The sequence below is a fragment of the Nicotiana tomentosiformis genome, chromosome 8, assembly GCF_000390325.3.
Source record: "Nicotiana tomentosiformis chromosome 8, ASM39032v3, whole genome shotgun sequence".
NCBI lineage: Eukaryota > Viridiplantae > Streptophyta > Magnoliopsida > Solanales > Solanaceae > Nicotiana > Nicotiana tomentosiformis.
The window spans coordinates 35,086,873-35,158,961 of NC_090819.1; the positions used below are offsets into that span (position 1 = coordinate 35,086,873).

General features: G+C 38.0%; 1 protein-coding gene and 2 long non-coding RNA genes across 3 annotated transcripts; all 3 read left to right on the forward strand.

Annotated features, from left to right (window-relative positions):
* Positions 1 to 31,174: 31,174 nt before the first annotated feature.
* LOC104098514 (uncharacterized) lies at positions 31,175 to 31,816 on the forward strand. Its single transcript, XR_011410268.1, has 2 exons — positions 31,175 to 31,485; positions 31,569 to 31,816. It is a non-coding gene; the product is annotated as an uncharacterized lncRNA (long non-coding RNA).
* A 17-nt stretch (positions 31,817 to 31,833) lies between these two features.
* On the forward strand, positions 31,834 to 34,651 carry LOC138896846 (uncharacterized). Its single transcript, XR_011410269.1, has 2 exons — positions 31,834 to 32,572; positions 34,283 to 34,651. It is a non-coding gene; the product is annotated as an uncharacterized lncRNA (long non-coding RNA).
* A 10,461-nt stretch (positions 34,652 to 45,112) lies between these two features.
* LOC104098515 (phragmoplastin DRP1E-like) lies at positions 45,113 to 58,632 on the forward strand. Its single transcript, XM_009605263.4, has 15 exons — positions 45,113 to 45,453; positions 45,826 to 45,889; positions 46,430 to 46,537; positions 46,960 to 47,061; positions 47,289 to 47,339; positions 47,421 to 47,482; positions 48,368 to 48,458; positions 48,557 to 48,621; positions 49,409 to 49,603; positions 49,687 to 49,806; positions 49,888 to 49,958; positions 56,776 to 57,001; positions 57,104 to 57,154; positions 57,256 to 57,651; positions 58,298 to 58,632. Exons 1-15 carry the CDS (start codon positions 45,313 to 45,315, stop codon positions 58,424 to 58,426), a joined length of 1,872 nt encoding a protein of 623 aa, XP_009603558.1. The 5' UTR covers positions 45,113 to 45,312; the 3' UTR covers positions 58,427 to 58,632.
* The last annotated feature ends 13,457 nt before the right edge of the window (positions 58,633 to 72,089 follow it).

Sequence of the window (72,089 nt, forward strand, 5' to 3'; positions counted from 1 at the left end):
TATCTCAAAGGAAAAATCTGCAACAAGAATAATCAACAACCGCTACCGTGTCCAGCTACACCTAGATCTGCACACAAGGTGCAGGGAGTAACGTGAGCACGGCAACTCAGGAAGTAACAACAATAACTAAAGACTAAGCAGTAGTGACGAGCAATAAAGCATATAACGTTCATATCAGGAAAGTCTCAGTATAATTTCTCATGCTTTTAAAATCAGGATTTGAATCAAAACATCTTGTTTAAACCCGGTTCCAGTAAAAATCATTTAAAGATGTTTTTCAACAGTTTTCAGACAGTGGAAAAATGCAAATGTGAACAAAAATGATGAAATCATAAACAGCCCCTCTAGCAAACCTCACAGTCACTCGTGCCACTCGGGCATACCTCACAATCACTCTTGCTACTCGGGCATACCTCACAATCACTCTTGCCTCCCAGTCACTCAACACTCGGCACTCGCACTTAGTAGGTACATGTGCTCATTGGGGGTGTGTACAGACTCCGGAGGGGCTCCTTCAGCCTAAGCGCTATATCAAGCCAAATCATGGCATAAATCACTCAGGCCCTCGGGCTATATCAAACATGCTGCGGCGTGCAGCCCAATCCCATAATTATCCGAACATGCTGCGGCAACATGCTGTGACGTGCAGCCCGATCCCATATTTATCCTCACAAATCAGGCCATCGGCCTCACTCAGTCATAAACCTCTCAAGCCACTCGGGCATTTCAATAAAAACAGGGCATTCAACCCAAAACAACATTTATATGCATCAAAATAGTGTAATAAAACTGAGTTATATAGTAAACAAGTATAATCATGACTTGAGTATAAATTTTCAATCGAAAACAATGAGAGGATAGTAAGAAAAGGCTCCTAAGGGTCCAAACAGCACTGGCACAAGGCCCAAACATGGCATTTAGCTTACAGAAACTCTTTCTAAAACACATAAGTATCATATAATTTCTACAAAATATGTGACTTTACAGTTGCTACAGGACGGACCAAGTCACAATCCCCAACAGTGCACGCCCACACGCCCGTCACCTAGCATGTGTGTCACCTTAAAATAGTTAAATGACACGAAATCTGGATTTTCATACCCTCAGAACTAGATTTACAATCGTTACTTACCTCAAACCAGTCAAATCTCTACCCCACAATGCTCTTGCCTCTAGACTCGGCCTCCAAATTCTCCGAATCTATTCAAAATAAGAACAATACCATCAATACGCACTAATGGAATTAATTCTACAAGAAAAGCTACAACATTAGACCAAAACCCGAAATTGGCTCAAACCCGGCCCCCGGGACCACGTCTCGAAATCCGACAAAATTTACAAAACTAGAAAGCTCATTCACTCATGAGTCCATACATACGAAATTTATCCAAATCCGACATCATTTGGTCCCTGAAATCCTTAAATTAAACTCTTAAAAATTCCAAGCCCTAACCCCCTACTTTCACTCCAAAATCCTACTAATTAATGATGAACAAGGCCATACATTCACGAAATTTATACCATTATGGGTTAGAATCACTTACCCCAATGTTGTTCCTTGAAAACCTTCGAAAACTCGCCTCTCTCCCGAGTTTCTGAAATCCAAAAATAGAAAATGAAGACAAAACACACGAGCTGGGGCTTTTCTGCCCAGCACAGTCGCACCTTTGGCCATATGTCCACTCCTGCGGAACCGCACCTGCGGTAGAATCCTCGCACCTGCGAGAACCACTTAAGCCCTCAATTTCGCACCTACGACCCCAGGTTCTGCACTTGCGGGCGCGCACCTGCGTAACACTTCGGCTTCTGCGGAACCGGCCCAACTCTTCCTTTCCGCATCTGCGCCGAAGGCCTCGCACCTGCGGGCTCGCAGATGCGGCCAATTCTTCGCACATGTGTTCCCAACCTTGGCCTTCCATTTTCGCATCTGCGGCTTCCCCAAATGCACTAGCGACCTCGCACCTGCGACTCCTCCTTCCGCAGGTGCGGATATAGCAGTAGCAGCAGCTTTAGCTGCATTTTCCAACTTTGACAAATCTGTTAACCACCCGGAATAACCCCGAGACCCTCGAGACCTCAATCAAAAATACCAACAAGTCATATATCAACATACAAACTTAGTCGAACCTTCGAATCACTCAAAACAACACCCAAACACCAAATTACCCTCGGATTCAAGCGTAGGAACTTCTAAATTTCCAGTTTCACCAATTCAAGCCTAATTCTACTACGGACTTCCAAATCACATTTCGGGCGCACTCCTAAGTCCCAAATCACCTAACGGAGCTAACGGAACCATCAGAATTCAAATCCGAGATTGTTTACACATAGGTAAATATCCGGTTGACTTTTCCAACTTAAGACTCTAAATAAGAGATTAAGTGTCTCATTCCACTCCGAAACCACTCCGGACCCGAACTAACTAACCCGGTATATCATAATATAGCTTAAGAGCATAAAGAAAATAGAAATGGGGAAAACGGGGCTATAACTCCCGAAACGATCGGCTGGGTCATTACATCCTCCCCTCTTAAACAACCATTCGTCCTCGAACGGGTCTAGAAACATACCTGGAGTCTCTAATAGGCGTGGATATCTACTCTGCATCTCCCGCTCGGTCTCCCAGGTGACCTCCTCCACAGGCTGACCTCTCCACTGCACCTTCACTGAAGCTATATCCATTGACCTCAACCTTCAAACCTGCCGATCCAAAATAGCCATCGGCTCCACATCATAAGTCATATCACCCTCCAACTGAACCATGCTGAAGTCCAAAACATGGGACGGATCTCCAATATACTTCCGGAGCATGGAAACATGAAACACTAGATGCACACTCGATAAGATGGGTGGCAAGGCAAGCTTATAAGCCACCCCCTATCATCTGAAGCACCTCAAAAAGCCCTGAACCGAGGGCTCAACTTGCCCCTCTTCCCAAACCTCATAACACCCTTCATGGGTGATACCTTCAGCAAAACCTTCTCTCCAACCATAAAAGACACATCACGGACCTTCCTATCCGCGTAGCTCTTCTGCCTAGACTGCGGCGTACGAAGCCACTGCTGAATCAATTTCACCTTTTCTAATGCGTCCTGGACCAAGTTGTACCTAAGAGCCTAGCCTCACCCGACTCAAACCATCCAACCGAAGATCTATAACTCCTCCCATATAAAGCCTTGTACGGAGCCATCTGAATACTCGACTGATAACTGTTGTTGTATGCAAACTCCGCGAGTGGCAGAAACTGGTCCCATGAACCCCCAAGTCAATGACACAAACACGCAACATGTCCTCCAATATCTGAATAGTGCCCTCGGACTGCCCGTACGTCTAAGGGTGACAAGTTGTGCTCAACTCAACCTGAGTACCCGACTCTTGCTGCACAACCCTTCAAAACTGTGATGTGAACAGAGTACCCCTATCTGAAATGATGGAAATTGGGACACCATGCAGCGAATGATCTCTCGGATGTAAATCTCAGCCAACCTCTCTAAAGAATAAGTAGTAACAACTGGAATGAAGTGTGCAGACTTGGTCAGCCAATCCATAATAACCCATATAGCATCAAACTTCCTCGACGTCCGTGGGAGCCTAACTACAAAGTCCATGATGATCCGCTCCCACTTCCACTCTGGGATCTCTAATCTCTGAAGCAAGCCACCTAGTCTCTGATGCTCATACTTAACCTGCTGACAGTTGAGATACCGAGCCACAAACACAACTATATCCTTCTTCATCCGCCTCCACTAATAGTGCTGCCTCAAATCCTGGTACATCTTTGCGGCACCCGGATGGATGGAATACTGCGAGCTGTGGGCCTCCTCAAGAATCAACTCCCGAATCCCATCTATATTAGGCACAAAATTCCGGCCCTGCATCCTCAACACGTCGTCATCACCAATAGTCACATCCCTAGCCTCACCTCTCCGAACCCTGTCCTGAAGAACGAGCACGTGGGGATCATCATATTGATGCTCCATGATACGGTCGTAAAGAGAAGACCTGGAGACCATACAAGCCAATACCCGACTAGGCTCCGAAATATCCAATCTCACATGCTGGCCCGCTAAGGCCTGAACATCCAATGCCAAAAGTTTCTCTGTTGCTGGAAGATATGATAAACTCCCCGAACTCTCTACCCGGTGACTCAAAGCATCGGCCACCACATTGGCCTTCCCCGGATGGTACAGGATAGTGACATCATACTCCTTAAGAAACTCCAACCATCTCCGCTGACGCAAATTAAGATCCTTCTGCTTGAACAGATGCTGCAGACTCCGGTGATCAGTATAGATCTCATAATGAACCCCATACAAATAATGATGCCAAATCTTCAAGGCGTGAACAATGGCTGCTAACTCAAGATCATGGAAAGGATAGTTCTTCTCATGGGTCTTCAACTGGAGCGAGGCGTAGGTAATCACCCCACCCTCCTGCATAAAAACACAACTAATGCCTATCCTCAAGGCATCATAATACACAGTGTAAGAACCTGAAGTTGATGGCATAACTAACACTGAAGCTGTGGTCAAAGCAGTCTTGAGCTTCTGAAAGCTCTCCACACACTCATCCGACCACCTGAATGGAGCACCCTTTTGGGTCAATCTGGTCAAGGGCGAAGCAATAGACGAGAAACCCTGAATGAACCGACGGTAATAACCAGCCAAACCAAGAAAGCTCTGAATCTCTGTAGCTGAGGACGGTCTGGGCCAACTCTAAACCACCTCTATCTTCTTTGGATCAACCTGAATACCCTCCCTGGACACCATGTGTCCCAAGAATGCTATTGAACTAAGCCAAAACTCACACTTGGAGAGAACTTTGCATAAAGCTTCTCCTCCCTCAATCTCTGTAATACAATCCTCAAATGATGAGCGTGCTCCTCCTGGCTATGAGAGTACACGAGGATGTCATCAATGAATACAATAATGAATGAGTCCAAATAGGGTTGGAATACACTGTTCATTAAATGCGTGAACGTTGTTGGGGCATTGGTCAGCCCAAAAGACATCACTAAGAACTCATAATGGCCATATCGGGTCCTGTAAGCTGTCTTAAGAATATCTGAATCCCAAAACTTTAGCTGATGATAACCGGACCTCAAATCAATCTTGGAGAACACCCTCGCTCCCTGAAGTTGGTCGAATAAATCATCAATGCGAGGCAAAGGATACTTGTTCTTGACTATGACCTTGTTCAACTGCCTGTAATCAATACACATTCTCATGGAACCATCCTTCTTCTTTACAAAAGAACCGGTGCACCCCAAGGTGACACACTAGGCTGAATAAACCCCTTATCAAGGAGTTCCTGAAGTTGTTCTTTCAATTCCTTCAACTCCGGCGGTGCCATACGATATGGTGGAATAGAAATGGGCTGAGTTCCCGGCATCAAATCAATACCGAAGTCAATATCCCTGTCAGGCGGCATGCCCGGCAGGTCTACAAGAAACACATCCGGAAAATCACGTACCACCGAAACCGAATCAATGACAGGAGTCTCTGCACTAACATCCCTCATAATAGCCAAATAAGATAGGCAAACCTTCTCAACCATGTATTGAGCCTTCAAATATGAAATCACCATACTTGGTACATAATCTACAGAACCGCTCCACTCAACCCTCGGAATTCCCGGCATAGCCAATGTCACCGTCTTAGCGTGACAATCTAGAACAGCATGACATGGAGATAACCAATCCATACCCAATATCATATCAAAGTCGACCATACTGAGCAGCAAAGGTCCACTTGGGTCTCCAGACCCCCAATAGTCACCACACATGACCGATATACTCGGTCCACCACAATAGTATCGCCCACAGGAGTAGATACATGAACAGATAAAACTAAAGACTCACGAGGAAAATCCAGAAAATGGGCAAAATACGAGGAAACATATAAATACGTAGAACCAGGGTCAAATAATACTGAGGCATCTCTGTGACAAATGGAGACAATACCTGTAATCACTGTATCTAAAGCAATAGCATCTGGTCTGGCAGGGAGGGCATAGAAACGTGCCTGGCCACCCCCTAATCTGCCTCCCCCTCTAGGGCGACCCCTAGCTGACTGACCTCCACCCCGAGCTGACTGGGCGGGTGGTGAGGTAATTGGTGCTGAAGTCGGAGGCTGACTCCTCTACTGAGATGGACCTCCATGACGACGAGGACAATGCCTCCACATATGCCCAATCTCCCCATACTCAAAACAACTCCCTAGTGCTAGTGGCAGGAACTAAAGGGAACCTCTAGCACCGGGATAACTGGTAGAAGAACCTAGCGTAAAGGAGTCCTGAACTGGTGGAGCACGGGACAAACTCTGATCAGGAAGGGCACTAAGTGATGAGTGGCCCTGATGAGAACTATGATAACCATGGCCAGATGATGCACCACAGTGAAATGCCCGAGCTGACTGAGCCTGTCTGAAATGACGACCTCTACCATGCTGAAACTAACCTCCAAAAGGAGCACCGTTGAATCCACCCTGACCACGAGGCCTCTTAGCCTCTCTCTCAACCCTCTCCTGATCGTGAACCATCTCAATCTACCGAGCAATGTCGACAACCTCATCAAAAGTAGAACAACAAACCCTTTCTCTGGTCATGAGCAGTTGTAGCTCACAAGTGAGACCATCAATAAATCTCATAATCCTCTCCCTGTCCGTGGGAACCAACCAGATAGCATGACGGGCCAACTCAGAGAACCGCATCTCATACTATGTCACCGACATATCACCCTGGCAAAGTCGCTCAGACTGTCTGCGCAGCTCCTCTCTGCGGGATCGAGGCATGAACTTCTCCAAAAAGACCACGGAGAAATGTTGCCATGTAAGGGGTGTTGCGCCAACAGGCATACGCCTCTCGTAAGTCTCCCACCATCTGAGTGCAGCCCCGAAAAACTAAAAAGTAGTAAAGGATTCCCCACAAGTCTCCAGAATACAAGCAGTATGGAGTATCCTATGACACCTGTCCAAAAAGTCCCGAGCATCCTCTCTCTCTGTGCCACTGAAAAGTGGTGGCTGGAGTCTCCCAAACCTCTCCAACCTACGATGATCATCCTCAGGCATAACAGAAACACATAATCCTGAGCAACTGCAACCGGCTTGGCTGGTGGTACCTTCAGTGTCTGAAGTCCCTGAACAACCTGCTTGGGTGTGCGAGCGACGGGAGTCTGAGTGCCTCCCCTGGCCTGAGAAGTGGTTGCGGCCGTCGAGATAGAGATCGCCTGAGCAAGGCTGGTACACGCTGTCAGAATCTGAGTTAGGGCCTCCTGAAGGCCTGGAATCACAATAGGCACAGGTGGTGCCTGATCTCGTGCATCAACAACTGGAACCTAGTCCTGATCTGGGACAACCGGTGGATTTGTAGGTACTGCCCCAGCTACTGTACGGGTTGTACCTTTTCCCCTACTATGGCCTCTACCGCGGCCTCGGCCTCTCGCGGCCCTGGCTGGTTGTACTGGTGGCTGGCCCTCCTGACCGGTAGTACGAGTCCTCACCATCTGTGAGAGAATGAAACAATAGATACTTAGTTACTAGAATCAACAGATTCGCACGTCAAGAATTCAAGAATGTGGAATCTTCCTAAAGTTTCTGCAGCCTCTCGAAGATAAGTACAGACGTATCCGTACCGATCCGCAAGACCCTACTAAACCCGCTCATGACTCATGAGACCTATGTAACCAAGGCTCTAATACCAATTTGTCACGACCCAAACTAACCCTGTCATGATGGCGCCTATCGTGGAACTAGGCAAGCCGACTCATTTTCAAAACAAACCAATATTTTTATTTCAAGGATAAATTCCAAGGCCATTAACATAAAAACCTTCGTAAAAGAGTTCAAATCAAAACAAAAGTGCGGAAAGAAAAGCCCGACATCGGGGTGTCACTAGTCATGAGCATCTACTACAATCTACCTAACAATATCAAGGCTAACTCAGCCTGGAAAATATCTAAGTACAACTAGAGGAAGATAAGAGCAGGGGCTGCGATCACTAAGCTGCTACCTTGCTATCTCCGAGGAAAAATCTGCAACTAGAATAATCAACAACCGCTACGTGTCCATCTACACCTGGATCTACACACAAGGTGCAGGGAGTAACGTGAGTACGCCAACTCAGTAAGTAACAACAATTAATAAAGACTATGCAGTAGTGACGGGCAATAAAGCATATAACGTTCATATCAGGAAAGTCTCAGTAGAATAGCTCATGCTTTTAAAATCAGGATTTGAATCAAAACATCTCGTTTAAACCTGGTTCCAGTAAAAATCAATTAAAGATGTTTTTCAACAGTTTTCAAATAGTGGAAAAATGCAAATGTGAACAAAAATGATGAAATCATAAACAGCCCCTAGGGCAAACCTCACAGTCACTCGTGCCACTCGGGCATACCTCACAATCACTCTTGCCATACGGGCATACCAAACAATCACTCTTGCCACTCGGGCATACCTCACAATCACTCTTGCCTCCCAGTCACTCAACACTCGGCACTCGACACTCGCACTCAGTAGGTACCTGCGCTCATTAGGGGTGTGTACAGACTCCGGAGGGGCTCCTTCAGCCCAAGCGCAATATCAAGCCAAATCATGGCATAAATCACTCAGGCCCTCGGGCTATATCAAACATGCTGCGGCGTGCAGCTCGATCCCATAATTATCAGAACATGCTGCGGCGTGCAGCCCGATCCCATATTTATCCTCACAAATCAGGCCATCGGCCTCACTCAGTCATAAACCTCTCAAGCCACTCGGGCATTTCAATAAAAACAGGGCATTCAACCCAAAACAACATTTATATGCATCAAAATAGAGTAATAAAACTGAGTTATGCAGTAAACAAGTATAATCATGACTGAGTATAAATTTTCAATCGAAAACAATGAGAGGATAGTAAGAAAAGACCCCTAAGGATCCAAACAGCACTGACACAAGGCCCAAATATGGCATTCAACCCAATTTACAGAAACTCTTTCTAAAACACATAAGTATCATATAATTTCAACAAAATATGCGACTTTACAGTTGCTACGTGACGGACCAAGTCACAATCCCCAACAGTGCACGCCCACACGCCCGTCACCTAGTATGTGCGTCACCTCAAAATAGTAAAATGACACGAAATCTAGGTTTTCATACCCTCAGGACTAGATTTACAATCGTTACTTACCTCAAACCGGTCAAATCTCTACCCCGTAGTGCTCTTGCCTCTGGACTCGGCCTCCAAATGCTCTGAATCTATTCAAAATCAGAACAATCCCATCAATACGCACTAATGGAATTAATTCTATAAGAAAAGCTACAATATTAGACCAAAATCCGAAATTGGCTCAAACCCGGCTCCCGGGCCCATGTCTCAAAATCTGATTAAATTTACAAAACTATAAAGCTCATTCACTCACCAGTCCATACATACAAAATTTATCCAAATCCGACATCATTTGGTCCCTCAAATCCTTAAATTAAACTCTTAAAAATTCCAAGCCCTAACCCCCTACTTTCACTCCAAAATCCTACTAATTAATGATGAACAAGGCCATAGATTCACGAAATTTATACCATTATGGGTTAGAATCACTTACCCCAATGTTGCTCCTTGAAAACGTTCGAAAAATCGCCTCTCTCCCGAGTTTCTCAAATCCAAAAATGGAAAATGAAGACAAAACACACAAGCAGGGGCTTTTCTGCCCAGCACAGTCGCACCTGCGGCCATATGTCCGCTCCTGCGGTCGAATCCTCGCACCTGCGAGAACAACTTAAACCCTCAATTCCGCACCTGCGGGCGCGCACCTGCGTAACACTTCCGCTTCTGCGAAACCGGCCCAACTCTTCCTTTCCGCATCTGCGCCCGAGGCCTCGCTCCTGCGAGCTCGCAGAAGCGGCCAATTCTTCGCACCTGCATTCCCAGCCTTGGCCTTCCATTGTCACATATGCGGCTTTCCCAAATGCACCAGCGACCTCGCACCTGCGACTCCTCCTTCCGCAGGTGCTGAAATAGCAGTAGCTGCAGCTTCATCTGCATTTTTCGACTTTGACAAATCCGTTAACCACCCAGAATCACCCCGAGGCCCTCAACCAAAAATACCAACAAGTCATATATCAACATAAAAACTTAGTCGAACCTTCGAATCACTCAAAACAACCCAAACACCAAATTACCCTCGGATTCAAACCTAAGAACTTCTAAATTTTCAAATTCGGCAACCGATGCCGAAACCAACCAAACCACGTCCGAATGACTTCAAATTTTGCACACACGTCACAAATGACACTACAAACCTACTCCAACTTCCAAAATTTCATTCCGACTCCGATATCAAATTTCCCACTGCCGACCAAAAATTGCCAAATTTCCAATTTTGCCAATTCAAGCCCAATTCTACTACGGACCTCCAAATCATATTACGGATGCACTCCTAAGTCCAAAATCATCTAGCGGAGCTAACGGAACTATCAGAATTCAAATTCGAGATCATTTACACATAGGTCAATATCCAGTTGACTTTTCCAACTTAAGGTTCTAAATAAGAGACTAAGTGTCTCATTCCACTCTGAAACCACTCCGAACCCGAACCAACTAACTCAGTATATCATAATATAGCTTAAGAGCATAAAGAAAATAGAAATGGGGAAAATGGGGCTATAACTCCTGAAACGACCGGCCGGGTCGTTACAATACCTCTTAAATCTCTCAAGTCTCTTTTGTTCTTCTTCGGATGCCTCTGGCCTGACCTCAGGCTGAACCGGAATAACAGGATGTACCGGTGCTATGCCCAGAACCTGACAAATGTTAACATGCTGCTCTGGAGTATGGGCAATAGGAGTTTGAAGTCCTCCCCCAATCTGTGAAATATTTGGCGAAACAGAGATCAATCCTGCCTGAGTTGATGTACCAAACATGTTTAGGAACTGTGCTAAGGTCTCCTAATGTCCGGGAGTAATAAGTGATGTTTCCGATACTTATCCCCCAATAGGAGCTATTGGCAGCTCCTCAAGTGCTGCTCTAATAGACGCTCTAGCTGCGGCACGTGCCCTTCCTCGGCCTCTACTTCGGCCCCGGCCTCTTGCGGCACTAGCAGAATGCGCGGGTGTCTGCTCAGTTGATCCGGTAGCGTGTCTCCTCACCATTTGTGGGAGAATAGAGATACAAAAGCTCAAACTCCAAAATCACAAATCCGAACAACAGAAATGAAACGAGTGGAGATTTTCCTAATAATTTTGTAGCCTCTCGAAGATAAGTAAAGACGTCTCCGCACCGATCCGCAAGACTCTACTAAACTCGTTTGTGACTCGTAGAACCTATGAACCTAGAGCTCTGATACCAACTTGCCACGACCCAAAATCCCACCACATGCGTCGAGATGGCACTTAGTCTCTAAAACTAGATAAGCCGATTTCAATTACATTTCTATCCATGTTTTTTAAACATATCATTTAATACAAGTGTTGAAACCAACAATAAAAATAATTATAACAACCTCCCATGACTAGTAATATGGAGTCATGAACTCTAACTGAATACATGCAATGATCTCAAGGATCGAATATACAATACTGTTCGAATAAGAGAGGACAGTACAATAAAAATTGAAAGACTCCAAGGGACTGCGACGGCCAAGCAGCTCTACCTTGAATCCTTGCCATCAACACACTAACTCTATCCGAGTCCGATATCTCCAATACTTATCTCTGCACAAAAATGTGCAGAAATATAGTACGAGTACACCACGGTCAGTACCCAGTAAGTATCAACACTAACCTTGGTGGAGTAGTGATGAGGTACAGTCAAGATACTCACTAGTCAAATAACCTGTGCAATATAGCAGTATACAATAGTATTGGAAAACAACTAGCAATGATAGAAATAAAATCAACCAGTGATATAAACAACAAGGCAACAAGAATACCAAAATTATTGCTCAAACGAATAAGGAACACAAGTACAACCAATTAATCATGTCCTTCAAATATAAATCTTTCACATATAATTTTTTTCGAATAAATGCCTTTCGAATATACTTCTTTCAAATAAATATCTTTCGAATATAATTCATCCAAATAAATATCTTTCGAGTATACTTCTTTCAAATAAATATCTTTCGAATATAATTCTTTCAAATAAATATCTTTCGAATATAATTCTTTCAAATAAATATCTTTCGAATATAATTATTTCAAATAAATATCTTTCGAATATAAATTATTTCAAATAAAAGTCACTCTGTGACACCTCATTTCATAATCATAAAACACCGGTCTCCGCCCACTTTCATATTTTCGCAATACGGGTCTCAGTCCACTTTCATATTTTCACGGCACTTTGTGGCCATATTTCTATCAAAACCGCACGGACACTTCACGTTCCAATAACAAAATCATTATATTTCCCTGGCACCTCGTGCCTACATTTTATATCGCATCTGCACGGACAATTCTCGTGCCAATAACATAATCCGCCCGATAATAGCCACAGGCTCACAATTTCAACATAGATCAGACTATTATCAAGTTTACCGAAATAACAAGACAGGTGCACAAGATATAAAAATAAACACAAGAAAAATCACAACATCACATGAAAATCACCAGCACAATAACCCCACATCATCAAATAAAAATTACCAATACAATAACCGCACATCATCACATATCATCCCTGACAATAGCCACCCTTATCTCTCCTATAGACACCCTTATCACTCCTATAATAGCCTCCCTTATCCCTCCGCCCTGACAATAACAATTGCCACCCTTATCACTCCTATAGCCACCCTTATCGCTCATATAATAGCCCCTTTATCGGTCCGTTTAATAGCCTCCCTTATCATTCCGCCTAGACAATATCCCAACACACATAATAACAGTGAAATGCCACCCTTATGTACGCACAATATCAACAGTGGGATGCCACACTTATACGCCACATAACAGTAACCCAAATCACACAACAATTCACACAGAATATTATCACAACAGCACAACATAATCAACTCGTATTTACAAATTGCCCATAGGCCACAACCTTTCCAAAGGTACAACGAAATCAATTAATTTCACAACATATAGCCCACGGCTCAATACAGTGTATATAAAATCTCAAAAACAAAAATAAGGATGGAAAAATAACTCAGCAAGAACAACACCTTCTTTAATACATATTCTTGGTAATTAAATTAATACCTCTTTTCAAATTTAATTAATTAATTATTTACAGATGAAAAATCCTTAATGAAATTAATTCATCTAAATGGAAACTCAACAGAACACAGGATCCACATAAAAGTCAAGTAAAAATAACACCAAATTATCATATAAAATCAAACTCGGCAAACAAAGAATGAGGCATGACAAATAAAAAAATTTAATAAGTAGCAACAATTTCCAATTTAATACATGAGGGTGTCTACGAATGTTAACTGATATAATTTGCACATATAAACCAAGTACGTACTCGTCACCTTGCGTACACGGCTTTCAATCACATAATTTCTATTTAAGACTCAATGCCTAAGGGGTAATTCCCCCACTCAAGGTTAGGCAAGATACTTACCTTTTTGAAGTTAGGCCGATATTCCAAAATAGCCTTCTTGTGTTAAATGACTTCCGGACGGCTCAGATCTAACCAAATAAATTATATAATTTTATTAAAATTTATCGAAAATAATTCCGGATAATAATACGTCAACTTAAAATTTCACATTAAGAAGTCAACCCGAAAGTCAACGCGGGGTCATCCTCTCGGAACCCAATAGAATTTTTACGAAATCCGAACACCCATTCCGATACGAGTTCAATCATACCAATTTTATCAAATTCCGATAAGGAATCGACTTCCAAATCCTCAATTTAAGGTATAGAAACTTTCTACTATTTTCAACCCAATTCATTAATTTCATGATAAAAATAACAATAGATTCATGTATTTTAACCAAAATCGAGTGCGGAATTCTTACCCCCAATGTTTTCCTTGAAAAACTCTCGAACAATCACCTCACCCGAGCTTTCTTCGTCCAAAAATGGAAGAATGAGATGAAGTCTCATTTTTTGACTTTATTCTACTGCCCGGGGGTTTGTTCTATGCGTTCGCGACCATTCACTTGCGTTCGCGACCATTCCCTCGCGTTCGCAATGAACAAATTCCTTAACGGCCATTTCCAAACTCTTTCCAGATAGCCTCTAGTATAATCGGCCTAATCTTTTGTACAAAATGCCAAATGACAAATGGGTTAACTTTATAAAAACTAGACATCAAGATCTACAACTTTTATGTTTTGATCATCTCCCAATTTCTTATAGATTGCGAGATATAAGCTTCCAAAGTTAGCCTTGTGCATCAGAAATTTCTTCTTCGCAATTTTCAAACCCTTCCCAGACAGCTTGTAGTGTATCAACCATAACTTTTTGTACACAACTCTAAAATCCTAATGGTTTAATTTTCTGAAAATTATACACAAAGGGCTACAACTTTTATTTTTGGATCACCTCAAAATTCCTTATAAATTGCAATATATGAGCTTCCAAAGTCGAACGACGGACAGTAGGAATTCCTTCTTCACGAACGCGAGAGTCGTTTTGCGAACGCGAAGAACAAAATCCCAGAAGCCAAATCCTTCTTCGCGAACGTGAGAGGATCCTCGCGAAGGCAAAGAACAAAACCAAACATCAGAAAACCAGCATCCAAAGTAGTCCAAAATGATCTGATAACACCCGAAACACTCTCGAGGCCCTCGGGACCCCAACCAAATATACCAACAAATCCTAAAACACGATACGAACTTAGTTGAGGGCTCAAATCACATCAAACAACACCGAAACGACGAATCTCACCTCGAATCAAACTTATGAGTTTATGAAATTTCCAAATTCTATAAATTGTGCCGAAACATATCAAACCAATCCGTAATGACCCCAAATTTTGCACACGAGTTATAAATGACATAACGAAACTATTCAAATTTCCAGAATCCGAGCCCGATATAAACCGAGTCCACTAGCGGTCAAACTTATGAATATTTAAAAACTTCAACTTTCTGATTTTTCGCCGAAATGCTTCAAATTATTCTACGGACTTCCAAATCCAAATCTGAATATATGTCTAAGTCCGAAATCATCATACGAAGCTATTGGAATTATCGAAATTCCATTCCGTAGTCGTTTTCTCAAAATTCAAACTTCGGTCAACTCTTTGCGTTTAAGCTTCAAAATTAAGAATTGTTCTTTTAATTTAATCCCGAATCATCCGAAAACCAAACTTGACAACACACACAAGTCATAATATACATTAAAAAGCTGTTCGGGATCTTAAGTCGCTGAACGAGTTGCTAATTCACAAAATGACAAGTCGGGTCGTTACAGTAATAAACCCTAAGATCTCTCTAAAATATAGACATTCGCCTTAATACAATTCTATTTATAACACTCCCCCTTGAATGTCTATTCAATAGATAATGTGTCTGGTTTAAACCTTAACTAAAATAAAACCCAGTGAGAAAAAATTCTAGAGAAGGAAAAATAGTACACATGTTTAGAAATACACCTTTTGGTTGCCTCATTAAAAACCTTGCAAGGAAACCCAGCGGGACAAAATGTTGTAAGGGAAAAAGAGTACAATGCGTATTAACTCTCCCTGATAAGAGCATCAATTCACATCCTTGAGCCTTCGCATTCCAGTCTTGTACACCATCTTCAAAAGATCGTTGGTAGAGATTTGATAAACCAATCAGCCATATTAACTTGAATGAATATGTTGCACCTTATAATCATCATTCTTGAGATACGTAATGTCTTCATAAAATGCTGTGGAATGGCCTTTTCAATATCTCCATAGAGATTCTCTCTGTCATATTATCATGCTTATAGTTATAGCAAGATACATATGTGCACAAATTGCACTTAGGATGTGGTACTTCAGGACTAAGAATTGTATATGCTTTAAGCGATCTAAATACTTTAGTGATTGTCATATAAGCCATATAAATAGAATTTAGATACATATCAAGTTTTAGGTCATGCTAGACATATAAGATACATAAAAGTGATTGCACCCACCATTGACTTTATATTTTCAAGTATTTGAACTGCAGGTCCAAAACTACATGTCTTTCATATGAAACCAATTCTACTTGAATCGTTTCTCCGAACATAAGATTCTTATATATATATATATATATATATATATATATATATATATATATATATATATATATATATATATATATATATATATATATATAGCGCTATCATAGTTGTCATCGACGAATATTTGATGTCAGTTCCAACCTTCTTCTTTTTTCATAAAGACATAACATAGAGATCTCTTCATTTATATTTTCAGGTACCTAAACCTCTCCTAATATTTTATGAAGTGTTATGTCATGTCATGTTATAGATCATTTGCCTCCTTATTATGATCATTTGCTCATCTTCTTTATTAAAAATTTTATTTGAAAACGATTTGTCTATACACTTTAAGCGTGCCATAGATTTTGTCCTTATAGGACTTATTCTAATAGGAGCATTTGCAGTGAGAATATAGTTACTTTCTTTGGATCAGCAAATGCGTCCGCCATACTTTGCAATATATTGCAGATGAATTATCTTTTTATGAACTTCAAGTTCATATTATCTTATTTGAAGATCTAGATGTAGAAATAATAATTCATTCCACGTAACTTTTTCTCAAATGTTTATCATCTCTCCCCCTCATGTTAGAAAAACTAACTTGCTTCCTCAACTTTGGGAACCCATCTTTGTGCGTTATGGTATTAATCAAAATATACACCGCACTTCAATAATAATAAGATGAAATTATTTGGTTCCTGACCCTGAACCAGTTGTGAGGGGAGAATGTAATATACTTTCGTGTATAACTTATATCAAACTGATATAGATAACATTATTCTCATAAGCAATAATTTAGCTATTAAATGGAGGGACTCAAAAAATTATTTTGTTAAACCAACTTATTAAGATGAACTTTCTTAAATAGAAAATATGGAAATTATGCTATAAATTAAATTATTGAGCCAGTTACCTTGCAAACACCAGGTTGCGGGTTAATAATAATCGCACATGTAACCATCTCATACATGCATCTTATGTGGTATACATGACAGGTGAATGAGCCCATATTCACCTTTGATATTTCCAGTATTCATGGAATTCAATCCCAATTTTAGTTCGTATATTAATTAATGAGAACAAACAACATAAGAAAATTCATAAAGAACTTTCTAATTCTTTAATATTTACCCATGTGAATTTTTTTTTACTTTTGCACATCATACTTAAATTAACATGGCTAAACCAATTATGCCAACTGGATAAATTATCAATATTGATAAACTTCAAGCTTACACCATGGCATGTGCAATTATCAATAAACTCCAAGTTTATTATGATATGGGTTTTTATATCAATAAACTTTTACTTTATTGTGGCATTCTTTTATTTGTGTAGTACAAATTGGAGAATAAAGCATGTAGCTTTTCACATATATATTACCCTGTTATAAGTTGTAGTAATAAAAGATATTAAATCTTTCATTTCTTTATAGTCTCATTATAACCAACCGCTTTCGCGAATACTTTAGAAACTAAATAAGTTTCTTTGAGACTTACTACGACACAATACATTATTGATAATCAATTTTATTCCTCTAAAATAGTAATAATGGGCTCTTTCATAGTTCTCAATTAATTTGGTAATATCACATATTAATCAACATCTGTATGGTGAATATCTCTTTTAAAGAGAAAGTTATACCATTATGGTCATTGTCAAAATTATATGCAAGATCTGTTTCTTGTATTACTGTTATCCTCTAATAATCTCATTGCCAAAATATTTTGGTGTACAATAGGTACGTGATCAATAATCATTCATGCCATAATAATGATATTATTTTCTTATTTCATCCCAAACCTCCTTCTAGAGGTGAGTGGTATATTCACTACCACTAGCACGTCCATATTCTTCCAAGAATGAATATATATGCATAAATCACATGTTATTACATTCACATCATGAATAGACCATAATTATCTATATGTGCTTTAAAAAATCTCATGTTAAATTGATGACAAATATTACTTTCACAGAGTGAAGGATTATTTTGAGAATCCTTATTATTCTCATTACCACAATGATGACGATTATAATTTCGTCTATTGTCACGTTCACATCCATTGATAACTTCACGATAATAATTTTGTCTTTTTTCAGACTTATTATATATTCCTACCACATTCTCTTAAGGGATTGAGAATGAAGCAAATTCAATGGGACGGTTTTTCACTTCTTGTGCTCATAATCATACATAAATTTGATCATGACAAGACATAGAAATTTCATCACTTCGGGTGGTTATAATTTCTTACAAACTCTATTAGAGATATAAATAAAATTTATTGTCTTTGCTTGTATTTAAAATCAAATTATAGAATTTCAAGAATTTAAAAGAGAAAAATAAGGTAAAATACTTACCTTAAATGCATAATTTATTTCTCAAGAAATCATGGAACAATTGACAATCATTATGCTCAATACTATGTACAAGTTGAGCACCATGCACGTATCCCAAAGCCTCTACTCAATTGTTTGGAGTCTCGTGCTGATAACATGTTATAAAACAATAAAAGAAGAAGAAGAGTGTTGCAGAAAAAAGAAGAGGGGGGGAATTTTTATTGATTTGGGATGATTTACAATGTAATAGAACCCCTCTATTTATAGGAAAAAAGTGACCAAGCCACCAAGTAGCAAACCCTAAGATCTCTCTAAAATATAGACATTCACCTTAAATATAATTCTATTTATAACTATATATATATATATATATATATATATAATTACTGTTTATTAGTTAGAATTGTTAGTTCCTAGAGCACACGCAACTATACATGATCTACAATTAGTAAAGTGACTAAAACTTGAATATCGAACCCGCAAAAATTTAGACTTAATCGTTACCTAAGAAAACTAAATCCATTATCTGTTCAAGGTTACTAAAGAGTGGTGGTTGTTACTAAACTACTATTGTAAAACATAAATAAGTAACTAATATAAACTAACAAGAACGCAAATATTTATGATTATGGTTTGACCAATTGAGATGAAGATTCCATAATTGTGATCGATTTACCAATCGTATTGAGTCGGTAATTAACATATTAATTGGAATTAGCTATGGTTTCTAGTTGACCAGATCTTTTATATGAATAGCATGCTCTCGCAGTACTACCCGCCTATCGTAGGGTAATGACCCGACCGGTCATTTTGAGAGTAATAGCCCCGATCTCCTAATTACTACTTTCCATGTATCATTTTATGCTTATGTGACTTGCCAGGAGGATTTGTCTTTGGTTTCGGAGTGAAATGGGACACTTAGACCCTAAAACGAAAGCTTAAGTTTTAGGAATTTGATCGTAGTTGGAACTGTGTGAAGATGTCTTTGCAATGGAGTTTCGTCGGTTCCGTTAGCTCCATTGGGTGATTTTAGACTTGGGAGCGCATGCGGATTGTAATATGGAGGTCCGTAACTGAATTAGGCTTGAAATGACAAAAGTTGAATTTTTAAGAAGTTTAACCGGGAGTGGAATTTTTGATATCGGGGTCGAATTCCGATTCCGGAAGTTGGAGTAGGTCTGTAATGTTAATTATGACTTGTGTGTAAAATTTGGGGTCAATCGGACTTGATTTGATAGGATTCAACATCGGTTGTGGAAGTTTGAAGTTTTAAAGTTCGTTAAGCTTGAATTGGGGTGTGATTCATGTTTTTGTGGTTGTTTGATGTAATTTAAGGGCTCGACTAAGTTCATATGGTGTTTTAGGACTTGTTGGTATATTTGGTTGAGGTCCCGGGAGCCTCGGGTGGATTCCGGTTGGTTAAGTGACTAGGATTGGACTTGTGAGTATTGCTGAAGCTGGGCATCATCTGGTGTAATCGCACCTGCGGAGTCCCCATCACAGGTGCGAGCTTGCATAAGCGAGCTAAGGAGCACAGAAGCGGGATTTGAGGAACTGGTCAGGAATCGCAGGTGCGAGGGAAATACCGCATCTACGAGCCTGCAGATGCACTTGATATTCCGCATAAGCGGAGAGTGAGCTGGAAGGGGGAGTCCGCAGAAGCGGACAATGTTTGCAGGAGCGCACTCGCAGGTGCGGCCTTCTAATCGCAGAAGCGGACCCAGGTTTTTAAGTCAAGTCCGCACATACGATGGAAATTCCGTAGGTGCGGCGTCGCAGGTGCGAGTGTGGGTCTGCAGGTGCGAGATCACTGGGCAAAAAAGGGGAAATTACGAGGGTTTGATCTCATTTTCACTTTGAGAATTTGAGAGCTCGGATTGAGGCGATAATTAGAGGGATTTTCAGAGGAAACTATCAGGTAATGATTTTTAACTCATTTTTGATTATATTCCACTAATCTATCATTAATTTCATCATTTAATTAAGGTTTTCAGTTGAGAAATTTAATGAAAAAGTGGGAATGTTCTTCAACCGAACTTTGGGGTGTTGATTGAGATTTTGGTGTCGGATTTGAGTAATTTTGGTATGGGTGGACTCGTGGTTGAATGGATGTTCATATTTTGTGACTTTTACCCGATTTTGAGACGTGGGCTGGGGTCGAAGTTTTGGGGCAAATTCCTAATTTCTTGCTAAAGGCTTGATTTCATTAATTAGACTAGCTTCTTATAGCTATATTTATGGTATGTAATTGCTTTTGGCTAGATTTGGGCCATCCGGAGTCGAAAAGTCGAGGAAAAGGCATTCTTACTGATTGATTGAGCTTGGTTCGAGGTAAGTGACTTGCCTAACCTTGTGTGGGGGAAATCCTCTTAGGATTTGGTACCGTTGTGATACTTCTGTGATATGTGAGTGCCATGTACGCGAGGTGACGAGTGTGTACACGGGCTAATTGTTATAAAACCCGATTTTTACTGAGCGGTAACCTGTTACATCTTAATTGAGTTATACCAGCATGTGTAGTTATCCTGTTAGCCTAATATCGCATGTCTACATGTCCTAATTGCTTATTTGAAACCCCGTACAACATGTTTAGTTGATTTTATGATTTTCCTTGACTTGTATTTAGTCATAAACTGTAGGATTTCTTGTTGTAATTGTTGTTTCCATCGATCTCGAGTTGTGTGTTTACTTTTGGGACTACGAGGCGGTACCTCAGGAGATCCCCTACATATTTACTTTTGGGACTACGAGGCGGTACCTCGGGAGATTTTCCTGCATATTTACTTTTGGGACTACGAGACGGTATCTCGGGAGTGCCCCAATTGTTTATCCCTATGTGTTGTGCTGTTATCTTTCTGTAGTTTCTCCTCGTTAAATCTCCAGTCTCTTATTACATTGCTATATTTTCTGCCTTAAATTATTATATACCAGTAGGGCCCTAACCTGACCTCGACACTACTCTATCGAGGTTAGGCTTGGCACTTACTGGGTACCGTTGTGTTATACTCATTCTACTCTTCGGCACATGTTTTATGTGCAGATCCCGGTACCACCTACCAGCCCCGCTATTAGTTGAGAGTACTTGCTGCTGCTTCGGAAATTTTAAGGTATATTTGTAGTGTCTGCAGACCTCAGAGTCCCTCTCTATCCTTTTTGTGTTGCTTTCCTTATTTTTCCTAGACACTGATGTATAGAGAGAGGTAGAATATCTCCTTAGAGCTTGTGACTCGTGACTACTGGGTTTTGGGAATTGTGTATACTCGAGTGTTGGTTTACTTGTACATGTTGAACGGCATTTTTAGTTATATAGTTATCTGTAGAAGTTTAGTTGTTAAATTCTACTTTTATTTCAATTATTCCTCAATTGTTAGGCTTACCTAGTCGTAGAGACTAGGTGTCGTCATGAAGTCTTACGGGTGATAAGGGGTTGATAGAATGTTTTTGATTTTGTGATCTTCGAAGAACTTATTGGCCTTGCCACTAATGAATTGTCTCTCATTGTCACACGTAATCTCGGCCGGCATCCCGAATCGGCATATTATACGATCCTAGATGAAGTCGATGACCTCCTTTTCTCTAACTTTCTCGAAGACCTGTGATTCAACCCACTTGGAGAAGTAATAAGTCATAAGTAAGTTGTACTAGGCCTTAACGGGTGCCCATGGAAAAGGACCTACGATGTCCATCCCCCATTTTATGAATAGCCAAGGGGAAAGGACCGGGTGAAGCATCTCTCCCGGCTAGTAGATCATTGGGGCGTGCCTTTGACATTTGTTACATTTTTTAACAAAGTCCTTTGCATCCTTTTCCATCTCGTTCCAGTAATAATCATCCTTGAGCAAACCCCCGAGCTTGTCCCCGAGGCAAGTAATAATTCTTTCTCGACCTCAGGGATCAAGTCCGGTGTGAAGTTTGCCACATCTGAGACTTTATAATTGTTCGGGGTTTGTACTCAATATCATACCCGCTAATCTTTACAACCCATTTTGCTAGCCGATCGGAAAGCTCTGATTTATGCATAACATTCCTTAGCAAATACGAGGTCATAGAACATATGGGGTGACATGGAAAATGTGGTTTTAGTTTTCTAGACGCGCTTAATAAGGCAAGCGCTAATTTTTCTAGGTGTGGATACCTCGTTTCGGCATCACCTAGAGTTCTACTGACATAATACATAGGGAATTGTGTACTTTCTTCTCCCCAGACTAGGACACTACTTACTGCTACCTCGGAGACTACCAAGTAGAGGTATAACTGCTTGTTCGCCTTCGGGATGTGCAACAAAGAAGGACTTGATAAGTATCGTTCGAGTTCTTCTAAAGCCTGTTGACATTCTGGGGTCCATGAGAAGTCGTTATTTTTCTTTAATAATGAGAAGAATCGGTGGCTCTTATCTGATGACCTAGAAATAAATTGGCCCAATGCGGGTATCCGTCCGGTCAGTCTCTATACCGTCTTGATATTGTAAACCACGGTGATATCTTCTATGGCCTTTATTTTTATCCGGGTTGATCTCTATTCCTCGGTTAGATACCATAAAATCGAGAAAATTGCCCGAGCCAACTCCGAAGGCACACTTCTCCAGGTTTAGCTTCATGCTGTATTCTCTTAGTATATCAAAGGTTTCCTGTAAATTTTTCAAATGGTACTCTGCTTGTAGGGACTTAAATAACATATCGTGAATATAAACCGCCATTGATTTCCCTATCTCTTCCTCAAACATTCAGTTAACTAGGCGTTGATATGTGGCACCGACATTTTTTTAACCCAAACGGCATCACGTTATAACAATAGGTGCCGGATTTTGTTATGAAAAAAGTCTTATCTTGGTCACCCGGGTCCAACTATAATTGGTTGTACCCGGAAGAGGCATCGAGAAAACTCAGCATCTCGTGCCCAACCATTGCATCGATCATTCAGTCGATGTTAGGCAAAGGAAATGAATCATTCAGGCATGCCTTATTCAAGTCCTTGTAATATACACACGTTATAAGCTTGTTTCCTTTTTTAGGTACGATTAGTATGCTAGCTAGCCAATCCGGGAGTTTAACCTCCCGAATGGAACCTATTATTAAGTGTTTAGATACCTCGTCTTTGATGAATGCGTGCTTGATTTCTTATTGCGGCCTCCTCTTCTATTTGACCGGGTGGAATTTTGGATCCAAGCTCAATTTGTGAGTTTTTACCTCCGGTGGGATCCCTATCGTATGTAAGTGGGACTAGGCAAAACAATCGGCGTTAGCTTTTTGAAATCAATGATTCTTTTCCCGAGCTCAGGGGTTAATCCCGTGCCCAGGTATACCTTTTTGTCCATTAGGTGCTCGATCAATATGACTTGTTCCACTTCTTCGATCATTGACTTGGAGGCATTGGTATCATCGGGTTCTACGAAGGATCTCGGGACCCCAAAGTCATCTTCCTCGTTCGTTTGGCATTTCTCCTGTCTTTCTGGCCTGGTCTGGTTCAGGATCGGTGATTGCTATTTGGTGCCATTCCCTTCAACCAGTCTCCCACTTTTGATGTAGTGATTGCGGGCACCGAGCTCACTTCCTCGATTGTGAACATCTCCTTTGCTACGGTTGTTCCCCATAGACCGTTTTGATTCCACTTGGGTTGGAAATTTCAATGCTTGATGCAAGGTCGACGACACCACCCTCATGCTATGGATCTCATATCCCCCTCGATTAAATAGAACTTTGTCTCCTAGGTGGTTCTATCTGTGTTGACCGGTAGTGTAATTTTACCCTTCGTTCACACGCCATATTGCCCATGTTCAATATTTGAACTGTCGGTATGATCTTATCCAACAACCCCAGTTGTTCCACGACTCTCTATCGGATGATGTTAACCGAGCTACCTAGATCAATTAATACACACTTAACTCAAGATTTATTAATAAGTACAGATATTACTAGTGCATCATTGTGAGGTTAAATGACGCCCTTGGAGTTCTCGTCTCTGAACGAGATGGATCCTTCTAGAACATAGTCTCAACTTCGCTTTTCTTTTGTGATAGAAACTTTGGTGTGTTTTATCATTGACCCTTGTGGAATATCTACTCCTCCAATGATTATGTTAATCACATGTTGAGGCTCTTCCTGCTAGATTTGTTTGTCGGCATCCCTATTTTTGAAATGGTTTTTGTTCTTCTCACTTAGGAATTACCGAAGATTCCCATTGTTGAATAGATGAGTTACTTCTTCCCTTAACTGTCTACAACCCTCGGTTCTGTGACCGTGAGTACTGTGATATTTGCATATCAAGTTGTAATCCCTCTGTGCGGGATCGTATTGGAATGTCCTAGGCCATTTGGTCTCCTTGATGTGACCGATGGCCGAGTATCCACGTTGAAGTTATATTCCGATAGTCTCGGGGCGTATTTGCCCCCGAGTGATCTGCCGAAACCGTTTCTACTCGCCAAACCTCGGTTGCTTGGACCCTAGTTGCTTCTCCTATCATTCCTGGTCGTTTGGAAATTAGATTCGTTTCCCCTTCTATCCGAGTTGTATGGCTGGTATCCATCTTGGGGTGGCCTCTGCTCCTGATCCACAATTCTTTTAGACCTGCCGTTCACCCTATTGGGGTAAATAGATCCCGAAGGAGATCCTACCTATTGTGGACATTGTCCCAGGTGATCGGATGGTATTTTACCAAGTTTTGCTTCAATGTTTAAGAAGCAATAGAACTACGAAGGTTGAGCCCTTGAGTAAACGCCTGAACGGCCCAATCTTCTACAATCGGGGTAGGTTCATCCGTTCCATCTGGAACCTCGACACGAATTCCCTAAGCATCTCGTTGTCCCTCTACTTGACTTTAAACATATCGAATTTCCTTGTCTCAAATTTGATAGCGCCAGCATGGGCTTTTACGAAGGCATCTGCAAGCATAGCAAACGAATCAATAGAATTTGGGGTTATGTTATGGTACCATATCATTGCTCCCTTAGATAAGGTTTCCCCAAATTGCACATGTGTAGGAGGTCGCATGATCGTTTGGATATGTGGTTCCGTTAAATTTAGGAATATCGGGAATTGGGAACCTTTTTGGAATTGGCTTCAGTGCCGCACTCGGGGAAAAAGGTTTCTGAATGAACTTTTTGGAATCCAGTCCCTTCAATATCGAAAGCGCTCTCGGGATCTGATCGACCCTCAAAATGTAAGTCTCCACCTTCTTGTCATTTGCCTCTATCTCTATTTCACTGGACTCCACCCGTTTTGTCAGTGCTTCAAGCATTTTCATCACCTTGGAAGTTTCCCCGGGTCCGAACCCATCTGGTTCTGTGACATTTCGTTCTTCTCTTCGAGTATCTTCCCCAACCCGCTTGGACCCGGCCGCATTCTGTGCGTGATTTTGACTGTGCAGTTGTGCTATTGCCACTTGCTGAACTTGCAACATCTCAAAAATCAAACGTAAGCTAACTCCATCACCTCTCCCTTCGGGTGCTTCTCGAATCGATGGTCGGGGTGCCCTGTGAATGCTGTTTTCGGGATCAGTCGGTAGGTTAACGTCATTAGGGTCAACAAGGGGCACGCTATTTCTTGGTACCATGTTATTATTTTCACCACGGTGGACTGACTCAGTGTCAACATTCGAGTGAGCAGACTGCGAATTTGACATTTTGAATAAGCCTGAAATCAAACATCAAAGATTAAGTGTAAAATATGGTGTGTTATAGAGATTCATATTGAATCACCACTGTTATCCTTAGCCCCATGGTGGGCGCCAAATTGTTTACCCTTAAAATGAGTATCAATTAAATTTGTACGAGTTTTAAAGGATACGTGATTTAATTTAACACGAATGATCTAATAACAACAAATAATTGAATTAAAGGAAAACAAGGAGATCAAACAAAATGTGATGAAACAATTAAGCCTGGCGTTAGGTTTGAATGGTGGAAATTGGTACCGATCGATCCCTCGAGATGAGCTTGGTTGCAACTAAAGAAATGAAAGATGAAGAACACTTTAAACAATAGTTAGAAAATAAAAGTAAACTTTATTGGTTTGATATGCGTGTCAACAATGGTCAAAAAATAAAAAGGTTCTCCCTTTTATATAGTGGGGGACTTTCAATTCTAGTACAAGTTTAAATAAGGTAAAAATCACTTTTTTCTAGTAAAACACGATCTGCAGTTGATATTAGGCGTGATCCGCGCCATAATATCCAGTTGATGGTGGATATTTCGGCTCCTCGTTCGTCCTCTCTAACCATCCTCCCTTTAACCTCGATTATTTCGTTTTGCTTGAGCTCAATTCTACCCGTGTTTGGCCATGCCCGATTCTTGACGTGTCATTCGTCCCCCTGGGCTCTGATCTGTGGGTGCCCTCAGTTTTACCCGAGCCAGCGTCGAACCACGTTGTCTCTCGTTTCTTCATCGGGAAATCGGGGGTAACTTTATCACCGATTTTACCCGTATACAGAGATATTCATTTTAATACAAGTAATTTGTAACATGACAAGGAAACTGTGTAGAGCATTAGCATTTCCTGGAAATTAGATCTTAGAATTTAGGGTCACAAGTAAACCTCTTTAAATGACTTTATAGCTGCAAGGATTTGAACATTTGCTTAAATTCCACATGTATTACTTTTCATTTCAATAATAATGCCCTACATCTTTAATTAATTAAGATTGACCATTAGTTCATGTTTCTTTCCCCAATGAATGAAAGGGAAAATTAAACTAATTAAAAGTCACCATGATGTTGTCCCAAATTTTAAATGACAAAAAGTCGATAGAATAGTGATTTCAATCTTAAAATTGTATTGAACTTTTCCGTATGGGAGAGGATTTTAATCAGAAGTTTCGTATTAATAATTTTTCCTTTTTTTTTTTGCTCAACGAAGTATTTGGCTTCTAGAAAGAACAATCAATGAAAGAAAATCCCTTTACACTGATAAAGGATTACATAAATTGATAGTTCATCTAACTAAAAGATCTTCTTGCTACTTGTTTCATGAGTATAATTTTGCAACTGTAGATAGTTTAAAACTCTCATAATTACAAGGTGGATTTGTAGAGCAAGACACACGAAATCCATTAGAATTATAGACAAGGAACGTGGTAGGATTAATAAGATTTCTTCACCCTTGACATGAGACTTCTGGTGTGACTTGTCAAAGCTTCAAACTACAGCACCCTACCCTAGAGTTGTACCGTGTTTTAGCTGGGAACATTTTTGTTCAAATAGTATTTCTGCCATAATAAAATCCATTTCTTAATTACATTTCAAATGGTGAATAAATTTTAACAAGCGGTCCAAAAATTGATCATTCGAAATAATTTTTTCAGATTATATTGAGATGGGAATATAGACTACCTTATAACCCGGTACTTTTATTAATGGTAAAAATAGTATTGTGGCCACTTGTATCAATTTATAAACCCGATACATACACTTATAACTTTTTCATTTAAACAATCCAACTTGACAGAATGAATATGAATAAACTACTTGGACCATTGACTATATTTATATGGCAGTGATATAGGTAATGTGGACAAAATAAGTGCGCATCATGTAGAAAATGCGCGTGTAAACAATAGTCTGATTAAAAAATAATAAAATTAAAATAAAAAAAGGGAAAAAAGGACCCTGTCAGTACTACCCTTTCTTTTTTCTCTTCTCTGGTAAACCCTCCCCTTTTATCCCCAGTCAATACACCTTTTTCTTATCCAGTTCTTCTCATTCTTTTTTAAAATCTTATATCCATTGTGGTATTGCTGATTTCCCAATGACATACTGTAGTCCAATGAGTAAAGTTGATGTAATAATCAAACTTTTCTGCCGGAATGGTTTTCAGACGAATTTAAGTTGTTTTCCAACCAGAAGACAAGCTGAAAAAACATCATCTCTTTTCGGCACTAAATTCATCTACTCCTTTACTGCTATACCAGTCACTATTTTATAAAGAATTTTTCACAACATTTGACTCTTTATTAGTGTTGGACCATGCCCATGTTATCCAGCCAAAGGCCCAATGTCCTAATTTTATTCTCTTTTAATGTTCATTCCTATTCGGAATTGGATTCATTTTTTTATTCATATTTGGAGTTGATTTTGGTTTTAAGAGAAAGTGTCACTCATTATCTATAAATATAATAACCTTAGAAAATTGCTCTATGCTCATTGGTATAAGTCTTTGAAAGACTTTAGCACATAAGAGAATTTTTGAGAGAGCTTTCATCAAGACAAAAGAGAAGAAAAAGTGTTTGTTTTGTTGTACATTTTGTTCTGACCAACCAATTTCAAATTATATTTTCTAATTCGTTAACTATTGGATCGGGCTGAAGTTTTAATTGAGTATTTGGAATATCTTAGTCTTTGATTTTAATGGTGGAGATCGGATTTGGAGGCCCGTAGAATCCGATTTCAAGCTCTGAAAAGCAGTTCCGGCTGTTTGACTTCTCATCTTTCTTCAATTGATTTTTTGTTGCTATTGTTGCTTCGTGTTTGACACTTGTTATGTAGCCAATTTAGAGAATTTTTGTAACTCTTTTATTATTATAGTGGAACTTTGTGGCACTTGTTATTTTCCACGTTAAAAATGTGGTATTCTTTATCTTCTTTATTTTCGGGTTTGTCTCTTCCTCGAAATAACAGTGGTATCAAAGACTTGGTTATCGAGAGTTTTTAGGGAATGGAGGAAAATATGAGTAAGATGATATGTTTAAATCGGAGCAATTAGAATATTTGGAGAAGCAAGATGAAAGATTTGTTGTTCGTGAAGAAGATGCATCTACCCATTTTTGCAGCTCATAAACCCGAGACTATATCTGATGAAGATTGAAATTTTGAGCACCAACAAGTATATATACGACAATGGGTTGAAGTTAATGTTCGCAAACATAATGTGAATGAGACACATGAGAGATCAATGTGGGAAAAGCTAGAAACTCTTTATGCTACAAACACTGGGAATAATAAGTTGTTCCTACTAAAGTAATTGATGACCTTTAAATACAAGAAGGTCAGTCCTATCTTCGATCATATGAAGGATTTTCAGGGTGTCCTTGATCAGCTGTCCGGAAAGGGAGTTAATTTTGATGATAAGATACAAGGACTTTCGCTTCTTAATATTCTGCAAGACTCTTGGAAAACTCTTCATGTTTCTTTGACAAAATCAGCTCCTAGTGGTAAGGTGACCATGGAATATGCCAAGAGTAGTATGTCGAACGAGGAAGTAAGGAGAAAATCTCAGGGTTCATCCTCACAAGCAGATATCTTGTTACAGAAGACCGGGGGAGAGATAGAACAAGAGGTTCGAGGAATAGAGATAAAAGCATAAGTAAGCCAAGGTCCAAGTACCATAATATTACGTGCAACTGGTATGGCAAGAAAGGACATATCAAAAGGTTCTGCCACAAATTGAAGCAAGACACTAGAGAAGGAAAGAAAGTTAAAAATAACGAGAACAATGTTACTGCTATTGTTCGAGATAACCTTCTTTTTTCTTATGATGAAAACATCATCTTAACCTTACTTTATTGAAAAAATAAATTGATTATGTGGATCTTATATACATTGAGGATATTGGTATATTCATGGTCAAATATTCTGATGGCATGATTTCTTTTAATATTATATTGTCACACATTTTCTCTTAATTGTTTTTTTACTTTTGGCTCTTTGCAAGTTCAACATGAAACCATCAAAGATTAAAAATGAGGTGGGATCAACTATAAAGACTGCTGCCAAATATGCATTCATTGCGCCAGGTTCTATAAGAAAGGGACAAGGACGAGGACGAGGACGTAGATCTTTGGTTTAGAAAGAGAATATGCCAACTAAGATTTTATTTCCTCAATCTAGTGATCTAGTTAAGCACTACATCCAAACAATTGAAACGAGTAAGATTTTTTAAATCTAATATTTTTAATTTGCATAACTGAATTTAAATGCTTAAGTGTTAATAATCTGATTTCTTTTTGCCAGGTTCTATAGGGAAGGAACGAGGAGAAGGGCTTAAAAACTCTACCATATCTGCTAGTCGAGGAATGAAACATAAAAAACCCATCGTTCATGAGAAAGACTATATGCAAATTGATATTCCATTGCCTCCATCTACTGATCAAGTTAAGCAATACACCCAACTGATCAAGTTAAGCAATACACCCAAAAAGTTGAAACAAATAAGTTTTTTCAAATCTGAAATTAAAAATGAGAAAAAAGTTCATTTTCAACTTGTCTTTATTCAGTTCAATATTTTGGTTAAATGTTTATTGTTATGCAATCTCTGTTCCCCACCTTTTATAAGAAAAAGAATAATAAATGGAACTATTTCACTACACTGCAGAAGAAAGAATAGCAAACCTGTAAAGAGAAAAGTAATAAGGAAGGTGTTTATCAAATCTATACTTGATATAACTAGCTAGAGGTTTTTTGTTTTCCACTTCTATAATCACCTTTTGCAAGTGAAATTGTCCCTTGATATTTGCCAAACAACACAGCTTTGACTGCAAATAGTAACTATAGAAGTTCTGAAGCACCAAAATATTGAACAAGATCAGAAAACAAGGTTTGCCAAGAGGAATTCAATCAGCTGATTTTTCATATTCTTCCTTCTACCGTAAGTTACCGGGACTCTTCATTTTGATGCCGAACCCATCCATGGACAGATTTTGGGATAAAATTGACATTTTGATTTCGCAAATTAAAAGATAAAATAGATTTAATACCTGTTTAATTGCATATATAACTGAAATTAAATGCCATATTTTTTGCTAATATGATTTCTTGGGTCCAGGTGCTATAAGGAAGGAACAGGAGCAAACGCCTAGATCTTTGTGCTCCTTTTTAGGAATTTCTGAAAATGAGGTGGCATCTTTCCATAAGAATGCAGTTTATGCTAATCAACATATGCAAACTCCTTCTAAAGGCACAAGATCGAATTTTACCATGTCTTCTAATCAAGAAATGCCAACAATGGATAAAAACTCCTTGGTTCTTGAGAAAGAGCATATGCAAACAAATATTTTATTGCCTCCATTTTGAAACACTCCCAAACAGTTGAAACAGGTATGACATTTTGAATTCATGTGTTATTAATTTGTAGAACTAAATTTTGTTGCTATAGTTTTTATAAACTTATGCAACTGTAGGTTCATCTAATCCCGAAAAGGTAAAAAGAGTTCGAGGTAGGAACAAGTGCAAAGAAGTTGCATCACTTGAAGTTGGACAAAAACTGAAAGTAACCTTTTATAACAATCGAACGGTTGGAACAAATAACAAACTGTTTTCGAGGCACTTGGGCAGAATAGTTCATGACCGCAATATGTGTCCGCTGGGAGTATCATCGTGGAATGATATTAAGCAAGAAAAGTTGAATCATATGTGGGCAGCTATTGAGGTACAGTTGCGACATGCTTCCATTATTGAAAGTTTTTAATCAAATTAAAATCAGCAATTAATTTAGTTTTAACAGTGCATAATTGAACAGTGCAATTAATTTAGTTTGAACAGTGCATTATTGTAATTTAGTTTGAACAGTGCTATTGAGGTTGTGCTCATTTTTGCCGTTTATTAGTATGGTGCTGGAAAACCTTGTGTGTTAGTAGTTGAAGCAAAATCAACATATGATAACAGAAATGTCCTTTTCTAGAAAGGTTAGCACCTCCAAACTGTTGAACAAGCTTGTTGAACCTGAAGCAATTGAAAAATATGTATGTTTGGTAAATTAAATATGTAAATTAATTAAAATGATATGGATTCTGGTATAAAATATTTCTTCGTATGTTTTGTAGGCTCAGATTGAAGAAATGGTTCAATCGGATCCATCTCTACCTAGAATAGAGATAGTAGAAAAATATTGTGGACCTCAAACTCATAGCCATGTATTTGGCTTTGGGGTGGAGTAACGGCGAAAGACTTGAAATGTGGCACTTTTTCAAAGGCTGAATTACTGTCCGCTCTACGTTCAACTAGAGAGGAAAACAAATCTTTGAGTGAGGAAAACAAATCCTTACATGATCGCTTGTCTACCTTAGAAGATGAGATGAAAGAAATGAAGAAAATAAAGGAATTCTTTGCTGCTCAACAATCACATGTCTCACCTACGACATCGCTCGTTTCAACTGAATGATCACTATTTTTGTCTGCTGACCAAGTTAGTAACAATATACTCTGCTTTTTTATTTTTTTGTTGATTTTTATATAGTCATTTTTGTCTTATTGCTATTTCTGTTGCATTCATGAATTTATATTCCTTCAAATTAAAAATATGGGCAGACGCATCAACTAGTACAAATAGAAAGGCTCGTCCAGTGACTGATGACACTAGCGAGTAAACTACGAGTTTTATACTCCTGTTTATCTGTCATGTTTGGTGGAGGAAAATCCCCTTCAAACTCCCCTGCATTCTATGGTACTATATATGCTTAGGCAATGTAAATTGTACTGTGCTTAAGGATATTTCTGAATTAACTTTGCCATGTTTTGTGATTCTGAGACTGATTCTCATTCGTAGTAGTACTAACTAGACCAGCTACGTTGAAAATACTATTCTAAAGGAATTTGAAGTGGGGAAGCTCTTCACCTTCTTACATAAAGATAATGTAAGATAAGAGGGGAATAGATGAGTAATCTCGTAAAGTTCAAAGCAAATTTGCAATTTCTTGCGGCAAAGTAACTGGCACAAAACTTTCCGGCAAATGCCAGAGGTCTTGTTCTTATAGTTTTTGTAAGTTGATCAAGTGTTCATGAATTGCAGCTTCTTTTACAAAGGAGTAATAGTTATGAAAACTAAAAGAGGTTGACTGGATTTTGTTGTTCCTTTCATATCCTTCCAGTAACTCGAAGTTCTGGTTGACTCGAAGTAACTCGAGGTTGACCGAGAGGAGAATTGTTCTGGTTCCATTATCTTAAGAGGCAAAACTGGATAAAACATTATGTGTACTAGATAAAACACATAATGTTTTATCTAGTACAGTTTGATTTTTATATAGTCATTATGTGTTTTATCTAGTACACATCAATCAAGTAGATGTGTACTAGATAAAACACATAATCCAATTTGGGTTTATAAAATTTCATATTCTGTTAATGATCCTATTGAAATGTAATGTTCTTAGTGGTAAAAAGAGGTTAGCTAAGTATCGTAATATGTTCTATGTTCACAGAAGAAATTATTTGATATATTTTTTGATAATTTGTGTCATACCAGTTATATATCATGGAAGTTTCACTGCCTTACCATGATATTCTTTCATTATCAGGAATGTTAGGATAAATAGCTAGCTTGCATAGAAACTACCTTCTGCGTGTATCTCTCAAACTATACACCTACTTTAATTTTTTACCTTATTGTAAAAATGATTATATAATGTTTTCCACCATAAGATGTCTAGAGAAAAACTAAGACACATCATGCCTCAGAATTCTTCCCTACAAGTGTATATAGCAGTAATATAATTAAGCAAATATTTTTGAATTGCAATTACTTCGTCTGCCTTTTTTGCTTCTGCCATTGATTTTAAGTCCTTGAGTAGGTTCATGTACAAATAATTAATTGTTTCTTGTTTCAAGTTTCATGTGTGATTTGTTACTCTAAGAGCCTAAATTTCCAATTCCAGCAAATTTCGATGAAGAATGTAGACTTTGACTTTGGAAAAGGCAAAAAAACATACATAGCAAAATAAGAAGGAAGAAGGAGAAAATATTCAATTAGTTGCACTTGCCGCGACACATGATATGTTCTGGTGAAAGCAGCTGGACGTATACAAAATAACAAAATAAACTTTCTCCTCTTCTTTTATCGAACCGAAGTTTAATTTACCGTTCCAAAACTTTTCTAATTAATTTTCCTATATTCTTGTAGCCTTGTTAATGTTGTTGGATAACACCTGATGAATTTAGACTGCTTTTGGGGTAAGTGGTTTAACCATTTCTAGTGTAAATTTATATATATTATTTTAACAATAGTTATTTATCGTCTTTTTAAAATTTTGTACTTACACATTTTGAAGATTGAAGCTACAAGCCAAGATACAAATTTAGAAGAAACACAAGCTCATTATTATTTTGCTAGGAATGTTATGTAAAATATGATTTCATAGTCTAGCTCAGTATGTTAGCAAAGTTCTTTTGTTAAGGTGTTGAGCAAATATTTCATGGGATGTTAACATTGTAATTAATAACTTTTTATATAGCAATTTGACATTTATTGATAAAAATTAATGTTTTGTGACATCGAGCTTTAGGACTATTTGACAAGAAATATGGTCGTTATAGTTACTACAATTATTTTAAATAGCGGCTAGTGCTGCTCGTCTCTAAAAGATAATCTATGATCAATTAAAGATTAGTCGCTAAAGCTGGTTAACGACCGAAAAATATATATTTTTCATAATATATTTATCGTCTATTAGGGAGGAGAAGGTTGGTCGCTAAAAATATATATTTTTACAATATATTAATTGTCTACTGGGACGAGATATGTAGTCTCTAACGGTATTTAACGACCAGATTTTTTTCCCGTCTCTAAAAATATTTAACGATCAGGTTTCTGAACCCGTCGTTGTTGAGCTTTAGCGGCGGAAGCTATTACGACGGGTGGCGACCTGCTTTTTCCCGTCGCAATTGCTCTATTAGGACCAGAATTTGATCTTTAAGGACCAAATTTCCTTTCGTTAAAGGCCGTTTTCTTGTAGTGATACTCAAAGGTAAGTTTTATAAAGCGGTGGTTAGACCGACCATGATGTACGAGGCTGAGTGTTGGCCTGTTAAGAACTCACATATCCAGAAGATGAAAGTAGAAGAAATGAGGATATTGAGGTGGATGTGCGGGCACACTGGGATGGATAAGATCAGGAATGATGATAATCGGGAGAAGGTGCGTGTGGCTCCCATTGATGACAAGATGCGGGAAGCGAGGTTCAGATGGTTCGAGCATGTCAGATGCCCCGGTAAGAAGGTGTGAGCGGCTTGTTGTGGAGGGCACGAGAAGAGGTAGAGGGCGGCCGAAGAAGTATTGGGGAGAGGTGATCAAGCAGGACATGGCGAGGCTTTAGATTTTCGAGAACATGGCACTTGATAGGAAGATGTGGAGGGCGAGTATTAGGGTTGTAGGTTAGGAGGTAGTTGAGTCTTGCCTTACTTCGTGCCGTTGTGAGACTAGTCTGGTAGGGTTTTTGTCTAACCTAGCTAGTGGCAATGTCGTGTCATACTATTTTGCGTTTCAGTGCCGGACCTATTTACTAGCTATCGTTTTTGCTTTGCATATTTCTTCTAGATTTCATGTTGTTCTTATTTTTTTTATGATTTCTGTAGTGATATTGATATTGTCTCCTTTTGTCTTTTTGTCCTCTTAAACCGAGGATCTTTCGAAAACAGTCTCTCTACCTCTTCGGGGTAGGGGTAAGGTCTGCGTACACACTACCCTCCCCACACCCAACTAGTGGGATTTCATTGGGTTGTTGTTGTTGTTGTTGTATTGTGGCTCAATCATATATATAATTTTACCATTATATAAAATTATTAAAGTTATATATATATATATATATATATATATATATATATATATATATATATTCATATCTTGTTGGACTTAATTGCTCCACCTTAAACTGATTTTTTTTTTGAATCGCGTAGTTTTTCAAGACAATCACTGGTGTCTCTTTGTCCTTGACCTTCCGCAATAGTATTATTTAGAGGATCATCTATTATTTGAATTTTGTCAAAAAATACAACTTCAGGTTACTCTACGTTATCATACCCAATTAATTGAATTGTTATCACCGTTATGTATATCATATATGTCAATAAGTTATAAACAGGCAGATAAATTTTTCTCATTCACATCGTAAATTATAAGATGTATATGTCTCTCCTTCACTGTTATAAATAGTGGATACACGTTAAAAGTATAATTTTTCTTCTTCAAGTCGATATATACATACAATCCCATATCATTGTATATCTTCACTGGTGATGAATCGTCATCACACTTATACTTAATTTCAACCAAATTAATTGTGTTGTCAACCATCAATTGTTTGAAATTTTAGCGATGAAATCATGAAACTTTATATCTTACTAATCATCATGCCTTTAGCTTTATAATCTACAAATCGGTTATTATTATCCCAATGTCCATCGTGTTGTGTCAAATCTGCAGAGTACTGCTGAACTATAGAGATTGAAAACCTTCTGCGATTGAATTCTTTGGACGCAAAATATAAAATTTTATTCTGGAAGAAAAATCCCTAATATGTGGATCTGAAATCTACAAATTGATATTCAAGTGCCATAATTATTGTAAGTTCTTTGATTTCTAAATCCAATTCACCCTATTCGATTTTTAATGAGAGTTCTGCATTTGTGTTAATTTGATCGACTGGATACGTTATTGTTCTGAAAGGATACATCACGTAAGCGTGACGTGTGGAGCAGCATCTTAGAATTTCCTAGTGTATCAGCATTTGAGGGAATTATAAAATCGTGTCTCGTGGAATATGGCTATTTAATGCCAAAATTTGTGGGCCTCTATTGCCGAACCTAATGTAAAGCCATAAAATTGTCAATTATCTTTATGTATTGTCATATGGTGTCAATTTCTCCTAATAAAAGCATGTGGTCGATATTTCGATCAGTTCAAATGATCGAATTAACTGACGTCAAATCCAAGTGGCCCAAACTGTTTTAATTTTCAGGAGAGGTCGAATTGTAACCTGCCTATATCTTAATTCTTAAGCAATGGGGAGTTGGTTTCTAGCCCCTATTAATTCTTAAACAAATGCATTTATTGAAAGAAAACTAAGAAGCGTTATTACAAATAGGAACTAAACGTAAAATTGCAAACAGACCCTATTAAGTCTTGTTCAAAAAGCATGAAAGTAAAAGGTCGGGGGAACAAAAAGGGTAGTGGATGATCCAGTGAGGGGATCCCTGGCCTTTCCAGCTTTAGCAAGAGCATCAGCCGCACTATTGCCCTTCTTGTGGCGTATTTCTGACGATAGAAGATCATCCATGAGGGACCTGAGAATCGGTTTCAATAAGTAACAATGTCAAATTTTTCATGTAAGCAATCTGTAAGCCAGTGAGCAACGTTATTATTTCAGCATGTGTTGCATTTGTGACTCGTAAAGGTCTTGAGAAAGCAGTGATCCATGCACCTCTATAGCCAAAGCTCGATACTATTAGCTAAAAACAAGCTTTAGAAAGAATAGTATGCAAGGCATCATTTTATCATGGTGTTTGATTAATTACGAAACAGAGGCAGCATAACAAAATTGATGGCTTAAAACATTTTAAAAAAAAATAGAGAAAAACTTTCATATATATTTTTCGTTTAAAGTATATTTTTCTGGCTATTTGAGATATATTGTTGTTAAACAATTCTTTTAAAATCAACTTGTTCTAATTTCTTTTTTCAATTTACAATATAGCTAATTAATCACATGATTAAATAGTTTTTTATTTTTGATAAAATTCTTGTAATATTTATCTTAAAATATTAAATACTTGTGAAAGAAAATTTACCACAGATCCTACTACTAATAAAAGATGGGCCCCAAATATATGGGAGCCTAAAGCTTTTGTTGTAGTTGCTTTAGCGTTGACTCGGCACTGTTCCAAATTAATTAAATAAAAAATAACAAAACAATTATGACTAAAAGTACCTTTGGAATTGTGATTTGAGATATCATCATGGTCATTCTTTTTATATGGTTATAAAAGCATTTTATTACAGATAAATTAAAATTTTAAGTTGAAGAATTTCTTAAATATAAAAAGTTACTAATCTTTTTAAGCAGCTAAAAAAAAGTAGTGTCACATATATATAAAGTATATGCAACTTAAGGAGTGGTACTTATTTTCTGAAGACGTGCAAATTTTTGCTCAACATGCATATACTTAGCTTGCTTTTGTCAAATGATCTGAAATACTATTTCATAGAACCTCAAATATGTTGTTGATCTGAAAGTGAAGTTTGTTGATCTGAAAGTGAAGTCAAAAGATTTTACTATTTTAATATATAAAATATATATGTACAAAAACTAGTGCCTCCGATATTATTTAAATTGCATGAAAGGGACAAGCGAGTACAAAGTTCTCGTTCATAAATAGAGTTGTGTTACAAGTATTACATTGTTAATTGGCGATGCAAACATAAATCATAGATTTATGACATAAAGCTATCCACAAAAAGAAAAAAGAAAAAAAGAAAAAAGCAAGGAATAGACAAATAATTACAAAGTTATGCTTGTTGGAAACCATATTCCTTAGAAAAAATTAATCATCTTTCTTTCTTTAAATAGAGTACTAAACCTGAGATATTTTACTAATTAAGCTAATAGTCTAATTACGTGATTTAATTTCCAAGGTAAATGATCTTAACACAATATGTTTATCCACTGGAGTATATCATCAATTTAATTATTTTCTTATTTAATCATTCGATATTCGAAATTCTTTAATCTAGCAAACTTGAAGTCATGCGTAAAATTATTATGAGAGTAAAATGCCCTTTATGAAAAAATTTCTTTATTATCAAAACTCAAAACTTGAAACTTTTGATTAATGTACGCCTGCTTGAGTTATACAATTTAAAGTTGAGTGATGGTAGCTATTTTCTGAAAGAAAATTCTAACCTATTCTCGCCCCACCCCGCCCTACCCCCAACCCCCACCCTACCCTCATTCCACCCCTACCCCCACTATAAAAGGTGGAATTAGCTACAAATTTCATGGCTAAATCGCTCATAGCTAACAGAATTTCTTGATAATATGTCGCTACATAGGATTAGCGACAAATTTTTCTGTTTAGCTACAGAATTTATCTGTCGTTAATTCCTGTTTTTTTAGTAGTGCCCACCCCTTACCATCCCACCACCCCCACTCCCTACCCCAGGTTCCATTTTCAGAGCTGGCATTTTTTCAGCCAATTTATTTGTTTAGTTTTTTCCTCTCCTATATATATATATATATATATATATATATATATATATATATATATATATATATATTTCACTACCTAATTAAATACCAGAAAATAAGTAAGAAAATTATTTATTTTTCAACAAAATATTTTTCAGAAAAATATTTTCCTTCATATCTATCACGGTCCAAAATCCCACCAATTTATGATGACATTTAACCCAATCCGCTAGGTAAGCCAAACAACCAATGACACAACTCAAACGAAAATCATCTATAATTAATAAATAAAATGGTTGAACTCCATACAATATCCCAAGGACTGGTAGTACAGGTCATGAGCTACTAAGATTAAGAATACAACTCTGGTTCAAAAAAAAATAGTATATATGTTTAAAATTTACATAAATAAAAATATGATTCATAAACTACCATGAACAAACGGTAGCTTGAATCTGGATCGCCGGTACAACTTCAATACTGGCCTTCGTCATCCACAGTAGCTCAGCTCCAAGATCTGCACACAAGGTGCAGAAGTATTGTATGAATACAACCGACCCCATGTACTTAGAAAGTATCCTGATTAACCTCGGTGAAGTAGTGACGAGGTTTAGGTCAAGGATACTCATTTTACACAATTTGTACATCTCAATAACGTACATATGTACCAAGCACCAGTATCGAAATCTAAACCTGAAGTATTAGTAAGACCATCAATAGACATAGAGATGATATGACCTAGTATCTTAAACGACTACAGCTCAGCATATAGAGAGGATGTGCATTTGAACCCCAAATAATCTATCAACGATTGCATATAGAGAAACTATGCATGAAATGTCAAATAATCCATCAACAGTTGCATATCGCGAAGATATGCATGAATAAATAAGTCGAGTTACACATATTAACATATAGAGAAGATATGTACCGTGAATCATTTTATCAAGTAAAGGAGCATACGGAGAAGATATGTATAAAAGACATGTATACATTCTGGAGCTAGCATATATATAAGATATTTAGTAGAAATCATGTACACATTCTAGAGCTAGCATATATAGAAGATATTTAGTAGAAATCATGTATACATTCAAGGAGTTTGAAAATAAAGAAGAGATGCAAAGTCCAACTACTGATCAGTTTTTCATAATCTATATCAATCAGATACCCATCGGCTTCTCACAACTTGTGTTTACACTATCAAGAGAGAAACATGAGAGGGTGACTCTAGGAGGATGGATCCTTATCCACACACTACACAGACAACTCACGTGCTATAATAAATCAACCCATATGGATCACTCACGTGCTGTCAATCCATTCCATTACATGGAAAGCCTATACAAGAATACATATATACAAATAACATATATCAAATCACATACTTATAGACTGAGGAAAATAGCATGCTAAGGTGTATGTATGTGCAAAGTCTACAACTATAGCTTAGATCAGGCGGATACACCGTACAATAGTAAAAATCATGCTCAAACAGGGAATCAACACCTACACATGATCTCTAGCATGATTCAAGAGATTCACGTAATCGTACAAACATAATAAGCATGATAGAAGGAAGCACAGTATCTGAAACAAGGCATGGTATAGCCTAAGGACTACTCCGCTCATAAATTATGCATGGCATCGTATACACGCTCGTCTCCTCGCATATACGTCGCTTCTCACACATTCCAGCTAGACAAATAAGGTTATTTCCTCAAAATAATTAGGAAAGATACTTATCTCATTCGGGTTAGCCTTCAACCTTAAATTGCGTAAAAACCTCGCTCTAGCGCTTCAATCACGCAAATTCTAGCCAATCATCAACCAAGAAATTAAAATAATATTATAGGAAGCAATCACAATCCATAAAGCTTCGATCTTTGAAATGTTTTTAAAAAGTCAAGAAAATCAATCCGGGTCTGCGTGCATGTATCCGAAACCAATACTAAATCTTGATGACCTATAACCTGCCGAATCCAAATATGATATTAGATTCCAAATTTGAGTTCAAATCGGTACTCAAATCTCCAAAATACACTCTCTTAAAGTGTAGGTAAAAACCCCAAATTGTTCTTCAAAATTTCATGTTCTTAGTGTATAAATCCATGGGGAAACAAGATATATAATTAAATCCAAGTAAAAATTATGTACCCACAAAGTAGTAGTGACAATATTCTCCAATTCACCTCTTATCGAGCTCCAAAACTCAAGAATGAACAAACCCTCAAAATATAACATGTTGTCAAGCACTGTAGCACCTTCAACAGAACCCTCCGCTTCATTGAAATCGCATATGCAGCCAAACATCTTGCTTCTGCGAGCTACCTCACTTCATCCTTCCATCGCTTCTGTGAGACATATTCTGCGTCTGTGAAGTCATAGGTGCGACCTACCCCTGCATAGATGTGCGCACAACTGGCCATATCCACCCCCGCATGTGCAAACCAAAATACTGCTTCTATGACTCCTCATCTATGCAAAATCCTCGCAGATGCGGTCATCCACAGTGCCATAACCAACACAGGTGTGGATCTGCACTTGCAAGCCAAATACTGCATGTGCGAAGAACTAGTACCAGAAATGCTTAACACACTAAAATGGTTCGGAACCACCCCGAAACACACCTGAGACCCTCGAGACCCCCTCCAATCATACCAACGAAGCCAAATACATTATCCAAACTTATCTAAAGGCTCAAAACACCACAAATAATATCAAAACCAAGAATCAAAGATCGAAATCCTTCTCTTAGCTTCCCAACATTACAACTTCATCAAACACATCCGCTTTACACTTAGACATTTTGGATCATAACCAAACTTTGCACACAAGTTACAATTAACCAAATGAACCTATCCAAGGTCTCAAAACCACAATAGGAGTCTGATAACATCAAAGTCAATTCCCTATCAAACCTATGATCTTTCAAATTCTTCAAATTACCAACTTCTAACAAATAGAGCCAATATCCCCTACAAACACCCAAATTAAAATTCAAACATTTGTCCAAGTCCAAAATTACCATACGAACCTATTAAAGCCATCAAATCCCGATTCTGAGGTTATTTACTCAAAACTTAAACCTTGGTTAACTCTTCCAATTTAAAGCTTCCAAATTGAGAATCACTCTATTAAATTAATTCTGAACCACTGAAAAATTAAAACCAACCATACACGCAAGTCACAGTACACCATATTAAGCCACTTGAAGTCTCAAATCACAGAATAAAATACTAGAACTCAAAATGACCGATCAGGTCGTTACATTCTCCCTCACTTAAACATACATTCATCCTTGAATGTCCCAAAGTCATTCCAAAGTCATCCAGTCACTGTATAAAATCACCATACACATACCCACGAGTGATCCCACGTAACCACAATCCATATAAGTCCATTAGCACAACCCTGACTGAAGATTCTTTCTTCAATATTAGCCCATAAACTTTAGAACCAAATTTCAATAATTGAAATTTAATATAAGATCTGAATCTTGCATATACACATTTTTTGAGTCTCAACAAGCTATATTAAGTTAACTATATTCCCAAGATATAACCACACGATGTACCGCATAGCTCATATACTCATAGCAATACCTTCCGACCACATAATCTGCCTATTACCAAACCTGGTACTGGTAATATACTTTATATCTGATATAACCTTGTTTCAAATCTTCGCAACACTGCATATAATAAAAGAAACGTTTAGTAACTCTAATCTCTCATCAAATCAACAAGTCGTGGAGCTCTCTCGTCCGATAAGAACCATTGCCAAATTCTAAGCTGACTAATGACATTCTTCTCCAAACATACCTTATCCAAATCTGATTGCACTAATTCCAGGTCTAATAACTTCATCTCACATAGTACAAGCTGCTTGAACGATAGGCCACACCAAATGCCACCTAGAGCCACACAATGCAATCCCTATACCTAAGAAGCCACAATTTGAATATAACTAAAGATGGAAAGAGAACTAAATAAGAGAACTATCCAACAAGTTCAATAGATACAACCACAAATGCACAGTGCTATGATCCCATCCCACAAGGGAGAAGCAAAACACATGGGATAAGCACAAAGATTCACATTCCAACATAACTCCGTTGCGACGCGTAACCCGATCCAACATATCAATCCACATGAGGATTCTCGTTGAGTCCAAATGCTTATACTCAACAAACGCGTGTGTATCAACAGCAAGCATGCAAAGTGCATGATCATAACCATGGAGAGACAAATAGCACAACATACCATAGACAAGAGAAGCACGACCAAGGTGCAATAAGCAATTCAGTATCTCAAGAGTCATCTCGCTCAAATATCGTCGCAAGGCCTAAACAGAATCACATCATGCGTGTGAAATAGTCAAATAGTCTCATAACCCATCATAGAATAAGAGAGTAACATATGAAATAGATCGGGGCATGAATAACATCCATTTCACCCGAAAACATACCCATAGTAAATGCTACGCAAGAGTAAGATTACCCAATCTGATGTAGAATACACATTCTCATCTAGCCTGCCAATGGGCCCCCAGATTAGTTCCAATCATCCCAAAATAGGTAAATAGTCTTCCAAAAATCTACAGTGACTTATCCATAACACATACAATTAGCTGTCTAACCCTTAATTCACCTTCACAGTGTGCAACTAAGGAATAGTCTACCTCTGAGAACATCCAGTCTCTAAACCTTAAGAATACAACAATCTCCTCTAATTCTCCCACTCAAATGATGGATACGTCACTCATACACAATTATGTCATGAGACGTACTTTGCTAAATCCTCCTCGCCGAGTAGCAAACGTGAACATTAACAACTACCAACCATGTGATCTCTATAGTACTAGTCAAGCATCCGCAAGTTAAAATACAAGGTGTCCTCTAAAGCACACACCCTACTCAGGCGATACAAAATAATGCTAACATCCTCTTAAACATTTTAAATCTCCCAAGCTATCTAGAACTCAGGACTTTCATCAAATCTCGATTCCGAGGTCATTTACTCAAAAATCAAACCTTGGTAAATTCTTCCAACTTAAAGCTTCCAAATTGAGAATCACTCTATCAAATCAATTCCGAACCACTCGAAAATCAAAACTACCAACCATACACGCAAGTCATAGTACACAATATGAAGTTACTCGAAGTCTCAAATCACAGAACAAAATGCTAGTACTCAAAACGATCGGTCGAATGGTTACCATCAAGATTAAGACGGTGATGTAAGATTGCACGTATCTTATCTATCCTACTTAGATGTTTTCAATCTTTACTAGTATAAGACTAGTATAAGATTCGAATAACTGAACCCAACAAGATTTAGACATATAATAAGAAATCAACAAGCAAATTTAATCTCTGATCTCTCATTATATTTCCCACTTCATTGTTATACCATACCTTTGAGTACTAAATAAAATCAAAAAAATGCATACTACTTATAAATTAACTAACTATACTCCATATGTTGCAATATATATAATATTGTTTCTTTTTAAGTATATAAACAACTTAATTTTAAAATTCTCATTTTATTTTTAACAAAAATAATTTATAGACATAAATATTAATAATTTATTTTAGATCATAATTTTTTATTTTTTATTTAAAAAAATATGAGTTTAACTTCAATCAAACAACACCATATAAATTAAAAATGAAAGTGTAGAATCTTAAGTAAAATTCTTGTCTTTGTAAGTATCTTTTGTTTAGGACAAATATATCAAAGTGGCGCGACATATCATCGAACCTTCCGCTTCTTTGAAGGAACAAACAAATAAACCAGTCCAACTTCACGACTTTTCTCTCTCTGTTTCACTTCGCGTCCTTTCAAGTCCATATAGCCAGCTTTTCTTTTTCTCTTCTCTCCAAAAAAACTTAATTCACAAGCTATCTTTGTTCAATTGTAGAGCTTAGCTTAGGGTCCTGTACAGAGCGAAAAACAGAAGAAAGATGACGACGATGGGGAGCTTAATAGGTTTAGTGAACAGAATTCAGATGGCATGTACTGCTCTTGGTGATTATGGCGGCGGCGATAACTCCTTCTCTTCTCTTTGGGATGAACTTCCCTCTGTTGCCGTCGTCGGTGGTCAGGTGCCTCAATTTTCTTAAACTTTGATCAGGATATTTTAATTAAACTTCACCGTTACTAATTTTAGACTCCTCCCCTTCCACTTTACGTGACATGATTCAGAATACTAGGGTCAAATGACCTATTTGGTATGAATTCGGACATTTCAAAGAAGTATCATTAGTCGCAGTAGTTAACAATTCAAAATATTTGAAAAGTATCTTTAAAAAAAACCGTGGTTAAAGAATAGGTATTTGACTCTACACATAGTAATTGTGCCACCCAAAGTGGAATAGAGAACATAATTGATACAACTTTAACTTTGGCACTCATTGAAGGAGTGGTATTTTTGGAGTAAAGCATCTTTACTCACCTTGTTATGTGATAAATTTCAGAGTTCAGGGAAGTCGTCTGTGTTGGAAAGTATAGTGGGACGAGATTTTCTTCCACGAGGATCAGGTAACGCCATTTTGGATCAATTCGATTTTGTTATATTATTGATGATCAGTGTTTTAGTATACCCATTAAGAAAATTAATCATAAAGGTTATTTAATTCAATTACCCTTATTTTTCCTTAAATGAGTAGAAGGGTAGCCTCACGCAATGCTATAATTTGTCTTTGTGCGACGAGGAGGTCACGGGTTCAAGCCTCTTGCAAAAATGCAAGGAAAGGTTACGTACATAGAACCCAATATGGTCCTGCATTTCCCGGACCCTAGCATAGCGATAGCTTAGTGTACTGGGCTGACCCTTTCCTTGAATGAGTAATTAATGACAATATGCCTTCTTGGATTAATAAGTGTGGCATTAAAAAATAGTTAATGCCTTCTTGGTTTTCTAGATTGACAAATATTGTGGACCAAAATTTATTGGCTGAAGTGATGGATAAAAAGGACGAATGGAATATTTTTGAGTAATCTTCTTGAAATACAGTATATGTTCCTGTTTGCATCACATTGGTGAATCAATGGTATACTCATTTATTAGTAGTTTTGCAGGGATTGTTACAAGGAGACCTTTAGTACTGCAGCTTCACAAGACAGATGAAGGGCAACAGGAATATGCAGAATTTGGTCACCTTCCAAGGAGACGGTTTACAGACTTCAGTATGTGAAATGATATCCGTTATTTTATCTTCTTGAGGCCTTATTTTCAATTACTCCCCCCCCTCCCCCCCCCCCCCAAAAGAAAAGAGGAAAAATTTATAGCATGCTTTTAAGTTTTATTTTTCTGTTTCAACTTCAAAATTGGTGAATGATGAAGTAAACAGGTAAAATCCATATATCGTACAAATTACCATCGATGATGATGTTGGTATATGTTAAGTGTCAATGTGTCGTTACTTTATCAAAAAGTGTCAATGTGTCATTATGTGATTAATGATTCAGCACCTCAGATATTGCTCTATAGTTCTTTCTTTCGCTGTTCTTTCTGTCTTACTATGTGTCTGTATGTGTATGCGAAGTGCTCTTAGTTACTGGATGCTGGTGCAAAAGATGTGATTTTTATACGTTCTTTGCTTTTACAGACCTCGTACGCAGGGAGATTCAGGATGAAACTGACAGAGTCACAGGGAAAACAAAGCAGATTTCTCCTGTTCCTATCCACTTGAGCATATATTCCCCAAATGGTATGCTCTCAGTTAATGTTTCAAATCTTTTAAGGAACTAGTTGGAACTTCCAAAAGTAACTTTATGATTATATGAGCTTTGAAAATGTTTAGTTGGAATTGCTGTTTCAGTATTTCCCGAAATTATGTTCTTGTTTCACGTTGCTTTTGGTGGTCTGACTCCCTAATAGACAAAACAATTTTCTTTCTTATACTGATATTTCTTGCTTGATGTTATGCACTGGCAGTGGTCAACTTAACACTGATTGATTTACCTGGTTTGACCAAAGTTGCTGTTGGTATGTACTGTACTTTTTCTCCTACTTATGCATATTCATATTTATCTGAGTTTCCTCAATAATACAAATTTGTTACTGCAGAGGAGCAGCCTGAGAGTGTTGTCAAAGACATTGAAGACATGGTTCAATCTTACGTTGCAAAGGTAATGACGAACTTTTTCGCTTTCTGCTGTTGCTATAATATTCTTTTTACCATTGAGAAGGAAGAGTTTTCTTTTCAAGTATTGAGAAAAATACAAGATGGCACAACTAGTAGCTAATTGTCGTTGACAAACATGAACCACAGGCATTTTAGAGATTTCAGGTGCTTTTGTCTTGAAGGAAAAAAGATTTACATGTGTTTTTAACTAAAACTTTGGTCTCCATATCTGTTTCAAAAGCTAGAAGGATGTCAAAAGATGGAATGACGACTGGATTTCTTCCCGTGTTTACAATATTGAAGTCGAGGATTCCCTATTTCGTTAGCCAAATATAGAAACAGGGGTTATGAACAAGTGAAGACAGACTAAATGGATAAGCAAAAGAAAGTGGAATATTTCCAGCACCTGAAATGGAGTTAAGCAAACAATAAACTGATCTATCGAGTTGGAATCCTTCATAATTTTGTATCACAGAGCTTTCTTGGAGAGCATACATCAACAGTCCCTTCAATTCAGATAATAAAAAAGTTGTTTTTTGCCAATTGATCAAAGCCTTTCTGTACATATATATTGTCAATATCAAATTGCTAAAATATTGACATACTAATATTTCCATAAGTTGACGATAATGAGCTGGTAAACCTTTATGCTGGATTGCTGCATTTATCTTACGTTAAGTCCTAGTTGTGAATTTGGCAAATTGTCGTATCGGTATGTTCATCATTGTGAATAGTTCAAGAGCTTGTTTCACGTTTTTTGCTAGTTATTCTTGCATAGATCGTGCACATTTGGCTTACTATGGGAACTATTTTCATGCTGCTATATCTGATGGCTAAAGTGGTATCAGTTTAATCATCTGATGTTCTTAACATTTTCTTTGATATGCAGCCCAACTGCATCATACTAGCAATTTCTCCTGCGAATCAGGATATTGCCACGTCAGATGCTATAAAACTTTCAAGGGAAGTAGATCCCACAGGTATATACTCTTGGGATGTAACAACTTGGAGTTTGTAATTGTTTAACGTCTACCTTTGTGATAATCATCCTTAAAGAGTTAAATTGCGACTCATGCAGGAGAACGGACATTTGGCGTGTTGACCAAGCTTGATTTGATGGATAAAGGGACTAATGCTTTAGATGTGAGTTCTTCTATCATCTTCATGGATTATCGACAGAAGTGCACTACGTTTTGTCGTAGTTTGTTTAGTACTCTTGAAGATATTAATAACTAAATCAAAGGGTGCCTTATCTAACAAGTTAAGTTTAGATGAGATGGTTGTACAATTTAATATCATATTTGAGTAGACAAAGATCCTGAGTTCAAGTATTACCATCATCCATTTACCAAAAAGAGTTTTCACATGCTTGGCCCAAGAAAAAAGTATCAGGGCTGCATGTGAGGGGGCGTGTTGAAAAGATAATTAAATAAATAGAAGTGTATCCTATACGACAGTTTAAACTCTTAGATGAAATAGTCACTCAATTTAACAAATACTATTACGTCTTGAGTCAAACAGTTTTTTCTTTCACTGTGATCTTTACATTTTCTAAATGTTTCTAACAATAAAAATTTGTGTTTCATTGTAATTTTACGTAGTTTGTGAATCTGTAAATGTTATTTCAAAAAGTTAAAGGAGCTAATTCACATAAGAAATTAGATGTTTTGATCCCCGTAGTCTGAAACCCACTTTCAGAGTACTAAACCCACATGATATATTTAGATGGTTATCGTTGATTGAGTTTATCTTCATACAATTCAAGTATATATAATTGGGTGAACTCGGAATAGCTTATCCTAATTGAACTGTGAACTGTTGTTGTTTCCTCTCTGTCCCCCCTGGTTCCCTCATATACTCTCTTATTTAGTTAGGATAGTCTTATCGCTTATGAAAGTATTTGAATTAGTTTTTTAATTTCTAATCTAAGGTTCTAGAAGGAAGGGCTTATCGTTTGCAATATCCTTGGGTTGGAATCGTGAATCGTTCACAAGCTGATATAAATAAAAATGTGGACATGATCTATGCGAGAAGGAAGGAGCGTGAATATTTTGCAAGCAGTCCTGACTATGGGCATCTGGCTAGTAAAATGGGTTCAGAATATCTTGCAAAACTTCTCTCGAAGGTATACTTTTAGTGCTGTCTATGGAAAAAAAGTGTCCTAAATAAATTAACATAGAGCTAACATTTGAGGTGCTTCTGTTTCAGCACTTGGAGTCTGTAATTCTAGCTAAAATACCGGGCATCACCTCAGTTATTAATAAAGGCATAGATGAACTTGAATCTGAGATGGACCACCTTGGGAGGCCTATTGCTGTTGATGCAGGGGTAAGCTTCATTTTATATTGCTGTTGTTGTTGTTGTTCGTTGAGAGACTATATACTCAGTAACTTCACTGCTCCATTTCAGGCACAATTGTATACTATCTTGGAACTTTGCCGTGCTTTTGACAAGATATTCAAAGAGCATCTGGATGGAGGGTATGTGCATCACTTATCCTTTTCCCTTACTTTGATTTGTAATCAGGTAACTTCGGTATATCTGACGAATCCAAACTTGCACTTGCCTTGGGTTTTATGGGTTAAAATTGTTCATGTAATGTAATCATGTTCTCATTCATGAAACTAGTTCAACTGTAAAGTTTGTTGTAGCATTTCTTGGCAAATACTAATAAAAGGATGTCTTCTCGGACTCAGAGTCAATATTACCAAAAGAAAATAATCTGTAATTGTAAAAACGTCATCTGTATATGGCGTTTACTAGTTTATTCAGAATGTATTGTTTACCTTTAAATCAGTGTTTATTAACTTTCAATAATGGTTGGACCTTAAAAGCCCTCGTTCTAATAATGTTGTAACTTCTGTTAAAATCCTGAAACATTTACTAATTAAAATGTCAAGACAAGAATGAAAGAAATGGCGAGCTCTGTGAGTGGAGCAGTACACAACATCATTAAGATTTGTGGACACCTTCTGTCCATTATTCTGCATAGAAAACAGTTGGTATATCCTTTTAATTCACTGTTTATGTTTTTTCCTTGGTCCATCTTACTATCCCTGTTATTCTGTTTTCCCATATTTGCTTGGGCCATTCGAATTAGGCTAACATACTTTTGACTTGGTTTTAGCGTCTTTGAAAACCCAGTCCTCTAGTTAAATAAAGACTGATGAACATTTGGATTATTGGTCTGATGAAGATGAATGTAAACCCAGACAGTGTACACATACAGTTTTCGTTTGACGGTGCTGGCCCTTTCTAAAAGGGTAAAAGTGATGGTGCAGTATACTCTGTAAGAAGTTTGATTATTCTGAATGGTTTTTCTTCCAGACTCCTCGAGAAAAGAGAAAGAAGACTTGGGCATTTCGGTCTGTCACGACCCAAAACTCAACATGTCGCGATGACGCCTATCATGGTACTAGGCAAGCCGACATCTAACACATACCACATTTTAAAATTCCAAATATACTGAAATAAATTTAATTAAGTAAGAATCTCGTAAAAACTGGATATAAACATCGTAACTTAGTACAAAATTCTCCCAAAAGATCCGGGTATCACGGAGTATATGAGCATCTACATAACAACACGGTCTAACCAATGGAACACTGTCTAGGAAAGTAGAACAGTATAAACAAGACTAAAAGATAAAGGAGGAGTCAAGGACTGCGGACGCCAAGGCAGCTACCTCGATGATCTCCGAACTGATGAACTGTCAGGAATCAGCAACCGCCGTGCCCGGAAACACCTGGATTTGCATATGAAGTGTAGGGTGTAGCGTGAGTACAACCAACTTAATAAGTAACAAGTCTAACCTGAGGTCTGAAAGCAGTGACGAGCTCACACAATACAGTAAACCACAGAGTTTAACAATACAGAAAAGTAGACATGCTTCTAGATTCAACAATTAAGTTCAGCACAGGTAAAATAGGCCAACTGTGACTGATAAGAAGAGTATGAATTTCTATATCTACATGCCAAGGTGAATACCGTATGTGATACAACACAATGAAATCCCAAGTACTCACACTCTCAGAGCACTTAATCTACCCGTCTCAATTCTCGCTCGCCACGCTCAGTCACTCAATACTGTATGATACCTGCTGCGGCGTGCAGCCCGATCCACCTATAGCCATAAGGCCCATTGCGGCGTGCAACCCGATCCACCCCCCCCCCCCCCACATATATATATATATATATATATATATATATATATATAGCCATAAGGCTTGTTGCGGCGTGCAACCCGATCCACATAGATATAGTCATGAGGCTTGTTGCGACGTGCAACCCGATCCACATATATAGATATCACTCACATCACGACGCTCAGGCCCCAACTCAGTCACCAAACTCTCCAGTCTCTCGGGCTCACAACACTCATGCTAAGCAGCCCTAATCAATGATACGAGATGTGACGATATACGATAACAGAGACTGAGATATGACACGTAATGATGAATCTGACTGAATACGCAACTGCAATTAAACAGATAACTCAACAGCAAAGAACGATCACTGTGGGTCCCAATAGTACCAGCATATAGACTAAACATGATTTCTAGCATGAATCACAACTCAAGTGCTCTAACACATAGAGTACATCAAAAATGTTCAGATAAAATAGCTACGCAATTCCTGGGAATCGACTAAATCACAATTTCTACGGTGCACGCCCGTTACCTCAACATAAATCACATAGCACGAAATTCGGGGGTTCATACCCTCAGAACCAAGCATAGAAATGTTACCTCAATCTGTGCAAAACTCTACTCCAACAAGCCTTGGCCTAGCGAAACGACCTTCGAATGCCTCGAATCTAGCCACAAACAATTCGATACAATCAACACGAGCCAAAGGAATCAATTACATAAGAAAATACTAAGTTTTTAATCAAAAGTCAAAAAGTCAACTAAAAAGTTGCCCCCGGGCCCACGTCTCGAAATCCGATAAAAGTCACAAAATATGGAAGCCCATTCAACCACGAGTCCAACCATACTAAATTTATCAAAATCCAACACCAAATTGACACCAAAATCCCCAATTTAAACTCTCCAAATCCCTAGCCTCAAACTCCAAAATTACACCTCAAAACCACACAATCTAGGTGGAAAAATCAATGGGGAAACATAATTATTTAGTAAATTTAACCACAAGTGACTTACCTCAAGAATCCCTTCGAAATCCCTCTCAAAAATCGCCTAATCCCGAGCTTGAAATCTCCAAAATGAAGGAAATCACGAAACCCTCGAACTTAATACTCTGCCCAGCACTTTCGCACCTGTGACTCATTTAGTCGCACGTGCGGTCTCGCAGGTGCGAGAAATATTCCACTTCTGTGGTTTGCCCAAGGCTCCACTGCCTCCTCTTCTGCAACCACACACGCGCAGGTGCGAGTCCGCACCTGCAGAAATCCTTCTGCATCCGCGCTCCACAGCTCACAATCCATTACCGCTTCTGCGCTCCAGTCCCCGCATCTGCGGCCACGCAGGTGCAGAAATTCCCTTGCACCTGCGACCACTGCACACTCCCCTCCAGGCCGCATCTGCGCTTTCCGCTCGCACCTGCGATCACCACTTCGCAGGTGCGATTGCACCAGAACTGGTGAGCTTATCTGTTAACCATCTGAACTCCACCCGAGGCCCCCAGGACCTCAATCAAATATACCACCAAGTCCTAAAACACGATACGAACTTAGTCGAGCCTTCAAATCACATCAAACAATGCTAAAACCACGAATTGCGCATCGAATCAAGCCTAAGAACTTTTGAACTTCTAACTTCTACATTCTATGCCGAAACCTATCAAATCACGTCCGATTGACCTCAAATTTTGCACACAAGTCACAAATGACACCACAGACCTACTATACCTCCCGAAACCCCAATCCGAGCCTGGTACCACAAAGTCCACTCTCGGTCGAACTTCTAAATTTTTAACTTTCGCCATTTCCAACCTAATTCAACTACGGACCTCTAAATCACTACGCGGACACGCTCCTAAGTCCAAAATCACCCAACGGAGCTAACAGAACCATCAAAATGCCATTTCGGGGCCATTTACACACAAGTCAACATCCGGTCAACCATTTCAACTTAAGCTTCCAACCTTGAGACTAAGTGTCTCAACTCATTCCGAAACTTCTCCGGACCCGAACCAACTACCCCGACAAGTCATATAACAACAATTAAGCAAGGAACGGGGCTACAACTCTCAAAACGACCGGCCGGGTCGTTACACGGTCATTCTAATCCTTCCTTTAAAATGAGGGCAAACTAGTGGATACTCATACTACTAGCTCTAATGTGGCGAACACCCCTTTATATGTTGGTGGGAATTGATGTATAAACTTACATGTTTTTGCTAAGTTCTAGAATGACGCTTAGATATAATAACTGTCGAAAAGATAGATACGTGTAAGTACTCTTTACGCATTGTTAGAAATAATTCAAAAGAGAGAAGTGGGATAGATTTTTGGTAGCTATCAAAGAGTAGAAAGAAACGTTTTTTTAAAAGCGGGCATTAGAAAGTGAAAACAAAGAATCAAATGCAACTTATGGAACCTGTAAGTTCAAAATGGGGAAGAAACTACAACAATCGAAAGGAGCTCAAGTACATTACCATAATGCACAAGGGAGAAAGCTAATTTGGATATACTCCTCTAATGCATACATGCACACTTGTACATTTTCAGTTACTAGTTTTAGTGTACGTGCGTTGCACGTGTGCATCACGTTAATCAATATAAAACATATACACAAATTATTGAAAAATAGCAATTGAGGTTAAACTAAACTCAATATATGTTTAATGATGAAAATAAATATTAGTAAATTGATACAATATATGGTTGAATTAAACACTTTCTGAATGAATTTAGTGTAATTAATTCTATAGTATTTATAGTTATAAATATTTTATTATATAAAATACAAATATGCTATGTTGTTGTATCTCATCTTGCATCTCTTGCATCTCTTTGTAAACTGTACGTTCATAATGTCATTATACAAAAAAATAGTTGTTCATTCAAAGTTAATCAAAATTATAGACAAGCCAAATGAACCTCTTTGTGTGTAAAAAAAGTTGCCTGAATTCTTATTGATCCGAGTCTAAATTCCCTTCTTTGCACGTTCATCCAATGCGAAATAAAAGCTAATACTATTCTAAACTCATTCTGAATGTACTTTGCTAATAACAACTTTGAAATTTCAAGAGTTCACAATGTTGAGGTCAATTTTTCAAAATTATAGGGGGAAAAATGACAAATTTATAGATATTTCAAAAGTTCCAAATACATTAGTTTATTGTAAGTTTAAAAAATTAACTGTAGTTACAATTTCACATAGTATGATCGTAGCTTAATTTATTTCTAAATTAACACCATATTTGTTCAGACTTCTAGAAATTTAAAGTTAAAATTAAATCAATACTCTTAAGAAGTTAACATGAAAGAAACGAACATGCATTGCCGATGGATGTTCCATATGTTTTAGGTAATCAATTATTGGTAATTTGGAGAAAAAGAAAATACTATTACATACCTCATAGGCTAAGAATTAAAAAAAAATAAAATTAGTGGCCACGTACTAAACTCTAAAAGGATATTTATAAAAACTGGTCAAATAAGAAAAAAATTTAATGAGGTAAAATTTAATTGAATTTGAAGTCCTAAATATTAGGTTATTCTTAAGTAAAATGTTAGTTGAATTTGAAGTCCTAAATATTAGAAAAATAATTAAATGACTATTTTGTCTATTATGAAATTAACTTTTAAAGGGTAAAAAGGGCAAACGACATTTCGATAGGGGCTTCGTACTTTTAATATAGTATTAATATAGTATATAGATATAGATACTATGAAAAAGCTTTCCTTTAGAATTCTAGTGCCACGTAAGAAGAATAAATGTCAAACATTTCATTGAAATTACCGTAAGGAAAAGAAACGTAATACTCTTATTTGTCCAAAGTAATATTTTTTTAATGTCCTAAATATTAGAATTTTCTACTTAATTCAAATAAGGAAAGATTTAATAACCAAAATTTTAGCTAAATTCAAATTCCTAAATATTAGAAAAATAACTAAATTACGATCTAATATAAAGTTTATTTTTAAAGGGTAGAAAAGACGAACGATATTTCGCTACGGACCTTCTTTAGAGTATGTGGATTATGCGTGTACTATGAAATTTGGAGAAATAAATATACAAAAATTATTAAACTACGTGATGAATTATAAAATAGAAAATTTTAAAAGTACAAGCTCTTAAAAAATATTGACTATTGATCCTATTTAGCAAATTTAATAAAGAACAAAACGATGTCAAGCAAAAGTTTACTAATACCTTTACATAACTTCGATATATGAATTGTGCAATTGCTTTAATAGCTCAAATAAAGTAGAATAAATGTTGACTTGTATGCAACTATACTATGTTCTCATAGCCTTAAATAAACAAATTCTATATGCTCAAAGTACTTGATATAAATTTCATGTTATTCTTATTGAACTCAAATTAAAAAAACGAAAAACAATAAGACACTCCATATTGTTAGATATAATTATCATATTAAGAATTTTTTAGATTAGTAATATTTAAATCCAACAAAATTTATTTGTAGAAAGAAATAAAATGATTAAATTAAATCATTATGATATAAGTTAAAATTTGCTTAAACATTATTTATATTGCTCGTGTACTCAAAATAAGTTAAATTATTTATATTGTTAGAGTATTATTTAGCTGCTAAATTTTGATGTAGGATCTAGTTTTGGGGTACAAACCCAGAGTGAGACACAAGAAGACAAATCTTAAACAGAAAATTATAATTTGAGATTTAATATAAAAAAATATGCTTGTAAATTTTTATTTCGGCGATACACCCTAAATTTATAAAATGTGTGTTTTTGCATATCACACTTGTAAAAGTTCCCCAAAAAGAGTTTAAATGTTTTGCTTTGTTAGGAATCTTCCTTAAAAATCTATATGCGTGCACAACTACATGCGTAGCTAAATTTTGGGTTTTTTAAGTTCTAAAAATTAGAATTGTTTATATTATTCATATAAAGGAAAGATTTAATAATAAAAATTGTAGTTGATTTCAACATCCTAAATTTTAGGAAAAATAATCAAATTACTATTTTGTCTATTGTGAACTCTATTTTTAAAGAATAAAATAGGCGAAGAACATTTCACTAATGGCCTTCGTGCTTTTAATATAGTATAGATGAATGTACATGAAGTTCACCTAAATGATATACCTAATTTCATTTTTTAAAGATTTTTTTCTTCCTTTCAGCCGACCAGGAGGTGATCGAATTTATGGAGTTTTTGACAATCAGCTTCCTGCTGCTTTAAGAAAACTCCCATTTGACCGGCATCTTTCAATACAAAATGTGAGAAAAGTTGTCTCAGAGGCAGATGGATATCAGCCTCATTTGATTGCACCTGAGCAAGGTTATAGACGGCTTATTGAGGGAGCACTAAATTATTATAGAGGGCCAGCTGAAGCCTCAGTAGATGCTGTAAGTACTTATTTTGAAGTCTATTGGAGGCAACTGATATACGTGCTTCTTCTTGAGACTGTATTAAGTCAATGAATAACTGACCAAGGATTCATTTATTAGGTTCACTTTGTCTTAAAGGAACTTGTGAGGAATTCAGTCGGAGAATGTCAGGTAATGTTGACCCTAAAGTCAGGGTTAAGCTCTATCCTTCCTCCTCCCCTTCCAAGCCTCCTCCTCTCGTTCTCTCTTCTCTAAATATGCTGATGGAGCAGGAGTTGAAGCGGTTTCCCAGTCTGCAATCTGCAATAGCTGTGGCCTCGTATGAAGCCTTGGAAAAATTTCGCGATGAAGGTAGAAAGACAGTCGTAAGACTGGTGGACATGGAATCCTCCTATCTGACAGTGGATTTTTTCAGAAAACTTCCTCAGGAAGTGGAGAAAGGGGGGAATCCAGCAACTACTAAAGGGGGAAATCCAGCAGCTACTCCTGTTGTAGACCGGCATGCAGAGGGTCACTTTAGGAGGATTGGTTCAAATGTATCATCTTATGTAAATATGGTGACCGATACGCTGAGGAACACTATCCCTAAAGCAGTGGTTTATTGCCAAGTTAAGGAGGCCAAACAATCTCTACTAAATCACTTCTACACTCAAATTGGGAAGAAAGAGGTAGTTTCTTCGCCTTTGATTTGTATTTATATTTGCTGTAGTTTTGATACATGATACTTAAAATTCAGGTTTATGTTCTTATGGATGAAACTCTTTTACATTTGTTTAGCTTAATTTGAATACACAATATTGTAAAAACTAACCGTTTAATGTGCTGATAGACTAACACGAGTAGCTTTAGGATGGTGATGCAAGTGTTGACGTAATTTTTGCTCTGTTGTCTGAAGATTAAAGTTACTGTCCGTAGCTTTGTGCTTCGAACTAAAAAATCAATGACTGACATGTGGGTCAAGAATATCATAGTAATTGCCAACTTGAAATTCTTAACGTTCTTGATTCTTCTTTTTCTTCTCTTTGGCAAGAGAACACATTTGAGTTATAAGTGTTAAAAATTAAAATAAATCTTGTGCAGAATAAGAAGCTAGGCGGGGTAACATTAGATTTCAGTCTGTTCAAGTGATAATGGCTGCAACATTTACTTTTCCAAAAGTCTAGTATCTGCAATCAATAAAACAAGTTCTTTTGTTATCTCATTCATATTTTCCTTAACTAGTTACAATTCTGAGGGAGAGCCAGATACAACTTTTATTTTGATAATCCTTTTAATGTCCCAAAGGTAGTGCTAATTATTTTCGGGAAATTTCAGGGCAAGGAACTTGCAGAATTGTTAGATGAAGACCCAGCTTTGATGGAGAAAAGAGTGCAATGTGCTAAGAGGCTTGAACTATACAAGAAAGCAAGAGATGAAATTGATTCTGTATCGTCGGTTCGATGAGATTGGGTGCCAGACATTCTTGTAAAATAGTGCAATTCACGGGTTAGATTACAGTGATAGTTGTTGCTCCTTGGTCATCATTTGACAGCATATATTCTTTGATTGTATTAGAAGTTATCATCACAATATTAGTGGATTGTTGCTTAATGACATGTTTGTGAATGACTGAGCTACCACATATATTCATATGCCATTTTGTTCCGGCATCTCCTCTCCATTTTGTACTAGTACTTTTGATATATATGTTCTTTTGGTTTCCATACTATTCAAGTGGACTCTTATTAGTACTTTGCATAAACCAGAGGGTGCAAGTTATAGAACAATCATTTGTTTTTGTTTAGCAGCAGAAATGAGTCTATTGTTGGTAGATTTCCTCAAATGCAATTTACAGAAATTCAACAAATTCTCTGGTGGATAAATCAAGACAACTCAACAAAATTCGATTCTTGTCTGGTGGATCTGATTTATGGTTAATAAACATTAACCACGCCAACTTTGCCTCTAAACCCTAGTTCCTCTTCATGGGTAAGGTTGAGGATCAAAATAGAACTGAAACGTCTTGCAATCACGTTTCTTTATCCCCTTTACCATTCATGATAAATTGGCAAACTCATAAAACATGCTATTAAAAAATACATTGGTATTCATTTTTTGACCAATCAGAATTGGCGTTCAGGATCAAAGTTATATATGTATATGTTACTACAAAGCGCGTGAACACAAAGCCACATTGTTGGACTTTTTGAATAACAATCGAAGGTGTTTACATTTAAACATTGTTACAACTTTGTCATGTAGAGCAACAGATATCCAACACTAGAACGTGGTTGGGGAGACTAGTCATAAGTGCTAAGAACAAGCTGTTACTACCCAATTTCCCCCCGTAGTATGTCGTGATGACACATAGTATTTAAGACTAGGTAAGCCTAACACTTACAAAATTAATAGAAGAATTCGACCATCAATGATAAATATGAAATAGAAATCTTTATATACAACTTACAATTCCCAAAACCGGTAGTACAAGTCATAAGCTCTACTGAGTTTGCTAGAAAATTCCTAAATACAACTGTTCGGAATAGAATTTAACAATACATGTACAATATTAGAAAGTGACTCCGAGGCCTGCGAACGCGACGACAAGCTTACCTTGAGTCTTCACAGCAATGCTCGACCAGCTAGCTAATAATCAACAATAACCGTGGCACATGGATCTGCACAAAAATGTGCAGAAGTGTAGTATGAGTACACCACAGCGGTACCCAACAAGTATCAAGACTAACCTCAGTGGAGTAGTGATGAGAGACAGTCAAGACACCTACCGGACTAAACAACCTGAACAAGTGTGAAGGTGAACTAACAGAGAAACAATATTAATATAAAGCTAAGCAGGATAAGGAATACAAAACAATACTTGCGATGGTACACTAGTAACAACAATATTTAACAGGAAGTAGTCAGGTAGTAATGCTGTAGAGTAAACTGAACACAGTCTAAGTCCGGTGAAACCAAATAAAGGAAAACCAGCAACGACTCAATAAGAACGACCGCTTTCACACCGGATCTGTTCAAGCACTTCCACGAGGTACCGAAACTCATAAACACAGCTCACGAGTCCCAATTCATGAACCTTAATCACTTGACATTTTGTGCCCACATTACAACTCATAACCGCACGGACGACTCTCGTACCAATAGAACAATTCTCACATAGAAGGCAGGTAGACAAGAGTACGTATAATTATTAATGACGTCAGGATTCATCTTCTAAAACTGATATGGGGGATTTAACTACGTGTATGCTTGTGCTAGTGTTCTACCACAATTCAAGTCAATAAATGAGAGTAGAGACAACGAATGACACATAAGAAACGATCACAATTAAATGTACAGTGTAAGTAAGATAGCAATGAAGTTGAACCAACGACAAGCACAACAAGATTGGCTACATAGAACTAAGCAAATATTGCAACACGGAGGAAGATAATTAATAGTATGCTAAGGAAATAACAATAAAAAATAAGTACAAAAGAATGGGGAAATGACAATAAGAGCCCTACTGAGGTACCGCCTCGTAGTCTCAAATCATAAAATGAATCACAACTTTCCTTATATCATCGCGGGAGCCTTTATATTTAGTTTTGAAAATTATTTTTTCCGAAATAACATTCCGCATTTTAGCCCACCTTATTACACCGCATGGCTTCTAGTAGTTTCCCTACTAGCCATGCGTTTCAAGCCCACCTTATCTCATCGCATGCATTTCAATACCCAGACCTTATACCACCGCATGAGTATCAATAATAACAACAGCACGACAAAAACTGTAACATTTCATAAATCCGGATTAGTTTTGGATGCGTTAAATGAGTATTAATGTGACCTTTTAGACATGTGAAGTCCTATCGGGATGATTATGATTATGATTATGGGTGGAAAACAGTTGTGTTGGAATCAAGACCGGAAGTGAGGTGCATAAAATTTGATAGAATCGACTAAGTTTATAGGAGGTCCGTCTTATAGCCTTAGACAGTGCAAGTCCATGAAAATGCACAGCCTTAGATAGTGCAAAGCCATGAAAATTCACGGCCATAGACAGTGCAAGGCACTGTCCAGGGCATTAACCTCAGCGCCCCTGACAGTGCAAGGCAATGTCCAGGGCATTAAACTTAGCGCCCCTGAAAGTGCTAGGCACTGTAGTTTTGGCGCTGCCTCTGATGGCGCCTTGCATAGTTATTTTGGCGCCTCAGATGATGCCCCGCGCCGACGATGTTTATCCGAGCTACTTTTATTTACTCCTCAATTTTTGGTACGCGTACACTTATTTAAACCCTACCTCATTCCCTACAACCCCAAACACGTACATTTGCTCTAGGAAGCGGAGCTCTCAAGAACCCAATTTCCCAAGGTCCCACCATCATCCAATGTGAGTTCTAAAGATTATTCTAAGTTAATTTCAATTCTCTAACACCTTATTAACATGGGTAAATCCTTCAAATCATTAGATATTCGATCGAGACACCATTGTTAAGAAACAAAACCCTAGAACTCGAATTCAAGAGGATTGAACTTCAAAAAGGTAATGCTTCTACTCCCTAATCATTTATAGCTATGAATTGATGAGTTTTTGGGAGAATAGTAAATGGGTTTGATAAAGAGAACCATATGAACTATGATAGGGTTTTGAGTTGTTGACTTATGATTGTTGTAAACATTTGGGTAATGAGAAATGGTGTTAGTTACATCTATTTGGGATTGTAGAATCACCTAGAATTAGTAGAATGAGAACTTGATGGAGAAAAGACCAATTACTAAGGGCTATGAGGCTTTATGCCCATAAGGTGTTTGATAAAATGGCTAAGTGACTAAAATACGAGAATTAGTGCTAATATTGGTTCCTCTTGATATATATTGACATAGATTATCGTTGAAAGAGGTGACGAACATTGTGATATGCATAAAAGGACCAGAGTCAAGGTATGTGAGGCTAACTCTCTATGTTTGGGAATGTTAATGATTCTCCCTACACTACGTTTCGTTTACAACATTACTAATTGCCACATAAATATATAGTTAAGCCTAGTTCCTTGAATAGTTTCAGAACTTCTATTCTCTACCTTCGTAGCTTGTGCATGACTTTCATTCTGAATATTGTAAGCTCAGTGCGTAATCAATATAGACTTGGGTTTGTGTCACAACACAAAATCCAACTAGTCGTGATGGCACCTAACCCAACCCGCTAGGTAAGCCAATTAACAACTATCCAATTCCAATAATATTAACAAGACAATTAAATAAAAGTAATGTACTGAATCTTATACCTTTCCCAAGTACTGGTAGTACAAATCAAGAGCTTCTAAGAATAGAGTTTACAAAGCTGAAATGAAATAAATACATCGTCTGTTTGAAAAGTACATAAACAGAATTTTTTGAACCTAAGGTTACCATGAACAAGAGGCAGCTACAACCGGAACGCAGGTACATCTTCAGATCTAGCTCCCAACGAACACAGCAACATCAACAGCCAACATCTGTACGCAAGGTGCAGAAGTGTAGTATGAGTACAAACGACCCCATGTACTAAATAAGTAACAAATCTAACCTTAGGTTGAAAGTAGTGACGAGCTAACAAAAAGGTCAGGTCCAACACCAATATTCCACAACAGTTCATAACAACATAGTATAAGTAACAAAAGAGTATCTCAAAAATAAAAGGCTCAGTTCGTCCACAGTTCCAGAAAAGTAGGCATTCCTTTTCAAGTATCTCAGTGAAAACCCAAATCTTTTATCGAAAAAAGTTAAAGTACGAGTAAGTGTCAAAACTGTGATTTTTCCTAAAAGTCTTTTCAACAAATAGCAAGATGTTTCATTTTTAGATAGCATGAGGAAAGTACTTCTTTATGCCTACATGTCAAGATACAGGTAAAATCATAAATGTCCCCAAAACTGGGTAACAGAAGGAAATGCACCTCTATGCATGTATCACAAGTACGCATGTCAAATGCAATGCATCTCGATGATGAGCTCATGTACTTACACTCTCAGAGTACTCAATCTCACTGTCTCGCATTCTCTCTCACTATGTTCAGCACACTCAATCACTCAGCGCTGTACAATACCCGCTGCGGCGTGCAGCCCGATCCAAATTTATAGTCGATTGCGCTCACTGGGGGTGTGCAGACTCGGGAGAGGCTCCTTTCAGCCCAAGCGCTATAATCCGCATGGACAACTCATGTGCCATAATATCAATATCTGGATCCGCACGGACAATTCACGTGCTATAGTATCAATATCTCATAAACAGGCCTCCGGCCTCACTCAGTCATCAATCTCTCCGGTCTCATTCACGGGCTCACAATGTCATGAAACTAGCCCGAAAACAATGATATGATGTATCAATAAATAACAGCTAAGACTTAGATATGATATGAATGCATGAATATGACTGAGTACGAAATATCAATGGAATCAGTGAAATGATATCAAGAAACGACCACTATGGGTCCAAACAGTATCGGCATAATGCCTAAACATGATATCTAGCATGAATGACAGCTTAACTACTATATCACATGGTGAAAATACGGATATCAATAAAGTAGGACTACTATACAGTGCCATGGGAACAATAGAGTATCAATTCACATGGTGCACGCCCACACGCCCGTCACCTAGCATGTGCGTCACCTCAACACTAATCGCATAATACGCATTCCGTGTTTCATACCCTCAGCTCCAAGATTAGAAGAGTTACTTACCTCGAACAAGCCAATTCCAACTTCGAGCAAGCTAAGCACTGCTCCAGGAATTTCATTCCGCGCGTAACAACTTTTAGACGACTCGAATCTAGCCACAATAAATTTGATTCAGTCCACACAATTATAGGAATTGATTCCATATCAAAATACTAATATTATCCCACAAAATCTGAAATTTACACTCCAAAAATTGCCCGTGGGGCCCACATCTCGAAATCTGACAAAACTCACAAAATCTGACAATCCATCCAATTACAAGTTCAACCATACTAATTTCACCCAAATACGACTCCGAATCGATGTTCAAATCTTGGAAATTCATTTTATGAAATTGTAGAAAACCTCCGATTTCTCTTGAAAAATCAATAATCTAACACCGAAAACGAAGATTAATTCATGGAATATAATCACAAGGGAGTCAAGAACACTTACCCCAGTTCACATGGTAAAAATTGCCTCAAGAATTGCCTCAATCCGAGCTCCATAGCTCCAAAAATGCAAAAATGGCCGAAACGCCCGAAATAGAGTACTTTATACTTCTGCCCAGGCATCCTCTTACGCGAACGCGGGAAGTCCATCACGTACGTGATGAACAAAAATACATTGCCACCAAAAGCCCTACGCGTTCGCGATACACCCCATGTGAACGCGATGACCACTGATGCAAAACTTCGCGAACGTGACTTAAATTTCTGATCGTGTTGAAGAATTCTCCAACTCCCAACTGCCAAACCTCAACACTATGCGAACGCATAGCAATGGATGCGGACGCGAAGACAAAAATCTTCAACCCAGTGCGAATGCGACCCCAGAAGCGCGAACACAAAGAAGAAATAGCTTCACTGACTAAATACCTTTCGCGATCGCATCTACACCTTCGCGATTGCGAAGAACGCCAGAAGCAACAGGTAAAAGCAGAAAAACCAGCAATGCAAAGCCATTTGAAATGATCCAAACTACGTCCGAAATTTAACCGAGCCCCTCGGGACCCTGTCCGAACATACCAACAAGTTCCATAACACAATACAGACCTACTCGAGGCCTCAAAATACACATAACAACATCAAAACGATTAATCACACCTCAAATCGAAATCTATGAACTTTCAACTTTTCAACTTCAATAACTCGTGTCGAAACATAGCAAATTAACCCGGAATGAACCCAAATTTTGCACACAAGTCCCAAATGACAAAACGAAGCTATTCCAATTCCCATAATCACAATCCGAATCCGATATCAAAAATTTCACTCCTGGTCAAACTTTCTAAAAATCCAATTTCCGCCATTTCAAGCCAAATTTCACTACGGACCTCCAAATCACAATCCGGAAGCGCTCCTAAGTCCAAAATCATCCAACAGACCTACCGGAACCATCAAAACTCCGTTCTGGGTTCAAATTTACAAAAAGTCAAACTCGGTCAACTCTCCCAATTTAAAGCTTTAATAATGAAATCCATTCTTCCAATTCGATTCCGAATAATCTGAAAACCAAAATCGACGATTTACATAAGTCATAATACATCATACAGAGCTACTGATGCCCGTAAACTACCGAGTGAAGTGCAAATTCTCAAAACAATGTTTGTCCTCGAACGTGTCCAGAGTTATTCTCAAAGTCATTAAACCGTCGTGTAACCTTACCATGAACATACCCGGGGTGATCTCACGTCACCCTATCCCATATAGGTCTGATAACAAAACATAACTGAGATTTCCTTAATTCAACTTAGCCCATAAGCCTTAGAATCCAATTTCCAACATCCGGAACTTTCTATAAGATCAGAATCTCGCATCAACACTCTGTATAAGTCTGAATAAGATGTATCAAGCCATATCCATAAACCAAGATGTAATCACATGATATACCGCATAACTCAAATACTCAAATACCACATAGCTCAAATGCTCGAAGCGATGATTTCTAATCACAGTAGCTACTCAAATCAACCCAATACCGGTTACAACCTCATATCAAACAAAGCCTCATTCTAAACCTTCGTACACTGCTAATGATGAAAGAAACATGCAGAACTCATAACCATTCATCAGATCAACAAGTCATGGTACTCCATCTCATTTGACAAGACTATAGCAAATTTCTAAGCCGACTTCTGATATTATCCTTCCAACTATGTTGTAATCTATTCTAATAGTATACATTCGAGGTCCAAAGACCTCATCTCATCTAACATGACCACTCTGGTGACACGACACACCCATACAATCTAAAGCCACAGCCCGTGCAATCCGTGCACCAATAAGCAACATTCCAAATGTACTCAATCATGGAAAACTGACTCAGACGGGAGAACTGTACCGCAAGCTCAACAAGTACCACCACAACACAATGCTAAAAACCTATCACACACCGTAGAACCAAAACACACGAATCTAACACAAGGGGTCATATCTTAACTGTAACACCCTGAAAAATTTCGAAGTACTTAAGTATAAGACCTGGTAAACTTTGCAAAGAAAATAATATTTCATGGTGCTGGACTAGGCTTACGTGTTTGAGGATTATAGCTCGCCGCGGCTCAGACCTTTTGGATTGAACAATGCACGGGAAAGTAAAGGAAAATTTTTGGCGGAATAGTGCATTTCTGCGGTCTATTATGCGACCGCAGAATCACTTTGCGGACCGCATAATGGCCGCAGAGTGAGGCAGTTAATTGGGTCAGTTGGAAGCAATTATGCGGTCGATTATGCGACCGCATAACTGTTATGCGGTGTACTATGCGACCACAGAACAGTTATGCAGACCGCATAATGATCGCAGACTCGGGCAGATTTCTGGTCATTTTGGACACCAATTATGCAACCAATATGCGGTCCTCATAACCATTATGCGGTTGTATATGCGACCGCAGAACCTGTTCCAGAGCTTTATTTTTGTGTTTTTAAAACCCGATCCTATTTCGTTAAATACATTCTTTGGGTCATTTTTGAGGTATAATCTGATATTTTAGAGTGGGAGAGAGTGCCCTAGAGTGAGAAGGTGTTCCTCTATAATTGATTCTTCAATTCTTGCTCAAGTTTTGGAAGATTAAGGAGGGAAACTCACTAGGTCTTCATCCTAGAGGTAAGATTCTATACCCTAACCCTCAATTTCGAATTTTGTCTAGAAATGGGTAATAAGCAAGATAATTTCTGGGCAAGAAGGTTGTTTATTTTACATGCATGTGTTATCAAAGGGTGTAGGAATATTGTTGAACTAAGCATAGTAAAGATTGGGTTGTGGGATGATGGAATCCTCCATAAAAGGACCTTGAAACCTTATGCACACCTAGTGTTTGATAAAATGCTCAAATGAGCTAGAACCATGATCATCTTCCTAATTTTGGTTCAATTTGTTATATTTCTAAAATAGATTGAAGTTGATAAGAATTCCGGAATATTTAGAGTGTAAGGAAGCTCAAGTGAGGTATGTTGGCTAAACTCTCTCTCTTGGAATTGAATTTCATAATGTTTTCATGAGTTTCAAAGTATGGGCTGTGTATTAAAATATGGTGGCTTGAATTGTATTTCAAATGAAAGCTAATATGCCAAATTGTGTGAGAAAATGTCAATATTCTTAAGACTCTTAATTGTTCATATGTGTACCTAAAGTCTTGATTGGGAATGTCTTATTGTTGATAACCTATAAAGATGGTTGGAAGTGAAATCAGTAAATTGGGAATATAAAGTGTGGACAACGTGCCAATAGTAAAAGTTATACTTGTGACCAATAGTGCCAATGAAATAAAATAATGTGAGAAAGACTATGAAATGAGATTTGACTCAACTATTCCAAAATTGACTTCGACAATATAATCGGCTAGAAGTTTATGAACTCAAGTGATGCCTATATGTGGCTGTTTTAGCTAATGCTATGCTTTGTACGTAATTTTCAATGTGTTTTGCATTCTTACATATTCGTGAGTGGAAATTGTGTATGATTTTAACTTGTACTTCGATTGCCAATCATTTTACTTCAATTATTGGAAAGAAATTGATTGTGTTTAAAAGCCTTCATTACTAATGAATTTAAAGTTGTGATTTCTGGAATATTCTACTTGTTGATAATTATGATAATGATCTATGAAAGGGAAGAAATGAAAGTGTGAAATATGAAATACAGCCATTGCGCCATGAATAAAGAATCATATGTATGACCAAGAGAGCCAATGAAATAATAATGTTGTAAGTGGTTGAAAGTACGGATTAGATGATATGTGGTGTGAAAGGTTATGAGATGTACGTATTTGTACTTTTGTTTCCAATGTGTTATGAAACCCTATGGACGACCTATGAAATGCATAGGTATATTGTGTTATGAAACCCTATGGACGGTCTATGAAACGCATAGGTATATTGTGTTATGAAACCCTATGGACGGTCTATGAAACGCATAGGTATATTGTATTATGAAATCATGTGGACGGTCTATGAAACGCATAGGTACATTGTGTTATGAAGTACAATGTGTTATGAAATCCCGTGGACGTTCTATGAAACGCATAGGTATATTGTGTTATGAAATCCTGTGGACGGTCTATGAAACGCATAGGTACATTGTGTTATGAAGTACATTGTGTTATGAAATCCTGTGGACGGTCTATGAACGCATAGGTACATTGTGATATAAAATCCTGTGGACGGTCTATGAATGCATAGGTACATTGTGTTATGAAATCCATTATAATATGAAATCCTGTGGACGGTCTATGAAATGCATAGGTGCATTGTGTATAAGAGGTATAGATGTACGGTATGAATAAACACTATGGACGGTCTATGAAATGCATAAGTGTATAATATGATATGTGAACATTAAGGACGGTCTAATGAGACACATTATTAATGCAAACAATAGGTGCCCCCTTTTGTTTTCCTTGTTTGTACAGGATGTATCATTTACATTATATTATGTGTTCCACGTATAGATCATATGGGCATTCTATTTTGAAAGAGGATTTCTAGCTATACATACTAGTGCTATTCGACAGTACTAACGTCCCTTTTGTCTGGGGCGCTGCATCTTTAATGGATGCAGGTGGTTCTACAACAGGTGGCATTGATCAGTGATAGCAGTACACTCCTTTCAGCTGATTTGGTGAGCCCCACTTCATTTCGGGGACATGTATCTTTTGTTTCTCATGTACTTTGTGGTTGAGGTATAGCCGGGGCCTTGTTGCTGGCATTTTCATATTACTCTTCAGTTGTACTTAGAGGCTCCGTAGACAGGTTGTGGGTGGTATTTGATGTTGGGAATTGGATTAGAACTATTGGTATTTGGCAACATATTTTTCATTAAATCTATAAACTCGTACTATTTTGGAAATATTGAATGATGCTGTTAATGGGAATGAAATGGAAGCGGTTAATGAAATCTCTTCAGTACTTGATTAACGGAGTATATCTCCTCTTTATTCACGAATGAATTTGGGTAGAATGAAATCTAACAGGCTTGTTCAGTCGGGTTCACTCGGTTGAGCGCCGGTCGCGCTCCTCAGTTTTGGGGCGTGACATCAACATAACTCCGCTGCAATGCGTGACCCCATCCAAACACTGATCCATATGAATTACCTCGTCCACCATGCTCAAAATCAATAACCACGTGCAATCCGACATCAAGTACTCAAAGTGCATTACCATAACTATGGAGAAGAAAATGACATAATGCCACACAAAAACCGAAAGAATATAACCCATACGCCATCAACCATGCAATACCCAATTACTCATCTCGCTCAAATTCCGCTATAAAGCCCAAATAGAACCGCACCAGGTGTGCTTATAACCAACGAATCACAACTCCTCATAGTATAGAAGAGTAACTCACAGATCATTTTAGAACACAAATAAGTTCAACAACAACCGAATGGTACATCCCTCAACTATAGCAGGATGGAGACAACCAATCCGGCTCGGTGTAGAATATACATCCTAATTGGGCCTACCAATGGACCCCTAAGTCAACTCTGGTCACCCACCAATAGATAAATAACCCTCCGAAGGTCCACAATGACTTGGATCATAACACATACTATCATCTGGCTAGCTTCGGCCACAATCTCACAGTCCGCAACCATGAAACAATCTGTTCCTGAGAACCCCCTGTCTCCAACTCCATAGAACACACAAATCACCATATTTGATCCCAACTCCACCGCCCGAATATCTAACACATCTCTCATACACGATCATCTTACGAGGAATACTTCTATAGTTCTTCTGTGCCACATAGCAATATCTGGAAATCAGCAGTCGATCAAACAGGAGAGTGACACAACACCAATGAAGTATCCATAAATCAAAACATAGTGCACCTCCTGAAAAGTACACTCTCCTCAAGCAATACCAAAAAGTAATAACATTCACCTAATCATCTGAAACCGTCTATGTTGCCTACGAATTTATGCCCTTCCCTTCCAAACTGACCCGTGACCTTGCACATGCAAATCTCAATCCCACCCAACACACCGCATCTACCATGCCATCCTGTGAAGAGTATAAGAATCTCATAATCAACTATGAGTTACAAGCAGAATACATACCCATTCAGGAGAGAAACCTTCCATTTGATCTCATCCCGGATAAAATCCCAATATGCAACATATTCCTCACGCTGGTAGGAAATGTACTCCTCGAACCGTGGTAAAAACCACTGAGAACTCTTCGAAACCCAGTTGCACATAACCAAGCTCTCAGAACCGAGTCTCTCTAACTCAACCCAGCCACGCAAGTTTCCAAAACCCAATAGCATTGCCACGAAACACCTGTAGAGACTAGCCATGTCATAAGTGTAACACCCCGGACTAGGCTTACGTGTTTGAGGATTGTAGAAAATTTTTGGCGGAAAAAACGCATTTATGCGGTCCATTATGAGACCGCATAATCACACTGTGGGTCGCATAATGGCCGCAGAAGTGAGCAGGAGAGGGCCATTCTGAAAGCAGCTATGTGGTCGACTATGCGACCGCATAACTATTATGCGGTGTATTATGCGATTGCATAACAGTTATACGGACCGCTTAGTGACCGCATACACAGACAGATTTATGAGCATTTTTGTCAGCAATTATGCGACCGATATGCGGTCCGCATATCCATTATGCGGTCGAATATGTGACCGCAAAACCGTTCCGAAGCTCCATTTTTGCGTTTTTAAAACCCGACCCTATTTCATTAAATACACTCTTTGGGCCATTTTTGAACTATAATATGATATTTTAGAGTGAGAGAGAGTTCCCTAGAGTGAGAAGGTATTCTTCAATTCTTGCCCAAGTTTTGGAAGATTAAAAAGGGAAACTCACTAGGTCTTCATCCTAGAGGTAAGATTCTACACCCTAACTCTCATTTTCGAATTTTGTGTAGAATTGGATAATTAGCAAGATAATTTTTGGGCAGGAGGGTTGTTTATTTACATGCATGTGATATCAAGGGGTGTAGGAAGATTGTTGAACTAGGAATGGTAAATATTAGGTTGTGGGATGATGGAATTCTCCACAAAAGGGCCTTGAAACCTTATGCACACCTTATGTTTGATAAAATGCTCAAATGAGCAAGAACCATGATTATCTTCCTAATTTTGGTTCAATTTGTTATATTTCTAAAATAGATTGAAGTTGCTAAGAATTCCGGAATATTTACAGTGTAAGAAAGCTCAAGTGAGGTATGTTGGCTAAACCCTTCTTTAAGAATTGGAATTCCCAATATCCTTGTAAGTTCCGAGATGTTGATTATAAATGGAGTATTCCGATAAGTTTTGTGATGAAGATATATGTTCAATTCGTGTTTCAAATGCTCTTATCATATTACATTATAAATTGAGGATGTGTCCCAAACTATGGATTATGTATCCACATATTATAATTTCTAGTCGTGATTTATGTGAACGTTATTATGCCAAGTTGTGTAGAGATTGTGATTGTGATACACCTCCACCCGCATACATTGGGGTGAGGTGGCATGACCCCTTTGTGTGGGGATTATGGTATAGAGATTGTGATTATGATACACCTCCACCCGCATATATATTGGGGTGAGGCGGCATGACCACTTTGTGTAGGGATTATGGTATTGTGGGAATGCACCTCCACTCGCTTACATTGGGGTTAGGCGGTACGACCGCTTTGTGTATAGTTTTGGTATTGTTGTGGCACCACCACACGCATACATTGGGGTGAGGCGGCATACCCGCTTTGTGTTGGTATTGGTATCGTTAATGCATTTCCACCCGCATACATTGGGGTGAGGCGGCATAGCCGCTTTGTGTAGGTTCTTGGTACTGTGGTTATACATCCACCCGCATACATTGGGGTGAGGCGGTAGGGCCTCTTGATTAGAGTTGTGGTATTGTACGTACACTTCCACCTGCATACATCGGGTGAGGCGGCGGGGCCGCTTTGTGTGAAGATG

Excerpts from the sequence above, each read along its gene's own strand:
- LOC104098515 (XM_009605263.4), top strand. The coding sequence starts at position 45,313 with ATGACGACGATGGGGAGCTTAATAGGTTTAGTGAACAGAATTCAGATG. Across the intron at positions 47,062-47,288 it reads GAGCATATATTCCCCAAATG|TGGTCAACTTAACACTGATT; the intron begins GTATGCTCTCAG and ends ATGCACTGGCAG. Across the intron at positions 49,807-49,887 it reads CTATTGCTGTTGATGCAGGG|GCACAATTGTATACTATCTT; the intron begins GTAAGCTTCATT and ends GCTCCATTTCAG.